This window comes from Gavia stellata, chromosome 37 (assembly GCF_030936135.1).
Source record: "Gavia stellata isolate bGavSte3 chromosome 37, bGavSte3.hap2, whole genome shotgun sequence".
Taxonomy (NCBI): Eukaryota; Metazoa; Chordata; class Aves; order Gaviiformes; family Gaviidae; genus Gavia; species Gavia stellata.
Genome location: NC_082630.1, coordinates 1680857 through 1741719, shown reverse-complemented (window position 1 = coordinate 1741719; position 60863 = coordinate 1680857). Strand labels below are relative to the sequence as shown.

The following is a 60863-nucleotide window of genomic DNA, read 5'->3' as shown; positions in this document are numbered from 1 at the left end:
CCCTAACCCTAACCCTAACCCTAACCTGAACCCTAACCCTAACCCCTAACCCTAACCCCAACCCTAACGCTAACCCTAACCCGAACCCCTAACCCTAACCCTAACCCTAACCCCCTAACCCTAACCCTAACCCTAACCCCTAACCCCTAACCCTAACCCTAACCCCTAACCCTAACCCTAACCCGAACCCGAACCCCTAACCCTAATCCGAACCCCTAACCCTAAACCTAACCCTAACCCGAACCCTAACGCTAACCCTAACCCGAACCCTTACCCTAACCCTAATGACCCGAACCCTAACCCTAACCCTAACCCGAACCCTAACCCTAACCCTAACCCCTAACCCTAACCCCTAACCCTTACCCTAACCCTAACCCTAACCCCCTAACCCTAACCCTAACCCTAACACCTAACCCTAACTCTAACCCCTAACCCCTACCCCCTAACCGTAACCCTAACGACCCTAACCCTAAACCCTAACCCTAATCCTAACCCTAACCCTAAACCTAACCCTAAACCTAAACCCTAACCCTAACCCTAAACCTAACCCTAACTCTAAACCTAACCCTAACCCTAAACCTAAACCTAAACCTAAACCTAAACCTAACCCCTAAACCTAACCCCTAAACTTTAACGTAAACCTAACCCCTAAAGCCCTAAACCTAAACCCCTAACCCTAAACACTAAACCCTAACCGTAAAACAACCTAACACTCTAAAACCCGGTGTTTAAAACAGCATTTCCGGTGTTACAGAGGCACTTCCGGTGAAATGGCGGTCACTTCCTGCCGCGGGGCACCGCTGGGATATCCGGTTTCGCTATAAGCAACTCACTTCCGGTGCTGGGCACCCACTTCTGGTCGCGGGGCACCGCTGGGACATCCGGTTTCGCTAGGAAGTACTCACTTCCGGTGCTGGACACCCACTTCCGGTCGCGGGGCACCGCTGGGACATCCGGTTTCGCGTTAAGGTACTCACTTCCGGTTCTGGGAACTCACTTCTGGAGCTGGGAACTCACTTCCGTCCCGTGGGCACCGCTGCGATATCCGGTTTCGCTATAAGGTACTCACTTCCGGTGCTGGGAACTCAGTTCCCGCCGCGGGGCGCCGCTGGGATATTCGGTTTCGCTATAAGGAACTCACTTCCGGTGTTGGAGGGCTTCGGGATCATAGAGTTTCTTTGTCGGTGGTCCTGGAGGACTGCCGGATCATAGAGATTCCGTCTCGGTGTCCCTGGAGGACTGCCGGATCATAGAGTTTATTTTTCAGTGGCCCTGGAGGACTGCCGGATCATAGAGTTTCTGTCTCGGTGGCCCTGGAGGACTGCCGGATCATAGAGTTTCCGTCTCGGTGGCCCTGGAGGACTTCCAGCTCATAGAGTTTCCGTGTCGGTGGTCCTGGAGGACTGCCGGATCATAGAGTTTCCATCTCGGTGGCCCTGGAGGACTGCCGGATCATAGAGGTTCCGTCTCTGTGTCCCTGGAGGACTGCCGGATCATAGAGGTTCCGTCTCTGTGGCCCTGGAGGAATTCCCGATCATAGAGTTTCTGTCTCAGTGGCCCTGGAGGACTTCTGGATTATAGAGTTTCTGTCTCGGTGGCCCTGGAGCACTCCCGGATCATAGAGTTTTGTTGTCAGTGGCCCTGGAGGACTGCAGGGTTGTAGCGTTTCCGACGTGGTGGCCCTGGAGGAGTGTGGACCATAGACTTTTAGAGATTTTTGTGATTTGTGGTGTGTGTTATGTTTTCTTTTGGGGGGGGAGGGGGGGTTGTGCAGTGCTTGCTTTTAGTGATTGTCAGTGTTCAGTGGGATGTGTTGTTGAGTACTGTTTTGTGAAGTGTTTTGGAAATATGTTTGTTTGTGTGCTTTTTGATTATAATGCATATAGTGTTTTATTTTTATTTGGGTTTAGGAGGGGATCAAGTGAGGTGTTGATTAAGTTTTGTCTGGGTAACTGGTGGTAGAGTGGGTGGAGTTGTGTTGTTGGGAGGTTTAGGGTTCTGGAAGGAATTTAAGAAAAAAAATTAAAAATAATAAATCTGGTGCAGCAGTAGAAAATGGCTTGCTCCCTGGGAGTAAATAGTGTGTGCGGGTTTGTTATTTTTTTAAATTTTATTTACTCCCAGGGAGTATGCCATGTTCTACTGCTGTTATAATTTGGGGTAGAAATTTATTTCTGTGCCTGTCCAAAAAAATGCAAAGGCACACTTCGAGCAAAAAATATTACTACAAAATAGAGTGTAACAACAAGTCCCCCAACACTCAAAAACAGACAAAATCAAAGACACGACAATGATGGGGGACACATGTGTCAGCTACCACCACACAAAGGACCAAGACCCAGAACTGCAATGCTAGGCATCTAAGACTAGGACAAAGAGAGGCAAACACCCACAGCCCCCAGGCAAGAGCCAACGCAAAGACAGACGGAACACGTGGACAAAAAAAAGCACTGCCGACAACAGAGAGCGAATGGACACTGAAAAACAAAGGCACGGGAGACAAAAAGAGCAAATGCATCTTTATTATAACTTCATCGCATCACTTTTCTTTGATTTACCTTAAGGCCTTATTAGGGTTCCAACTACCCTTACTAGCTCTCTAGGCAACAAAGGTAACTACAGCTGCTCTAAGAGCTTTCTATCTGTACTGCTCCATTTGCTTCTTTCCTTTACCCATACTTGGGTTTAATCCACACCCTCTCTTATCGTCATCACCTTCTTGAGAGAGGCGCTTGGCCTGGGTGGCTATTGGGCCCGAGTTTAGTTTACATTGCTTTAAAATGCCTCACGGTTCTTAGAAAAGAAAACTTTTACTCTACTGCTATTACTTGAGATCTACTTTAGAGACCTAAAGATGCACACTTTCTTGGAACCCATCCAGAGCTACATTTACCTCTGTGTAACAGCTACCCTCCCACGTGTGCTTATTCCTATCTTTACACTGTCATTTACTAAATATGCCACTGCCAGTCCCGAGCGAGAGGGACTTTCTGGTCGTGTAGCTGCTTTCCATTTTTTTTCCCCTCTTGCGTAGAGCTGCCTACAGGCGTGCGAGGCGCACGGCTCGCTTTGTACTTTCGTTTGGCATTTCGGTCATTACCGTGCTTTCAAGGGGGATGCGCTACCACCTGTCTTTTTTTTAAAAAAACCTTTTTTGTGTTTAAATCTGTCATTTTCTGACTCCTAGTCAGTGTTCCAGTATCTACGCCTACGGTTCAACTCTATGCTGTTCTTCTACTACCACAATACAAATACTCGCTGCATAGTACATGAAGTAATCCCTACTATTCCTTTTGTTCAGCTTTTAATCAGTTCTCCTATAAATACATTTACACTCCACAACTGCACCACTACCTTCATAGGCACAGCAATTCTTTAGTACCTGTAATTCTCCGCCTAGGACCCTCTTCCACCTTCCTCCCTCCCGTTACATCCACCGCTTTACATCCAGACGTTTTCCTCTTCACAGCAGTGTCGTCTCCACCGTTTGCGTTCCTGGGCCAAAAGTCGGCGAGCTCGGCTTCTCTCGACGCAGCCTCGACTACAGTGCCTACGCACAGAAATAAAATGCAGTCAGTTTCAGTACATCAGAAACTGCAAAGCCCATCAAAAATATTTACCATCACACCCATACAGAATACAGTTAGGCCCACCCACTTTGCCATCGAGCCCTCCTTGACGCTGGCTCCCTAGTCCGACTCCCCACGCCCTTCTACCCCAAGATCTGTGACGGTCTTCCCATGACCGTGCGTTAAACGACATACCTCCCTGCAATGATAGGTAAATGCCCTGTTCCAGGGGAGTGCTCCCTGGGACCACCATTCCTGGGGGCCTCAAAAAACACCAAACAAAGCACCCTGCCTGCAAAAACCCCGGCCCTGGCCCAACCTTAACCCAAACATTGGCGACGAACGTCGCCTCACAGAGCGGACGGGACCGGGGGGAAAAAAAACCCAGCTGGGGGAAAAAAAAAATCCCCCAGCTGGGTTTTTTTTATTCTATTTCTCTTTCTTAGTGTCCAAAAGAGACAATCTCAACTTCACCTCCAACCTGCACAGAAAAATGCATCATCAAATAAAAACCAGTTCATTATACAAGACCAAACACCTTCACAACACACCGCTCATTCAGCTACTGCCTAAACCACCCCTCGCTCTCATCTCATCCCCTCCTGCCACCCACCCGCTCCGCGGGGCCATTGCCCATTGCCACCACGCTCCCGGGAACGCTGTTCCTGGGGGCCTCTAAAAAAAAAAAAAAACCACCCTGCCTGCAAAAACTCCGGCCCTGGCCCGACCTCCACCCAAACATTGGCGACAAACGTCGCCTCACAGAGCAGCCGGGACTGGGGGGAAAAAAACCCAGCTGGGGGAAAAAAAAAAAATCCCCCAGCTGGGGTTTTTTTACTCTATTTCTCTTTTCAATTGTCCAAAACAGACAACACTCTCAACTCCACCTCCAACCTGCGAGGAAAAACACATCAGGTAAAAAACAGTTCATTATACAAGGCTAAGCATCTTCACAACACACTGCTCATTCAGCTACCGCATAAACCACCCCTTGCTCTCACCTCATCCGCTCCCGCCACCCACCCGCCCCGAGGGGCCATCACCCATTGCTGCCACGCTCCTGGGAACGCTGTTCCCGGGAGCCTCTGAAGAAAAACCACCGTGCCTGCAAAAACCCTGGCCCTGGCTCGACCTCCGCCCAAACAGTGGCAATAAACATCACCTTGCAGAGCACCTAGAAACGTGGGGTGGGGTGGGGTGGGGTGGGGGTGGTGGTGCAGGGCAGGCACAGGGAAGGAACCCACTGAGAGAAAGGAAAAAAACTCACAAAAAAACCCAACCCCACACACCCTGGCTGTTTTTTCTTCCCCGCCTAAACGTCTGAAAACATTTTTATAATTGCATTTCTGCATACAACCTGCAAGGGAATATTAAACAAAACACCACACCCCAACACAACTATACAAGCTGAGGCACATGCAAAACATGCCCCTCGTTGAGCTACCATGCAAACAGCTCCTCCCTCTCAGCTCATCGATTCTACCGCCTGCCAGGATGAGCCATTGCTCCGTGTCTGTGCCGCTCCCCCGAGCCTCGATAATTGCCCTGCCCGCAAAAACCCAGGCCTGAGCCCGTCCTCGTTCCTAACACAGGTGACAAACATCACATTGCAGAGTGGCCTGCACCAAGGGTAAACACAACCACCCAGCTGGGGGAAAAAAGAAAAAAAAAACCACAACACACCTAGCTGGTGGATTTTCCCCCCATTTTTATTGTTAAAAAAAAAGTTTTAGCATCTCAACGTTAATTACAACCCGCAACAAAACAATTCACGCATAAAAGGTTAGACACATTCGAAAACCAACACCCATTCAACATCTGCTCGATTCCACCCCTCACTCTAAACATCTCCATTCCACCGCCCGCCCGCCACCACGGCATGTCGTCCCAGTTCTAAAGCCGTTCCCGGAACTGCCTCGCCGTGCGCCTCAAACGTCCAATTCCAATGAGTTGGCGCTCGTCGCCAAAGGTCAAGGAAGACTCCTCACTACCTGTGCCGCTCCCTCGCAGTTGCTTTTATTTCTACGCTCTGGCACAACTCGCTCGAGGATTTGCTCTGGGGATCCAAATGGCCCCACGGTACCGCGAGAACACATGTGACATTCCCACTTCCTTCTAAACATCGTGAAGCTTGAGTGACTCTAGTCACAGTGTGGATTATGTGGAATAATTGCTGGAGGTAACTTAGAAATTAAATTTATATTAAAGATACAGCACTGAAGAAATCTTCAGGGTGGAGTGTGGCGAATAGGCAAGGAATCCATCACACAAAAGTTCCCTCGGCAACCTTAGATGTTGGCAACACCAGGGGAGCTTGGTGGCTGTCTCTAAGAGAAACTGCACGGCGGGTGGAGCAGAGTGGAGACACCGTGGCCACGCTCTGTGATAAGACGGGAAGTGGAAGGTACTATGGAACTGACAAGCTGAATATTTCCTCCCCTGAGCTGCATATTTACCACCCCGAGCCAACAGTCTGTCATTTTTTGACAAAATACTATCCTTTGGGTGAACTTTGCTCATTATAATCTCATTATAATGACAAAAAACCACACCTCCATCCCCAAGCTACCCACCTCCAAGGTGCGACCACCCCTTGCTGAGCTTGCACTCTGGATTTTTTTTAGTCTATACCTTTAAAAGCAGAACAAGAAACTTTTACACTAATTACAATAGAGGTATGTATGACTAGAGTCACTCAAGCTCCACCTGTAAGGACAAATAATATAAAAATGGCTTAAGAGACGAGGGATGCCAGGGAAGATACCATCGCAGACCACCTCTGACACCTGGGATCAGAGCCTCTCTTCCTCCCCTCAGGGACACCTTTGGATAAGATTCGAACACTTGGTTATACTGAGGGCTTCCCCAGGAAACTTAGAAATCTCTCTAGAGTTGCTTTATAACTTAACGAGTTTATAGCCAGGCTATATTAATCATAATCTTGGTATTTGCACATACTTTGCAGGCAGTAATCCAAAAGAACTTGTGTATCTGTTGCTTCAATAAACTGCAGTATTCACTAATCTAGCCGTAAGAGTTCTCACTGAACGCCAGCAAATCCCTTAAGTGTGGCCGTGCTAGTTCATGGAACGTGACTAGACTGAAAGTGTACGGTGTTACAAGTGCATCCGTAATCGTGAGAGTTCAATACATTGAACACGACTGGACTTGTAACACAGAGAATTGGGCATCACTCAGAATCTAAGCCTTTCCGCCTCCAGCCCCTCTGATATATCTGAGGACAAGCTGGAATGCAAGGGGGTTTATTTTCTGCCAAGTTGCCTTGCCCTTTAACGCAACACCTCTTTGTCTACACTTGTAGTCTTTGTCCAAATAATAGGAAACATTAGCCTGTTTAAAGGCTCCTGTGATGTTATCATATTCCTCTAGTAAAGATTAGTTTATTGGTATAATACCCCATGGGATGGGCTGACTAGGCAAATAAACACTGGTAAGATATTACGCATTTTGCCAAACCCTTGTATCAAAGTTAGAATTGGGACCTCTTCATCTATATAGACCTCTGCACTTTCTGACATCGCTGCAAGAGATATAACCCAGAACTTCATGATTCCCGAGTTAATTTTAAACGTAAAGGTCCCTCTTGTTTGACAGTCCATTTTGGTGATGTGGCTGGCTTGATCCTGCTGTAATGTATCCATGGAGTAACTCCTTCAAGCTTGACAGCAGTATAGGTGGTGAGTAAAATCTGGAGAGGCCCTTTCCACTTCTCTTTCAACGGCTCTTTTCTTGTCTGACCATGTCCTCAAATACACCCAGTCTCCGGGTTGGTGTTGACACACAGGCACGTCCAGAGATAGTGGCGCGCTCACAGTGACACACCTGTGGCGAGAGGACAGAACCTTTCCCAGAGAGATAACATATTCTTTCAGGTAATGTTTTGCCATGATTTCAGGATTAACTCCTGTTTCTGTCACCTGATGAGGTTTGCTGTATATGATTTCAAAAGGACTAACCTTCTCTTTGGTTCTAGGCTGGATACATAGCTGTAGCAAAGCTAAGGGTAAAGCATCCGGCCACTTGGCAAATTTTACTTATCTGTCTTTTTAGGCTTTGATTCATTCCTTCTACCTTCCCACTTGACTGAGGTCTCCATGGGGTGTGGAGATCCCATTTTACCCCTAATGCTTTAGCTAAGCTTTAAACAGCTTCTGTTATAAAGTGTGGGCCCCTATCCGAAGACAGTCCTATGAGTACCCCAAATCTTGGTATTATTTCCTTAAGTAACACTTTTGCTACTTCTTTTACCTTGTTGGTGCGACAAGGTAAAGCTTCTGGCCAGCCTGAAAAAGTTTCTAACATTAGTAGAAGATAGCGGTATCCATTTTGCTGCGGTAATTCGGAAAAGTCTATCTGCCAGTAGTCTCCTGGACTGTTTCCTCTTTTGGTCACCCCTGGTAAAGGTCTTCGGAGTAAGTGAGGATTGTTCTTGAGGCATAATTCACATTTCTTCACTATACTTTTAATTATTCCAGTCATTCGTACACTTAGCACTTGTGTTTTTAATACTTCATCCATTGTTTCAATTCCCCAGTGAGTTTCTTGGTGTTTCTTATTAGCCAATTCACGCATCATTTACTGTGCAACTATTACTTGATGTGAAGGAGTTACCCACCACCCCTCTTGGTTCTTCTTTGCTTTCAGTAGAATAGCCAATTGATTGTCTTCTGGTGTATACTGAGGACTCTCAGGTCCCAACCTCTGAACCTTTTCTGGCAAAACTAGCAATATTTGACCTTCAGCTTCTTCTCTAGCAGCTTTATCTGCCATACGGTTTCCTATATGCATTGGGCTATTTCCAAATCGATGCACCTTGCAATGCATAATTGCCACTAATCGAGGTAGATTAATTGCCACTAGTAATTGTTGGATCGTTGGCCCGTATTTGATTGGGGATCCCTGAGATGTTAGAAGTCCCCTTTCTTTCCAAATAGCTCCATGAGCATGTACCACTTCAAAGGCAAATTTTGAACCTGTCCATATATTAATAATTTTACATTTTGACAGTTCTAGTGCTCTCAATAAGGCTATGAGCTTTGCTTTCTGGGCCAAAGTGTTGGACGGCAGAGCTTTGGCCTCAATTACTTCTTTAATGGTTACCACCGCGTAACCTGCTTTCAGTCCACATTTTCTATTGGCACGTCTTTCAAGTCTGCTCTGCTGGAGTATGTCTGTTCCACTATTTGTAAACAGTCGTGAATTAATTCTTCTCCACCAGGATCAGTAGTTAGAAAGGTCGCTGGATTCAGGATTGTGGCTACTGTCAGCTCCACATAGTCTTGTTCCAGAAGAACGGCTTGATATTTCAGCATCTGGCTTGGGGACAACCAGTGGCCTCCATTTTGTTCCAGCACTGCTGTAACTGCATGGGGCTCAAATACAGTTAGTTTTTTTGCCTGAGCATCAATTTTCGGGCCTCTTGGATCAGTAGTACTGTAGCCGCCACTGCTCGAAGACATGCTGGCCATCCTTTGCTGACATTGTCTAATTGTTTTGAAAAATACCCCACGGGTCTTTTCCATGATCCCAGCTTCTGGGCCAATACCCCTAAGGCAATATGCAGTCTTTCATGTACAAAGAATTCAAATGGGTTTTCCAAATTCGGGAGGCCTAGAGCTGGAGCGCTCACTAAGGCCTGTTTCGATTGTGTAAATGCATCTCTGCACTCCTGAGTCCAAACAAGGAGGTTTCCTTCCCCTGATACAGCTTTATACAGGAGTTTGGCAGTGAGTCCAAAATTCATAAGCAACACCATCCAGCCATTCTGGGAAATGCTTTGAGCTCTTGTTTCGATTTAGGTTCTGGGATTTGACAAAGAGCCTCTTTCCTTTCAGTACCAAGACTACACTGGCCCTTGGAACTTGTGAACCCCGAATATGTTACTTCCTGCTGGGTGATCTGTGCCTTTTTCTGGGATACTTTGTACCCTGCCAACCCCAAAAAGTTTAGGAGGTCTATTGTCATTTGTATGGAATCCTCCTTGTTACTTGCTGCTAGCAGTATGTCATCTACATATTGCAGCAAGGGGATATTTTTATGCATCTTTTGCCAGTCTTCTAATTCTTTGGCTACTTGATTTCCAAAGATCGTAGGGCTATTCTTAAATCCTTGTGGTAATACTGTCCAGCACAACTGAGCTTTTCTAGTGGTCTTAGGGCTTTCCCATTCAAAAGCGAACAGTTCCTGACTCTCAGCTGCTAATGGGAGGCAAAAGAACTCATTTTTCAAGTCCGATACAGTAAACCATTTGTCTGTTTCCTTCAAGGTGGTCAAAAGAGTATATGGGTTTGCCACTACTGGGTGAACAACCTGTAGAATTTGATTTATTGGTAAGATCGGAGTGCTGTATTCTGACTGACATTCTTTTAATAATCCAAACTTTACAAATTGTTCTATTAATGGTTCTAATCCTTTTCTTGCTTCTAATTTAGTTGGATACTGTTTCCATCTTACCGGTCTGGCATCCGGTTTCAATGGGATGATTACCAGTTCTGCCGCTCAGGATCGTCCCGGTCTTCCTGAAGCCCATACTGGAGGTGTTACAGCATTTTCAACTTCTTTTGGTATTTCCTGTAAGTCAGCTTCCTTCTGTAACATAAAAACTTGAGGATCCAAAGCTTTATTTTCAGGAATATGGATTTGGATTTTTTTCCTCTTTCAAAAGTAATTTGTGCATTCAATTTACTTAATATATCTCGTCCTAACAGTGGCATAGGACAATCTGGAATATGGAGAAATCGATGGGTTAACACCCTTTTCCCAATTTTAAACTTCAAAGGCTGGAAAAACGGCTGATTTTCTTTCCACTCTGTGGCACCAATAATTGATGTGCTTTGATTACTCAGATTACCCTTGCATGTATTCAATACCAAATAATTAGCCCTTGTATCTACTAAAAATTTTACTTTCTCATTCCCCAACTTTACTATAACCAGAGGTTCTGTTGGGGAGGGTTTCTGATTCTTCCCCCGGTCCTTCTCAATCTGAATCTAACATCATCATGTTAACTGCCTGCCTCGGCATTTTCTCCAGCCCCTGCCAACTTAACTGGGGACACTCCCTTTTCCAGTGTCCTTTCTGCTTGCAGAAAGCACACTGCTCTTTCTCCAAGGATATTCTGGTCCTTTGTGCTTTACAGGGAAATCTCCCCTTAAATCTGTTATCACAGATTTAAGAATTATCATTAAAATCCACGTTCATCACATAACCTTTACAAACTTCACTCACAGCAACAAAAAGAATTCCCCACGCCAAAATCAAAACCACAATGACAACAACACAAATCCACATTCATTCCGCTCTCTAACATTGTCCAGTCCATGATTTGCCCATTACCTTTCCCAATTACTGTCCTTGAATTCCTCAAGCCCCTTCATTGTCCAGCTCCCATTATGCAATGTTTCAAAGTCACTCTTGCCGTACCAAAAATCAAACCAGTGTTTCCACACTAATTTTTAATATTGCCTATGCTCAACAGACCAGAGTGTGGAAAAAAAAATCCAAACGTAACCTTATACAAGGTACATTTCCCAGGATTATACAAAGTTATCACGTAGGCGTACCTAAACCAAAATCCAGACTCCAGGTGTCTCCATAGTAGCGTATGGATTACACAACAGTTCACTACCAGTATCAATAGCTCAACAACACGTACTTAATTCAGATACGACTTACTTGCAAGCAGCCAATATCAATACCAATCCAGTATCAGTACCAATACCAGTACTAATCCCAATACCAATGTCGTTCATCTCCCAGATAGCTGTCTCAGAAACTCACCCAACCAGGGAATCAGAGGGCCTCCTCGAAAATACTCTGGTGCACGCTGGAGTCCTCATGATTCCGCTGGTCCGTGGAGATTCCAGAGAGCAGGTCCCATGTGGGGTGCCAAATTCTGTTACCGAAAAGTGTAATGAAGAAAACTCTCCAAACCAAATAATAGTTTAGAAAGCCAACACTGGTTTATTGCAGCGCTGGGTGCGTGGGGGATTTCACCTGCTAATATGCACACCAGCTTAAAATCATAACAGGTATTTAAAACAATTAACAAAGAAGTTAGTTTTGCCTACTGGTCCTACTCCTTAATTAACTATTGGTTAACACTTTTCTTACTTTGTCTTAAAGATACAGTTCTTTTTGAATTCAATATTCATGCTCAGAGAGTAAGGGGGTTATTTGGTTGGGGGTGTTTTCTAGCTAGGAGGTGTGGTTTTCACATTATCATGAGATTATAATGAGGCAAGTTAACTTCAGGGCACTATTTTGGCACTCTGTTCTATTTTTCTAAAATTCATCCTTGTGTTAATCGTTACTGCTAGTTAGTGGAGACCGTTTTTATCTTTAATATGTCTAAATACCAGGAGCATTCATTAGGAAGTATCTTCTTTACATTCTTTCCATTCTTTTTGACTTGTTTTTGACTTTGTGTTTCAAGATATTCTGTAACACAACCATTGCTTGGTTTGCTTGTTTGACTGAGCCCTGCACCTACTCCCCGCATTCCGTCCCACCTTCTTTCTGAGAGTGATCCCAAATCCTTCTCTTTGTGGCCCCACTCTGTACCCGGTGAGGGGGTGGGTCCTGAGGCCTGGCTGCTAGCAATGGCAGAAGGGAACACAGGTCCTAGGGACCCAGCAGTTGGAGACACTGAGTGTCTAAGGCCAGCTACTGGTGGGAGTGCTGTGTGCATGTGCAATTCACTCATGAACTTGAAGCTGGACGGGTTCATGAGCAAGAGGAGATACAGCTCTGGAAAGACCCAAGGTCTGTGCCAATTACTGGGTAAGTAGTTTGACATCCAGCCACGGATTTTAATTGAACTTAATTCCCATGCTAATATTTAAGGGACCCCTGAGCATGCTGTGCTTGTGAATATAGGGAGTGATGTGTGTGTGTATGTTTCGCTATTGAACATCAGTCCTGATCAGCTGGAGAAGACGACAAGGACTGGGTTGTGCTTGTTGTGTCAAGTGGGGACGGGTAAAGGTACCGCTCTATCTATGTTAATGCGTTTTGCCATTCATGCCAGCGAAGTATGTGTGCATGTTCTTGCACACTAAGCAGCTGGGAGAAGTCTCACGCTCGCTAGCCCTTGTTCTTGTGGGGGACTTCAACTTAGCAGATGTCTGCTGGAAATACCATACGGCCGAGAGGAAACAGTCTCGGAGGTTCCTGGAGTGTGTGGAAGAGAACTTCCTGACACAGCTGGTGAGTGAGCCAGCAAGGCAATGCACCCCGCTGGACCTGTTTTTGGTGGAGAGAGAAGGACTGGTGGGGGATGCGATGGTGCGAGGCCATCTTGGGCATAGCGATGATGAAATGATAGGGTTTTCGATTCTCAGAGAAGTGAGGAGGGAGTGGTGAGTAGAACTGCTACCTTGGACTTCCATTGGGCTGACTTTGGCCTGTTTAGGAGCCTAGTGGACAGAGTCCCTTGGGAGGCAGTCCTGAAAGGCAAAGGAGTCCAGGAAGGCTGGACAGTCTTCAAGAAGGAAGTCTTAAAGGTGCAGGAGCAGGCTGTCCTCATGTGCCGCAAGACGAGCCGGCAGGGAAGAAGACCAGCCTGGCTCAACAGAGAGCTTTGGATGGAACTCAGGGAAAAAAAAGACAGATTATTACCTTTGGAAGGAGGATCAGGCAACTCAGGAGGACTACAAGGATGTCGTGAGGTTTTGCAGGGAGAAAATTAGAAGGGCCAAAGTCCACCTAGAACTTAACCTGGCCACTGCCGTAAAAGACAGCAAAAACTGTTTCTATAAATGCATTAGCAGCAAAAGGAGGGCTAAGGAGACTCTTCATTCTTTACTGGACGCAGGGGGTGGGGGGGAAACATAGTGCCAAAGGATGAGGAAAAGGTTGAGGTACTTAATGCCTCCTTTGCCTCAGTCTTTCATAGTAATGTTACAGGGCATCGTGAGAAACAAGGGTTAAAAGTAAGAAAGAAAAGTGTAGAGAAGATACTTTGTAACAACTGCACCTGGTACTTAGACATATTAAAGATAAAGACTGTCTCCACTGACTCTCTGCAATAATGATTAGCAATAATGATTAGCGCAAGGACGAATCGTAGAAAAATAGAAAAGACTGCCAAAATAGTGCCCTAGAGTTAACCTGTCTCATTATAATCTCATTTTAATACTAAAAAACACACCTCCTAGCTAGAGAAGCCCCAACCCAATTTAGCCCCCTCCTCTCTGAGCATGCGTGGTGAATTAAAAGAGAACTGTAACTTTAAAATGAAGTAAGAAAAGTATTAACCAATAGTTATTAAGGAGTAGCACCAGTAGGCGTAACTAACTTTGTTAACTGTTTTAAATACCTGTCATGATTTTAACCCTGTGTGCAAGCTTTGTGGAGAAATCCCCTTGCACCCGGCGCCGCAATAAACATGCCTGCTTTATAACTCTGTGTGAGTTGTGAAGTTCGTTTCCGCGCGTCAATTTTGGCAACCCAGATGGGACCCTCTCTGCCCGGCTGCAGGACCGGCTGAGAGGGGGACATCCTTGGCGTGCCCCGAGATTTCTCGGAGGACCTCCCTCGCTCACCCGATCGCTGCAGGGACAGAGAAGGACCATCAGCGGACCAGGTATGTTAAGGAAGGGGAACCTGTAAGTCGTGAGGAGACGTCCTACGCGAGGTAAAGAGCATTGGTGCTCGCCCCAGGAGGGATTCGAATCCAGTAGTGAGGTCGCGGGAATCCCTGGATAGGGAAGTACGGGCGGGGGTGCTCTTCGCTGAAATTGCGGGGAGTATGGGATAGCTACCTGAACACGGGAATCCCTGATTAAGGGAAGTACGCGGGGCTGCTATCATTTGGATCAACTATTATAACCCATGGGAACTGAAATTTATATTATTGTGGCTATAATTGGTATTTTATGATAGTCATTACAATCTATATACTTAAGAAGTTTTGTTCCCGGTACCGTGTATTCTGTGAAAAGTGCTTCATTATATACAATTAATGTTGTTGTAAGTTGTTGTAAGTTGGGTGAGTGTTTGAGTGAGTGAGACGCTGTCGGACTGCGGGGCGAGTGCGGAGTCCTGATCCATGGTTCCGAGTTCTCCGCGAGGAAAGCGGCCAGAGACGGACGAAGTGTATGACAGACTGTGTTAATCGACCTGATTGTTAACCCTTATTGTCTTATACACAGATATCAGGATTTTTTCATGCAACCGAATATGTTTTTGAATGTTTTGGTTGTAAACAGAACGTTTGAGTACAGTTTGGGGACGAGATGATTTTTGGCATAGTGAGTGTCAAGGAAGCAGGTGCTTTGTGGAAATATAAAAGGTATAAGGAATCAGTAAAAATGTTGCTGGTATGTGTGGGGGGGAAATGTAGAACAGAATAGTGACGGGTTTATTTGGCGTGGCGTGCCTGTCTGATTTGCCATTGGTGTTGCTTGTTTGTTTGTGCTGTGTTTGGAGTGTCATAAGTACAGTATTTCCTTTTGACAATTGTCTTGAATTTAGGTGCATTCGCTGTGGGGCGAGTACGTCCTTGCATCTTTTGCCTTGGACAAGGTATTATTGTTGTCAATTCAATCCAGTTGTATTCTTAGGCTGAGGAATAAGCCCCTGCGGGCAGGGTGTTCATTATGGGAGGTAAAAGAAGTGGCGGGATATTGAAAAGGAGCCTTCTAGGCTGTATTTTAGCTCACTGGAAGGAGATAGGAGAGCTGCCAGGAGGAAGCGTGAGCAGAAAGACTTTAATAAAAATGATGAGGAGAAATGGCCCTTTAAGGGAACCTTGAATTATAATACCTTGTTGCAACTGATGTTGTTTTTGAGGGGGAGCCGGTACTGCGTTTCCCAGATGGGGTGGAAGCAGGGAAACGGTCCCGCAGCCTCCCCCAGCTGGGGAGGGAGCTGGAGCCCAGTAAAACCGCTGTGACGAGGCCCGAGCGCGGTGCTGCGTGGTGTGTGCCCAAGGGGGCCCCTCCCGCCTCAAAGGTGCTTCTCAGATGCAGCAGCCCAGCTGCTCAGAATCACAGAGAAAGGGCAAACCCTGTCCTTGATTTTATTTTTTTCGCAAGATGAAACCTATTAACCAAGCTTTAACACCTACGGAGGATGATTTTGTAACGGTAAAGGAGCTACTGGCCAAAGTGAAAAGGCGTACTTTTCAAAGCCTCTTAAATTTAGATTGGGAAAACAATTGGGAATACACAAATTCTTATATATGCCTAACTCACCAAAACCTCTATTGGGGCGAGACTTACTGGAACAACTAAAAGCGAAAATAAAATTTGAGAAAGCAAAAATAGAGCTTTGTGTGGGGGATGACCAGCTAATTGAACTTCTGAGTCTGGCCCTCATAGATACTCCTGTTAGCTCAGAAATATCTGACAAAATCCAGAACCAAGTATATCCAGGGGTATGGGCCTCAGAAATACCAGGAAAAGCAAAAAAATGCCTCTCCAATAATGGTCAGGCTCAAATCAGGGGCGCGGCCTGTAAGAATTAAGCAATATCCCCTCAGAACTGAAGATAGGGAAGGAATCCGACCAATAATCAACCGGTTTATCAAATATGGGCTACTAACAGAATGTGAATCGGAATATAACACTCCCATTTTACCTGTCAAAAAGCCAGATGGTAATTATCGAATAGTACAGGACCTCAGAGCTATTAATAAAACTGTTGAGGATCTGCATCCTGTCGTGGCAAACCCATATACATTATTAACTAAATTGACACTTGAATTGGCCTGGTTTACCGTATTGGACCTAAAAGACGCCTTCTTTTGCCTACCTTTGAGTCCAGAGAGCCAGTTGCTGTTTGCATTCGAGTGGGAAAACCCGGACTCTGGGAGAAAGACACAATTAACGTGGACTGTGTTACCACAGGGCTTTAAAAACAGCCCCACTCTTTTTGGGAACCAACTAGCTAAAGACTTGGAACAGTGGGAGCGACCACATGGAGATAGAAAAATGTTACAATATGTAGATGATCTCTTGATAGCCACTAAAACAAAAAAACTATGTATACTATGGACAGTCAGTCTGCTGAATTTCCTTGGACTTAATGGCTATCGAGTCTCTCCACAGAAAGCCCAAATAGCTCAGCAGCAGGTAACTTACCTCGGGTATGAGATAACTGCTGGCCAAAGGACCCTAGGAACAGCAAGAAAGGAGGCCATCTGCTAAACTCCTCGACCACAGACAACTAAGGAACTCCGTACGTTTTTAGGGATGACGGGATGGTGTCGTCTATGGATCTATAACTACGGACTCTCGGTAAGACCACTCTATAAACTGTTGAAATCTAATCCAAAAGACCTCACCTGGAATGGGGAAGCAGAAAGAGCATTCCAGCAACTGAAAAGGAAATTAATGGAAGCCCCTGCCTTGGGGTTACCAGATATTACTAAGATGTTCTGGTTGTTCTCCCATGAGAAACAGGGAATAGCTCTGGGAATCCTAGCCCAAAACTTGGGACCGTATAGAAGAGCAGTGGTGTATTTCTCCAGAGAACTTGATGAAGTAAGTAAAGGTTGGCCTAGCTGCTTAAGGGCGGTAGCAGCATTGGTGTTAAATATTCAAGAAGCACGTAAATTTACATTGGGCCAAAAGATTACAGTGCTGACATCTCATACTGTATCCACAGGATTAGAGATAAAAGGGGGGCATTGGCTCTCACCACAGAGATTCCTTAAATATCAAGCTGTTCTGGTGGAACAGGATGATGTGGAAATAATTGTTACTAATATTGTCAATCCAGCAACTTTCCTCAGTGGAAACACAGGAGAACCGGTATCACATGACTGCCTGGACGATGGAAGCGGTCTATTCCAGCCGACCAGATCTAAAGGAGGAGCCACTGGAAGACGCTGAGGATTCCTGGTACACAGATGGAAGTAGCTTTGTTCGACAAGGCATCCACAGAGCAGGGTATGCAATAACCATCGTGAATCAGGTAATAGAATCCGCAGCCCTTGCCCCAAATACTTCGGCACAAAAAGCAGAAATAATCGCTTTAACCCGAGCGTTGGAACTAGCCAAAGACAAAAAGATTAATATCTGGACAGACTCCAAATATGCTTTTGGGGTAGTCCATGCCCATGGAGCCATATGGAAAGAAAGAGGACTCCTATCCACCCAAGGGAAACATATAAAACGTGCTGAAGAAATTCTTAGGCTCCTGGAAGCAGTACAGCAACCTGAAAAAGTGACTATCATGCATTGCAAGGCTCATCAGGAAGGAGATACCGCTCAAGAATTGGGCAATGCTATGGCAGACTGAGAAGCCAAAAGAGCAGCTGAGAAAGGTGAATTAGAGGTGCAGTCTTTGGTCCCAGACGGTAAAATACAAATTGATTGTGAATCCAGGTATTCCAAAGAAGATCAGAAATTAGTTGAAGACGTAGGGGGAGAAGTAGAGAAAGGTAAGTGGGCAAAGACTCTGCAGGGCAAAATAATAATCCCATTTGCATTACTGTGGGCCATAGTTATAGCAGAACACAGGAAATCCCACTGGGGAGCTGAGGCCTTGTATAAACATTTGAGTCAGTGTATAGTTGCCCGGAACCTCTACACCACTGTTAAACAAGTGACACAGCAGTGTGAAATATGTTTGAAAAATAATCCTAAGGTAAGCCCTAAAGTCTAACTTGGACAGATAGGGAAAGGAAACTATCCAGGACAGCAGTGGCAAATTGATTTCTCAGAACTTCCAAGAAAAGGGGGGTTTCGATATCTGCTGGTTCTAACAGACACCTTTTCAGGCTGGCCAGAAACATTCCCTTGCCAAACTAATAAGGCTAGAGAAGTAACTAAAGCACTATTACAAGAAATAATACCGAGATTTGGAATTCCTGCAACAATCTCCTCGGATAGAGGATCACATTTCATTGCAAAAAAACTGTTCAGCAAGTTAGTAAACTCTTGGGATTGGCAGTTACATACCTCATATAGGCCACAAGCAAAGGGTCAAGTGAAAAAGATGAACCACTTAATTAAGTTACAGATTGTAAAATTGGGGCAGGAGGCCGGATTGTCTTGGCCACAATCATTATATTTGGCACTCCTGAGGATTAGAACAAAACCCAGAACTAAAGAAGGGTTGAGTCCTTTTGAAATACTGTACGGGAGGCCCTATATTGTACAGGCGGGAATATCAACTCAGACTGGAGATGAAACTTTATCTAATTATATGATAAGCCTGCAAAAACAACTTCGGGAGATAGAGAAACTTGTTTTAGGAACCAGAGCCCGAGGTCTTGATGGGCCAGTGCATGATATTAAACCTAGTGATTATGTGTATGTGAAGTCCTTTACAGATTCACCTCTGAAACCGAAATGGGAAGGCCCCTTCCAGGTGCTGCTGACATCCCATACAGCGATCAAGATTAAAGAGCAGACCTCGTGGGTGCATCATACCAGAGTGAAGAAAGCCCCTAAGCCACGATGGGAATCGACATCTATGGGACCATTGAAGCTTCGCATTCGAAAGCGGTGATATGGATTCTTATGAGTCTACTGAACTGTAACCACTGTTGGGAGTGGCCTTGGACAAATGCTTATTTTGGGTATACAGGAAGCTCGGGAAAGGGTTGAATTTGGCAACTGTGGCAATATGTAATAATAACATGACACTGCGACCAACTGTATGGGAAAGAATAGAATTGGTCTATACCTGGATGATTGAGAAAGGAAAGGAGGTCCAGATAGGTTGTAGACTCCTTAAAGTAAGTAACCCGCCTCCTCTCCAGACCACAGGAATAAGTGGCAAACTATTGATGTCAAGTCCTGTATCGTATGAGACCAGCAAGGATTTATTTGTGAAGGAAACACCATCAAAGGGCAAGATATTTGTCTTGACACTGAACAAAATGTTTGTCACTTTGAGGTGCATCCCAATGAGACCCTAAGAACCATCATAATTTACAGGGGTATGGGATGTGTTTGTCTGAGATCTCAATGTGATTTTGTACAAGTAGATGATCAAATGGTGGACATGAGAAACCATTCAAATATTTGCATTTGCAACTTTGTTAGTCTTACAGGATGTGATTTTAACTACACGGCTCCTGTTACTACTTATCAATTGCTACAATTTAATTATACGTAGATTCAGGATATACAGCCCACCCCTATTGGAATGAATCTCACTCTAATAAGGAAACTATTGCATCATGAAAATTTAAAAAGGTTGTTAAAGCAAGTTCTAGAAAGTGGAAGAAAGACTTTACTGTCCATCATGATGCAGAGGAAATACACCAAGTAGTGGAACGAGTGAAGTCAGAGGGAGAGCACAATTGGTGGGATGTGTTTAGGGGTTATTCCCTGTCAGCTACCAAAATCTTGAACATAATGACCCACCCAATATTGGTGTTACTAATAGCCACCTCAACATTAACAATAGTGAATCTTATCCTTTGGTGTAAACTAAAGGAAATTATTGGGCAAGTATGGACACTAAAAGTAATGATGAAACATAACGAACCATTTTTAAGAGCAAAAGAATTTGCTTAAGGGAAAGAAAAGGGGGGGGAATGTTACAGGGCATTGTGAGAAACAAGGGTTAAAAGTAAGAAAGAAAAGTGTAGAGAAGATACTTTGTAACAACTGCACCTGGTACTTAGACATATTAAAGATAAAGACTATCTCCACTGACTCTCTGCAATAATGATTAGCGCAAGGACGAATCGTAGAAAAATAGAAAAGACTGCCAAAATAGTGCCCTAGAGTTAACCTGTCTCATTATAATCTCATTTTAATACTAAAAAACACACCTCCTAGCTAGAGAAGCCCCAACCCAATTTAGCCCCCTCCTCTCTGAGCATGCGTGGTGAATTAAAAGAGAACTGTAACTTTAAAATGAAGTAAGAAAAGTATTAACCAATAGTTATTAAGGAGTAGCACCAGTAGGCGTAACTAACTTTGTTAACTGTTTTAAATACCTGTCATGATTTTAACCCTGTGTGCAAGCTTTGTGGAGAAATCCCCTTGCACCCGGCGCCGCAATAAACATGCCTGCTTTATAACTCTGTGTGAGTTGTGAAGTTCGTTTCCGCGCGTCAGTAACAGCAGTTGTTCTCCGGGTACCCAGACCCCTGAGCTGGAAGACAGAGATGGGGAGCAGAATGAAGCCCCCAGAATCCAAGGGGAAATGGTTAGCAACCTGCTAGACCACTTAGACACCCACAAGTCTATGGGACTGGATGGGATGCACCCACGGGCACTGAGGGAGCTGGCAGAAGTGCTCACCAAGTCCCTTTCCATCCTCTACCAGCAGTCCTGGCTAAGCGGGGAGGTCCCAGGTGACTGCAGGTTAGCCAATGTGACACCCATCTTCAACAAGGGCCAGAAGGACGATGCAGGGAACCACAGGCCTGTCAGCCTGACCTCGGTGCCGGGGAAGGTTACGGAGCAGATCATCCTGAGTGCTATCACGTGGCATGTACAGGACAACCAGGCCATCAGGCCCAGTCAGCATGGGTTTATGAAAGGCAGGTCCTGCTTGACTAACAGCATCTCCTTCTGTGACAAAGTGACCCGCCTAGTGGATGAGGGGAGGGCTGTGGATGTAGTCTACCTAAACTTTAGCAAAGCCTTTGACACTGTTTCCTACAGCATTCTCCTGGAGAAACTGGCTGCACATGGCTTGGATGGACGTACTCTTTGCTGGGTAAAAAACTGGCTGGATGGCCGGGCCCAGAAAGTTGTGGTGAATGAAGTTAAATCCAGTTGGCGGCCGGTCACAAGTGGTGTTCCCCAGGGCTCGGTACTGGGGGCCAGTCTCGTTTAATTTCTTTATCAATGATCTGGACGAAGGGATCAAGTACACCCTCAGTAAGTTTGCAGACGACACCAAGTTGGGCGGGTGTGTTGCTCTGCTGGAGGGTAGGAAGGTTCTGAAGAGGGATCTGGACAGACTGGATGAATGGGCTGAGGCCAGTTGTATGAGGTTCAAGAAGGCCAAGTACCGAGTAGTTTTGGGCCCCTCACTACGAGAAAGAAGGACATTGAGGTGCTGGAGCGTGTCCTGAGAAGGGTGACAAAGCTGGTGAGGGGTCTGGAGCACAAGTCTTATGAGGAGCGGTTGAGAGAGCTGGGGTTGTTTAGGCTGGAGAAGAGGAGGCTCAGGGGAAACCTTATCACTCTCTACAACTACCTGAAAGGGGGTTGTGGGGAGGTGGGTGTTGGTCTCTTCTCCCAAGTGACAAGTGATAGGACAAGAGGAAATGGCCTCAAGTTGCACCAGGGGAGGTTTAGAGTGGATATTAGGAGAAACTTCTTCATGGAAAGGCTTGTCAGACATTGGAATAGGCTGCCCAGGGAGGTGGTTGAGTCACCATCCCTGGAGGTCCTTAAAAGACCTGTAGATGAGGCACTTCGGGACATGGTTTAGTGGTGGACTTTGACAGTATGATTCTATGATTGTAGCCATTAATACTCAATCAAGGGAAACCATGAAGGCATTGAATAAGTGCAGTTCCTCTCCTGTCCAATACAAAGAGAACATGTAGTGTTTGTACATCAAACATTTCCAAGTTTTGTGTACCCAGTTTGTCCATCGTTGGAATCTACCAGAGAGGGTTGCTTCAGGTGATGATAGTTTTTAATTTTTTATGTTTCACACACGTAAGTGGATGGGCAAAGGTAATTTAGAGATGTTGAAAGTTAACTCCTTTCTGTCTTGCCAGTTAGAATTCTTTATTCTCTTTCCATAAGCAATTATTTATTCTTATTGAATCTGTGTTGGACTTCACCCTTTCAAATTAAAGAAGTTTCATTTTTAAGTCCTCTCACAAGCAACTGGGCAAATTTTTCATATCTAATAAACTGAATCCAAAGCAGGAGTGACCTCCTTACGCTATTCTATTACTCTATACGGCTCCAGCTGTTGCCCCTGCACCACTCAGTGATGTGTTCTAGCTGAAGTGGGGGAATAAAATGAGTGGATTTAGGGGTAGGTTTTTTTCCTTCGCTCTAGTCAGCTACGTATTTGTTGAAATTGGAAACCAATTTCTGTAGACAGATTCTTTGAGCTAGCAGATAACGATGCCTGGTGTTTTATAGCAGTGAGAAGAAATAACGCTAGAAGGATACACAGCTGAAGACTTTTTAACTATTTTTTCACTTCCATAAAGGCTACTGTATATATTTGTACTGAACAATAGACTACAACACAGATCCTGAACACGTGAAAGGGAATATTAGGAGTTATCATCTCATCTGACCATGAGGAAAACATTTGTAGGACTTGCGTTACAAAGAGGATAGCTGCTGATGCCTCTGCTGAGAGAAAGTGGGGGAAACACAACTCGATGTTCTAGACAAATCGTTTTGGTCTGAACGTGACAATACAGATAATTGCGTTAATCAAAGCAATTTTTCTAAACTGTATGTATTTACAGCCTCAGTCCCTGTGCATACAGGGAACAGTGAAGTTGTAAAAGAACAGGAAGGGGTAGGGGACTAGCTGCCTAGATCATCACTACCTCGAAAAACAGAAATTTTAACTAAGTCGTAATTAGGTTCTGACACAAGTTTTGCTTAAAAGACAAGCAATTGAGAAAGCAAGACAGTAAGAATTACCTTTAATAGCCTTAGTCATGGGGAAAAGCTTTTAAAAATGTTTAGTATGCTTGTCTTGTTGCTTAAAACCTTGCACAAGTCAACTGATTTGACAGCAACTTTCAGCTACGAAGAAGTCATTGAGAAATGTTATATTTTAAAATACATGTTAGAAGGCAACAGTACGCACTTTTGCGCATACTTTCTGCGCGAGCGTTCTGGCTGGAGTAGAATGGATGACCACAGCAGTACGGCAAGCAAATCTGCTCCTACTACACTCTGAAGTATCTGACAGTGGATGGGAGGTAAGGAGAAAGTCTGTGAACGAGCTTTAATAACAATACGTGGCTGTCCTTTTAACCACCCTGATGAAGCGAGGAGGTACAAGTCATAATTCTTTCACTATTGCTGACACAGGGCAGGGAAACCTAGTATCTATTGCTTATTTAAGGTAAAACCTGGTGGAAGCTACATCTCATCTTTTAAAAGAAATTAGTTTAGTGCTTACTATTGCTATCTCAGAGAAAAATGTAAAATAGATGCAAATAGATACTATTTATTTAAAATAACAAAACATTGGCTAGTTAATAAAAACTTAGAAACAAAGCCCCTGAATATATCATGAAAGTGCATGTGGTGTTTTGAGCCTTCAGTCATTTTAAAAACGATTAGGTGCTGCCACCTTCTTGCATGTCAGCCTTCCTGCATTGCTTTTCCCTCTCCTGCTGCATACTCACATACTCCATCTCTGGCATCTACAATGTTCTGCTCCGTCCCCCAACAACCTGGGGAATTCAGGCTGTTCCTGCAAGGATTGGTCACACTGGGGAAGATGAAGCTGTCTGGGCATCCCCACCACATCACATCTCTCCCCCCAGCGGCCCCAAGGATTGGGCCCAGAGATGTGTCACACTCTGATTGTGGGGCAGACAGCGAGGAGGCTGAACCCCATGCAGGACTAGGAGCAAGGGGGGGGGGGGGAGTGGGGAAAAAAAAAAATCAGTTCTCTCCCTGGTCTGCCCCCAGCAATTGTCCCCTACCCAGCATCCCCTAACAGCCCCACATCCCTCCCAGATGGTACCCAAGGCCTGAGAAAAGCCCTGTATCTCCAAAACAATCCCACAAACTTCCAAATCACCCCTCAAGCCCCAATAGCAGTCCCACATCTGCCTCTTGCTGGGCCCCAGATGTTACCACCTTCATCAACATGCAGGCATTCTGTCTTGCACCTGCTCCCAGAAACACCAGCCCCACTACTCTGCGTGGTCTGGTCCCCTGCCCTCTTTCCAATCCCTCCCCATACCTCTTACTGTTCCCTCAACTGCCCAGGAAGGAAAAGCCACTTTGCAGGATAGACTGCATGGCCTGGGTGAGGATCCCAAACCCACACCAATTTCACAGACAACTCCTGGGATTAGCACATCCAGGTCACATCCTCCTCACTCGAGAATGTCCCGCTCTCCCTTCATGTTCCCCATAGACAACAAGGAGGCTTGTGCTAAAAGAAAACTGTTTCTTTTTTAAACAGAACTTTTTTCAACCCTTGATCCTCAGGGTTTTCTTTTTTGCAAAGATAAAGTATTATCTGAACAACCTCTGCATATATATATACATATATCCTATATGTGTGTGTGCGCACACGCGCATACATTTATACAGTTACAAACAGTCCTGCAAACTTGTGCCACTCATAGCAGCCCATCCTGCTTCACAGCAGAGAAGACAACTCCAACAAACAGCAAAAAAGCTGTCCCCCTCAACTAGAGGAATGCACTGAACCACATCCATCTGTGGCTCTGGAGGGAATCCCACCAGCTCCAGATGGGAGGCTTTGACTTGAGTGCAAACCCATCACTTTACAGTATTTCTAGACACTGGATGGATTAGACAGTGCCATGCTAGGACACATGCCACACTCATCTGTGCCCAGTCCTTGGGGAGTGCATGCCCAAGGAACAGTCCTTTAGCAGGTGGCAAACAGTCCTCACTTTGCAGCTGGACTGTGACTTTCTAACTCAATTAGATACCTATGGGCAGAAATGGAGAGAAAGGAGAAAGGCGAGGAGATGTCTTTCTGAGAGAGGTGGCCACAGTAACACAGCCCATCTGTCCAGAGCAGTGTTTCTGCATATTAAAGGGGAGTCACTGAGCAAGTAGCCCCCAGAGGAAATGTCTCTTTGTTCTGCCTGAAAGTTCCCCACTGTCTTTGAAGAAAGACATTAACACAAACTGGTGGAGACAGAGCAGAGACAGAGGTCCAGGCTGGCAAGCTGAGTGACAGCCCACGTCTAGTCATAGGCATCTTCATCATCAAAGTAGGAGTCACAATCAAGGTTATCTGACTCATCATCGAACAGAAAGTTGTCTTCATCAAGGTCGTCATCATCATCATCATAGTCTTCCTGCCATTGTGGTTCATACTCCTCATCTTCTACCTCTTTGCCACCTTCATCTGTGTTGGGGGAGTCACACAGGATGGTACGTTTTGGCCTATTGAGGAGGAGAACATCAGAGCAGAGTCCCAGCTGTGAGCAGCAACCACAACTCAGCCCCACACCGCCCTCATCCTCCCTACTACCATCACCTCAGCATCCCCATCCAAAGCCATGCCTCGGGGACAGAGCAGCCATGCAGGCGCACCTAGGAGAAGGTGATTAAATGGCCTTATCCATGCATGCAGCACAGGGCTGCACCTGCCTGCAGTCTGCCACCAGCCCTGGTGTCTCAGCCTCATTCCAAGGAGACCAGAAACCCTGCTCTGAAACAGAGTGTCTCTTGACTTAGTTGTCATTCTTTCTTGCAACACTCAGCACCCTGTTCAGCTCCTGGAAACACAGCAGCTGTCATAGGGGATTGGTCACACTGGGCTAGCAGATGCCAGTTGTGTTTCTTGGTTTAAACAGCACGTCATACAGGAATGAGTTTCAAAACACATCATCTTCCAATCATACTTAACATCTGCGAGCTCAGTACTCTAGGACAGGAAAACAACAAACCATCCATTTCACCTCTCAACACACTATTTTACAGCTGTGTCACCTCTTTTCCATTCCCTTCTTAAAATAAATGTCAGGCCCTTCCATCTCCCCCCATGTATATTCTTATTCTTGCTTCTCTCATCTAGATGCCTCCTAGGTCTCTGATACACTTCTGAAGAAAGAGTGTGACTCTCCACAGAAACCCAAGAGAGTCCAAGGGAGAGGAACTTCCATAACTGGGTCTGCCAGTGATGGAGCTGTCTTGACCATAGCTGCATACCGAGTGGAGGTTTTGCTGGTGTCCCTACACCACTATGTCACCTACACTGTTATCTCAAACCACAACACAGGATGCAAGTAATCAGTATCTGTTATTAACTCTTTTGTATGTCAGCGAGCACAGGAGAAAACTCCTGTCACCAGCTTTTTGTCTACACTCACCCACCTTTCCTTGTTACCCCACCAAGAAAACTTACCCTACACAGGCAGGAGCTGAAGTAGGCACACTAGAGAGTTTCACCTTTCTCTGACGAGGAACTGCCAAAGTCTGGAGCCCAACATGGAAATCCTGCTAGCATGGAAGAACAGCCAGAAGAGAGAGATAATATGCGATTTGGGGTGGATTTGGGGTGGATTTGTGCTGCAAAACCCCTCCCTACATACACACAGCACAGAGTCTATCCCCTCAGCTGATCAAGCCCCTTTTTCTAAGTTTGCCCAAGATCAAACTAGACCAGAGCAAGACAAGCCACTAACGGGCACGTGGACTTCACCTGGGTGGAAAGCCAGAGAATCGCAAAGAGGCGCTCCTTGATCTGGTGTACCAACTCCAAACCAGCACTGAAATGCTCTGCTTTCAGGAGCTGAAGAGAAGAGGCCAGGTCCTGGTACTGCAGCAGGGTTTCCTCTGCAATTCAAGGCCAACAAAGTCACGCTGCTTCCCACACTCTTAAGCAGAGACCGAATCCCTTGGCTCTGATTATGAAGCCAGTCACAGCTACTTAGGTCTCCTGTGCACATACATTCATTCATTCCTCTTTCAGAAGGGAACATGTTGCTCCTTACTGCATCAGTCTCCACCTGCAGCCAAACTGCTTCAGTGGATTTCCCAGAATTACATCAAGAAGGCAAAAATGGGCTGGGAGAAGTGAGAGAGACCAGCTGGGTGCTGGTTTGTATGCTATTGCCCCGCTACAGAGCTGCCACTCTTTGAATCAGACAGCTGGGAATGCTTGTCTCTACTTCGGAGGGGCTATGGGACTTACCCAGAAGGATCTGCAGAGCATTAGTGTGCAGCTCTAGGCTCTCAGTCTGCTGTTCCACAACATCCATGCTCTCAGTGTCCTGGTTATAGTAGCTGTACACACAGGAGTAGGCCAGCACCTGAAGCAGTACAGATCATGCTGTAAGCATCCTCCTTCAGCTTCAGAGTGGGCAAGAAGAGAGGAGCATCAAACCCTTCGAGACTTCATTACGTTTCAGTGGCTGAGAGAAGCCTGGCAGTGCTTCTGGTCTGTGAACCATTATGACAAGTGGCAGCAGTGCCAGGCTACCTAGAGCTACTTGTAGGACTGGAAATGAATGTGTAATTATTTTGTCCTGAAGTCTGAAATAACTGATTGTTCCCACCTGCAAACCATCAAAAGAACACAGACTGGAATGCATAGCAAGTGTGACTGACCAGCAGGCAGAGACTCAAAACAACCAGCACACAGAATCTAGACATTGCTGGGCAGCCCAGGTTGAACTCAAGCGGCAATGAACTGAAAGACCTGAGCCCAAAGGGAAGCAGGCATGGTGCTACACAGCACCAAGAGGCCACGACAAAGGCATTTCAACAAGAGAAACTCCTATTATGAATGAATGACCCCTAAAACCGTCCAGGCACCCAGCAGGAAACAAGACCACTGTTTCCATTTAAAGAAAAGGGCCAGAAAAGCCAGCAGCAGCAAGCAACAGTGATATGTATCCCAGCAAACATAGGGGCTACAATACTGAAAAGACAAAACAGGGTCAGACACCTTTGTTCCACATGCCTCTCTCAAAATCAAGTCTGCCTGCACAAACAAGGCATACATTGCAAAGGCAATACTGCAAAGGCAATTCCCACCTCCCTCCTATGTTTCAGGGGATAGAAGACATTGCAGGCCTATGCTCTCACAGGCTTACTGCACACATCCAGTGGCTGCACTGCAAATCCTTCATAATGTGGCTATCAGGGCATGTAGTAGGTAACTCAGTGCTCTCAAAACACCTATGGCTCGTAAAATGAAGTTAAGAAAGGAAAATCCTAAGATGAGCATCAAGAGGGAGTTCCTAACTGTAACAGAGCATCAGGAGAGCTTTCAAAAGGTATGTACCATCACCAGCGCATTTCAAATTGGAATGGACCAAACCCAGTACATGAAAACCCTAAATATAGATCCTTGTGCTGATTCCATGGTATGAACTTGAGCTAAGCTCCAAATCCTACGATCTGACCGTGAGGAACACTGCAGACAGAGCCCAACTCAAAGTGAGAGCAGGGAAAGGCAGACGTGACCTATTCCCCTGTCCTGATGCTATTCCTCCCCTCAAGCTTTTTCTCTCTCCCCCTGTTTGGAATAGAGCAAGGCTGGTGTCTCCTCACTTTAAGAAAGGCATAAAACACACCAACAGAATTAGGCCTAAACCTCAGCAAGCCTGTTATGCAGCCTTACCTTCCGTGCCTGTTCTAGCACTTTGCAGGCATCAAGAACAAAGGTCAAAGTCCTAATTTTTGGCATCTCACTGATGGAAGAAACCCTGTTCCTCAGACTCACTGCAAATTCCTGCAATAACCACAGGAAGAAAGAAGAAGTCAATGTCAAGCTCCACAAGATCACAAAAACAGGACCTTCCACACAGAAAATTGCTAAGCATCCTGAAGTGCCATCCCAGAAGATGCAGGCAGCAGGAGAGCATTTACTGCATCTATGACATGTCTACTGTGCCATCACTTCAACCTTGTACAGTATTTCAGCTCTAGACAGAGCTCAGCCTTCAGCTGCCATTGCTTCCAAGTACTGCATCACTTTGAGCACGTGAACACCACAAGTTTGGTGTTCAGTTTCCACAACGGACTTGGTACAAGAAAGCAGGCCAAGAAGTACCCATTACGTCAGAGCAAGGGTGAAATGACCAGGCATCCCCACCTGGATCCGAAGCCTGCTTCTCAGCTTTAGGTGAAATACATTGAGACACAACAAAAACTGTCCTGCTCATCAGACCTAAGACAACAGAGTCAGCATCTGCAAAGGAAGGCCTTACCCTTGCATGATGATGAAAGGTGCATCTCTCATTGTAGTCCTGAAAACGCTTCTCCTGCCAAGCTGCTTTACTCACCTGAAAGGAAAGGTAGAAGTAACCTGTAGCAACTTCCCTCAAGTACCAGCGTTGCCTGGAAATGGCTACCACACATACAGACTTTGACAATACTATCAGTATTACTGGCAAGTGCACAAAGTCCAGAGTAAAGGGCACAAGTGGCGATCCTCACCCTCTCTCCGAGAGGCCAGGTGCATCTGAACACAAGCATGAACCACTGGGATATAGCAAATCACTCACCATAGCAGAGCAGTTGTAATAATCCTTATGAGTCGGCCTCCAGGGCTTGAGGCAACGCCAACAGAAGCCGTGATTACACTTGGCACATGTCATGCTGCACGGCAGGAGAAGAACAATGGGAATCACTCAGTCCTAACAGCCACTTGCAGACAGTTCCTCCCAGTGCTCCACTACATCACAGGGCTGGAGTATGCGATCCAGTCACTCCTATTCACTCAGTACTATGCATTTCCCTGCATGTATTTTTTTAAAGCCTTTGCTGGAAGCAGATGATGCTTAAAACCAGTCATTGTGTCTCCAAAAATGAGCTGGGTAAACTGCCAGCACGATCTCACAGTACCAATTTACCAAGTACTTGAAGGGTGAACTAAGCATTCCACAGTTTGAAGCAAGATCCACATGAGCACCTCACCTCTTCCCTCAGTAATGCAGCACTCCACAGTGCAGAAAGGCACTGCGCAGCCCTAGGGCCACACACAACATGTGGGGACAAATCACAGCTGGGCACTAAGGGCCAGGCCATTGCAAGAAAGAAACAAATAGTGACTCCTAAGCCCTGGCCTCAAAGCTGGAGGCAACTCTCCTATCATGTAAAAAGCTGCCAGCGATCCAAGCCAATTCAAAAGAGGCAGTTAAAAGAAAATTGCTTAAAGTTTACAGTTGGACTTGATGATCTTGAAGGTCTTTTCCAACCTAAATGATTCTGTCATTCTATAAGTTACAGGAATACGTGAGCATGAAAGAAAAAATGGTGCTGAGATATCCACTCCCCTAACCTGTACCTCTGTATGTCTATAGCAAATTCTGAGAGCAGACAAGTGTGCACCATAAAAAGGTACTGCAAAATGAGGTTTGGTTCTACTACAGAGCTATCAATGGATTTAACTCTGAATGCTGGGGAACATTTTGCTTTTCCTAGGAATTAAAAGCAATCACTCATTCCTTTAAAACTATAAACAAGACCTACTATAACTCTTACTCCACAGCCAAAAAAAAAAAAGTACAATGGACCTAACTGTACAACTTTGCCCTCTCCAGTCTCCAGTAGCAAACAAAAATGTATACTCACTGCAGGCACCCCTCATTTTTCTCTATCTGAGCCTGGCAGCTTGGGCAGTGCTTCGAAATGAGCTTAGCCAGATGTTTGCTTTGGGCTTCACTTGTCATTCCCTCATAGTACCCATCGTCATCCACCCACTGAGACATGTGGCTGCAGCTGGCAGGATAATGGGCCTGGAAGAGAGACCCAGTCAACCACACAAAAGCAGAATGGTGTGCGCCAAACCCAAGACAGTATTGCCCGTGATTCAGCTCAGCCTCACCTCTGGGAAGTTGCAGTTGAAGCAGGATATCCAGGAGCACTTGGAACAGGCTGCCCCATAACCAAGTCCATCCTTAAGGAGGATCTGATCACAGCCCTGGGGGTTGGTGCACCATGTCAGGTTGGAGCAACACTCAACATAGCCTCTGAGGAGGGCTTTTTCATACTGTAATAAGAAGCCAGGAAGGAGATTTAAGGCAGAGAAGCTGCATGGTTAGGCCTTACAGCTGGGGTCTAGTGCCTCTGGGCTCTGCATCTGACTGAACAACTGCTCATGACAAAACAGCACTAACTTAGTTTACTTTTTCATTCCCTTTGTGTAAGTTCCCCACCCCTCCTGTCACATCTGGAGGCCGTTTCATATAATCACAGAATAGCTGAGCTTGGAAGGCACTTTGGAGATAAAAACTAGTCCAACCCCTCCAGCTCAAAGAAAGGTTACTCAGGACCACGTCTAGTTCGGTTTTGAGCATACCCAAGGACAGAGACTACAAGCCTCTCTGCCCAACCTACTCCAATGTCCCATTACCCTTACTGTTAAAAAAAAAAAGTTTCCTTATGTTTAAATGGAATTCCTTGCATTTAAATTAGTGCCCACTGCCTCTAATCCTTTCACTGGCTATCACCAAGAAGAATTTGGCTCCTTAATCCCATTTGTGTGTTTACACATGTTGATAAGATCCACCCCTGAACCTTTTCTTTTCCAGGCTAAACAAACCCAGCTCTCTCAGCTTCTCCTAGAGGTGTTCCAAAACCTAAATCAGCTTTGTGGCCTTTTGCTGGATTCTCCCCAGTATGTCCATGTCTTTCTTGTACTGGTGAGCCCAGAAGTGGACATAGTACTCCAGGTGTGGTCTCACCAGCACTGGGTACAGGGGAAGGATCACCTTCTTCAGCCTGCTGTCAATGCTCTTCCTAATTCAATCTAGGATGCTTGTGGACCTTCTTAGCCACAGGGGCACACTACTGGCTTATGTTCAACTTGTTGTCCACCATGATCCCTTTTTTTTTTCCTGCAGGGATGCTTTCCAGATGGTTGGCCCCTGGCACATACTGTTGCATTGGGTTATTCCACCCCAGGAGCAGGACTTGGCATTGTCCTTTGTTGAGCTTAACGATATTCTCGTTTGCTAAGTTCTCTAATCTGCTGAGGTTCCTCTGAATGGCAGCACAACCATCTGGAGTGTCAACCAGTCCTCCCACCTGTTGATCATCTATAAATTTGCTGAGGTGCACTTGATCCCATCATCCAGGTCATCATTGAAGATGTTAAACAACGTTAACCTTAGTATCAACCTCTGGGTTACAGCGCTAGTGACTGGCCTCCAGCTGAGCTTTCTGCCATTGATCATAACCCTTTGAGCTCAGCAGGCCATCTCACTGTCCACTCATCCAGCTTGTACTTCATCAGGTTTTTTTATATGAAGATTTCACGGATGATGGTGTAGGAAGCCTTACTAAAGCTGAGATAAACATCTCCCCTCATCCACCAAGCCAATCATCTCACCATAGAAAGCTATCAGGTGCTCTTTTTAACTTTTTCTGATTTTAAGCTACTCGGCAGACTTTGGCTTAGTTACATGATGTACAAAGGGGAAGGAGAATCGCTTTGCCCACAGCCTCTAGACATTACTGCAGAGGAAAGGCAAATTGGTTATCAATAATGGTCTGTTCAGGTAGGGACCTAGGGATGCAACTATACTGAGTGTAGATGTGGCACTGCAGGACATGGTTTAGTGGGCACGGTGGTTGTTGGGTTGATGGTTGGATTTGATGATCTTACAGGTCTTTTCCAGCCTTAGTGATTCTGTGATACTGCACATAGTAGCTTAGTTTTCTATGCTCAGTTACTCTAGCGTAAGGACTGTGCAAACATACACAAAGCTAGAGGAAGTTCAGAAGAAATCCTGTAGTCTTCACAGCCCTCCTGCAGAGATTTTTGCGTACCTGGAGAGCCACTCAAAAGCCGCCAGGCACAGAAAGGACAATACAGGTCACAACAAGTACTGGAGAGAAAAGGTACAAACCCTGAGCACTGAAGGGCTCAGACAGGGCTCTTGTTCATTTCTCTCTCTCGTTTATTCTCTCTTGTTCATTCTCTCTCCCAGGCAACCTAAACCAGAGAGTGTGCACTGACTGGCTGTGAGGATGTCAGCCTGTGTCATGGCAAAATGCCTGGTGGAGGCAAAGCTTCAGCAAAGCCACTTCATTCTTCTCAGAGAGTCAACATCTGTGTCTGTTGTCATCCTGTTGACAGACAATGTGATCATTTCTGCCCAGACACCAGTACCCAGAGAGATAAATGGGTACTTGAGTCAGCAGACAGCATCAAATCACAGCCTTCACACAGGCTGAATGTCACAACATCTGATGTTTGGAGTTTTGCTCTATCCTGTTCTTTTGCTGAGGAGAAGACAGAGATGCAATTGCTGAAGCGGATGTAGGATTCCTACCGGAACCTTAAGAGAAAAAGCTGCTCTCAGGAAGTTGCTGGAACAAGTGTCCAATGAAGATCTGGGAAAAAAACTAGCCAGGTACAATCAAGAAGTTGCCAAGTACCTCATGACACTGACCAACAGATCTTAGAGGAATCTTTGCACATGCTGGAGTTAATCCAGGTATGGAGCCTATGGCATGACTCCTAGCAAAGAATCCCTGGGGGCAGAATGGAAGACCACCCCTGAAGAACAGGCTCTCAAGGAACTTGAGGGAAACAAGGTTGAGAGAAAACCTCTTTCAGAAACATGACAGGGTTTATGTTTTGTAGAAATACAAGCATGAAAAGTTTAAATTCAAATATTCTTATATTAGCAAGAGTGCAGCCAGCAGGCAAGGGAAGGGATTTCTCACAGCTATTTGGCACTGGTGACACAATTGGATACTGGGAACAGTTTGGGCTCCCAAGTACAAGACAGACATTAACAGACTAGAGAAAATGTCCACAGGCCACTAAGACAGTCAGGGCTGGAGCACAGAATGTATGAGGGGAAGCTGAGAGAGCTGGGTTTGTTCACCATGGGGAGAAGGCAGCAGAGGGGGATCTTACCACTGCCTACAGCTACCTAAATGTAAGATGCAGAGAAGACTCAAATTGGAGCAGTATGTTTTAACTTCAGCGTTAGATCTTCACACAATAATCTGGCTATTTTGAGCGCAGGCTTGGGCCAGAGATCTCCACATATTATTGCAACCTAAATTATTCTATGACTGTATCTGCAACTCTGCACGAGGCATTAATGCTCCAGCCATACCACTTACCGAGCAAAAAGGGAAACAGGTAACATTTTCAATGAGAGCATCAGAGCAACTTGTTAAAAGTGGCTGCAATTTATGTTGACCTGCAATAATTACTTTTTTTTTTATGAAATAGCCATAGCAATAGGACATTAGATCCTGCTCTCAGACAGATGTGACTACAGGATTTGCAAAGCCAGTAAGAACTAACTGCCCAGATACATGCACTAATTCTCCAAGCATTTCTTATAGAAAACAAGATACAAAAGACGCATCGAAGGAAATGCTTTTCTGTAGCCTTGCCCATTTTGGTTGCCAGTTTGCAAGCTGAAAGAAAAATTGTAAGATAGAACAGTCTTTACAACTACTGTTCATTTCTCCTTAAGACTGTTCACACAAGGATCATAATGACAGTAACGAGTTGGAAGAGGAGGAGAGTATTTTTGGAGAAGCAATTGCTGGCGGAAACCTGTCAAACAACAGAGCAGTGGAAAACAGAGGAGACACCTGTTCTGTCCAGCAATTAACAAAAAGAGTCTGTCATGTGACAGCCACTGCTCTGCTATTAGGTGGGGAGGGCATAACTAAAACCTGAAAGAATAGGGAGAAAAAGTAGCTTCTGCCTCACATCAAGCAGCTCCTGCTGCCCTCTGCTGACTGAGGACTAAGGAGAGCAGAGCTCAGGAAGCCTGGTTTAGAGATGTCTGTAGACCCACACAGACTTAATTAGAGTGAAGTTTAAGTCTGATGTGGTAACTTCTGTCATCTTCACAAAAACCCGAGGTGCTCAAAGCCAGAGACTGATGGAAGAGAAAGGATGCTGGGGTCATTGATGCAGCGATAAAATGAAATTGCTCAAATGTTTTCTCTTAATTTGTCCTAGAATTTACAATTGCTTCTAGCACACCAGCAGAGGACACTTGTCATGAGCTGCTACCACAGCTCTCACTTGGTCCTCAACTAAGGATGCACCTGAAATGTTGTTTGCTGGAGACATGTATAGAGGAAATACCACTGTGCTCTTTTGCTGATGTTATGCTTTCCCGAATAGCTGGTACTCACCATGATCAGAGACAACAGACACCACTGGGCATAAATCCGGTCTGCCTCAATTATCACACTGCCAGTCTTAGTAATGGGAAGGGGAAAAGCAGCAGCAAGATTTACCTGCTAGTGCTGACCAAAATGAAAAAGAGCTTGGACACCCAGTAACCACCTCTGCTACTTCACCTTGGCTATAATCTCCTCGGAGGAAACGATGGAACAAATGAAGGCTGCAGTCGGCTGTGCATGGCACTCAGATATGGGACAGGTGCAGTTGACAACCATGTTTTGTTCAATGCGAGTTGTGAGATACTCACTCCAACAAGGCTGTGAATGCAGAAGAGGAGAGATCAGAGCTAAACAGGAGCTGCACCACCTGGGTTATGTGACCCTGGAAGCCCACACCACCCAGCAGAGAGTGCATGAAACCACCACAAACCCTGGATAAGTACTCAAAAGCGCAAAAGTGGGAACAGACTAATCAGGAACTGAAGGATCACAACAAGCAAGGGAGCTGAGAAAAGAGAATGTATGAGCTCTGTGAAAACCACCTGGTAACAGCTTCAGACAAAGCCAACCAACTGCCACCAACTAGGCAGCAGCAATTCCCTGCTAAGTTACAGGAGCCAAAGACCCCAGGATCTTCACCTTGCAGCAGTAGTGCATGCAGCAGAGGGTTGGTGGCTTCTCAGTGGGACATAGCTGGTTCACACAGACTGGGCAGTGCGTTCCTGGGCTCGGGGGGGGCTGTGCATCCTGCACTTGCAGCCCCGAGGAGATGAGCAGGGTCTCACGGTTCTCCACATAGCACTGGATCAGGAAATCCACATTCCACCTGCAGTGCATGAGGAGGTGCCGAGCAACATCATCCGGGATGCTCAGAGTATCCTGGACCTGCTGTACTGTCTGGTTCATGAGCAGCTTCGCTTCCTCTGGACTAAGCGTGTGCCCCACTGGCACCTGCAGCATTGCCATGAGAAACTCCTCCGACCTGCCTACGCCAGGATTCAACCTGACATGGAGAAATGTGCCACGTCCATACAGGGTGGAGACACACACCCCTCCACACCTAGTGACATGCATCCCTACCAATACAGGCAGTCTATGCTGTCCTCGTCCAGAGATGCCTCTGGTGGCCTGCTGTGGAAAACCATCTGTGCCTGGCCCCCAAGAGGTGTTGTGGGCTCAGCAGAGATGTATTCCAAGACATGAGGCCTCTCCTCCTGGCGCCGGAGATAGCCCTGGTTCAGCAGGTGCAGGACACAGGACAGCACATCCACGCTGTGGCAGCAGAAGCTCAGGAACTGCAGCCCTGGCCCCAACTCACCCTTCTGACAGGCATCAATCACCTATGGCAGCAAGGGAGCCCCACATTGCAGTGCAGCGCAGCACCCAGACGGCCCCCCCTCTCTGCCCCTCAAGCCCTCCATACCCTAAACACCAGGTTGTCAATGTGAAGCTGCTTCTCCACCTTGAGGATGCGGGTGATGAGGCAGCAGAGGACGTTCCTCTTCCTTTCCAGGGCGCTGACCTCAGCCCTCTCTGCCCGCAGGTACCTCTGCCGGGGCAGCAGCCTCAGGTGGCAGCCAGAGGCACGGGCCAGGGCTGCCTGGTTCAGCCGCAGCACACCTGGAGCTAGTACCCGGCCCGGGGTCAGCCAAGCCCCGAGCTGGGCCCTGAAGGAGCCCCAGGACACACGTGTGGCTGTTGGACCCAACCCTGGGCCTCCCGCCGCTGCCTTCACAGGTGTCGGCCCCATCCCTGTCCCTCACACATGGCCCCAAGCAACAGCCACACGCACAACCCTGGACCCGCTCCCCAATCCCACACGCAGACCTGAGACCCAACCACCCACGCTGACCCCACGCCCCACCCCCAGCCCCACGCATGGCCTCAGGCCCCAGCTTGACAGACCTGCGCCCCAAGCACCGACAGATAGACTCACCCCAGCCTACTCCCTTCCCCTACAGGCTCATGCACCCCAAGCCCAGCACCCACCTGGGGCTCAGACCAGCACTTCCCCAGGGCTACCCCAGCCCCACACTCACCTCCTGGCATGCAGCTCCACACCAGGACTCCCTCGCCGTGGGTCAGCGGTGTCAGTGCGTGGTGCATCAGGTCAGCGGGGAGCCCCGTGGCCTGCAGCAGGGCCTCCACAGCCACCTCCTGCAGGAGGGTGTGGGAGGGGAATGGCCAGCCAAGACCCACTGGCCACGGGCCCAGCCAAACAAGGCGGGGCCTGTGCCCCAAACACCACTGGAGACCCCACCGGAAGGGAGGACACGGCCCTGCCATGCTCCAGCATCCGCTGCCTCCCTCACCCCACTGTGGCCCCAGTTCCTACCTCGGCGCTGTTGAAGCGCAGCAGGATGTACATCTGCAGCGTGGACACGTGGAGGACGCAGTCTCCAAACTGCAGTTCGGCATGGCCCAGCCACGTCCACTGCAACCGCCGGGGCTTTGTGCACTCCCAGCCCAGCTGGCTCTGGCCTGCCAGAGACAGCATCAGCGCAAGGGCCGGGGGCCAGCCCTGCCAGGCACTCCCAGCACACCCCAGCACTCCTGCCACTCCTGGCCGAGCTGCTGTGGAGGGCCTGGGCCCCAGCGAGACCCCCATGTGCACCCACTGCCACGACACTCACTCCGCCTGCAGAAGTCAGCAAACTCATCCAGGGGGGAGCTCAGGGCCGCCGAGAAAAACCTCCCAGGTTCATCCATGTAGCAGAATGGGGAAACGGGCCAGCAGCGCGGGGACAGGGCCAGCACCTTCACCTCCGGCACATCCACCACCGAGGCTGTCCCCAGTGCCTGGGCACGTGGACAGGAGGGCGGCTCAGGACAGGCCCCAGGATCCCTGGGGGGAACGCGGGCAGCCCCCAGCCTCCCCACCCCATCAGCACGCTCACCTCGTCCAGGCCTGTGTCCAGCTCCAGCAGCCGCTTGTCCTGCTCCTGCAGCTGGAAGAGGTAAAACTGCTGCTGGAGCTCCTCCGACTCAGCCAAGTTGCTCAGCATCTCTTGGGGAAAGCGGCTGGGGAAGCACAGCCCGATCTGCTCCACGATGGCTCCTTCCAGCCAAGACGGCCCTTGCGCCAGGAGCCGGTCACCCAGGTAGTGCCTGCCACAGCCACCAGCGTCAGGTCAGGGGCTGGCCCGAGCCCCGCAGCCATCATCAGCCACCCGCCAGGAGACAGAGACGGCCCTGGCCTCACCCCAAGGCACACAGGCCCGGCAGCCCGTCTCCCCTCCCTGTTGCCAACAGGGAATGTGCCTCCGCAGACCGGCAGCGCCCACGGGCCCTCACAGCCTTGCCCTCCAGATGCCAGAGCCAGGAAAAGCAAAGCGGGAGCACCACTGCCACACCAGGGCAGGCTCAGCCGCGGCCTCAGCGCCGCCTGCGCCTCCCCCGCCACACCACACCGTGCCGCACCAGGCCCTCTGGTCCCGTGGAGACACGGCACCCCTCACCGGTAGAAGTGCTCGAAGGTGTGGGCGAGCTCCAGACCACTGAAGACGACGAAGGGCTCCAGGATCTGCTGCAGCCGCTGCACCGGCCCTGCGCTGCCCACAGCCCTGTGGAGCTCCTGGATCTGCCCGTCAAGATAGCGGGCAAACTGCTCACTCACCTGCAGAGGGACAGGGATGGCTGCGGAGGGGGCTCACCAGGTGGCTGCACAGCTGGGCTCAGGGAATGTCCCTGCAGGGAGCAGCTGAGAAACACTGGCGCTCGAGGGCAGGGGCCAAGGGTGCCCAGGCACCAGCCCCAGGCAGGAGCACACCAGGGCTGGGGCCACATCGTGACAAGCACCATGCACCCGCAGTTGGGCACTGTCCAGGGGCGCTGCAAGGCAGGGCTCCGTGGCTGGGTGGGGGGCCAGGACACCACCCACCCAGAGCTCGCCCCGAGGCTGTGGGCCAGGGCAGCCTCCCCAGCCTGCGCCCGGGGCCGGTGAGGCTGGGGCCCCGGCACTGATGCCACACTCCCTCGACTCACGTGCAGAGTGGCAAGAAAGGAGAGCTGCAGCAAAGCCCCTGCGAAGCCCTGGCCCAGGGCCAGCACGAAGGCAGCCTGCTGCCCAAAGAGCTCCTCCGTGGCGCCACGCAGGCGCTGGTACAGCCCGCAGTATCGCTCCACAAGGTCCGGCGCCTGCCCTGCCGCCTCCAGGAACTGCTGCACCTGCAGGACGCACCACGAGAGGGGTGAGCCCCGCAGCGGGACGCACCTATGGCCTGTGAGAATACCTACAGCCCCAGCCTCACTCTGCCAACACCAACTGCCCAGGTTCCGGCCAGGGGGCTACCAAGAGTTTCTGGCGAGTTTGTGGCTGGGCAGGGGCTGCGGGGGCAGGACAGAAGCGCAGCAGCAGCCCAGCAGGAAACAAGTAGTGCGACACGGTACCCACCTCCCAGCCTGCAGCACCAGCCTGGCAACACGGCCAGGCCAACGCCTGAGCCCTGCCAGGGTGGCAAGCACAGCAGGGCTGTCCCCACACCCCTCCAGGCCCTGTGGAGGCCAGGTACAGCTCCACACCCTCCCCATGCTCCCAGGGCACTGCCAGGCCCTGCTCCCCCTTACACCCACCCACTGCAGGGTCCCACATGCCCTCTCCAGCACCCACGGCCAGCCCGCCAAGCTCCTACCTGCTGCTGCACCACGCCACGCCAGCACTGCGAGATGCCCCACAAGCCGCTTGACTTCTCCACCGCTGCCTTCACAGCCCTGGCCGGCACCTCCTTGTTCTTCCTCTCTTTCCCGCCTGCCAAGGGACAACCCTGGGCTCAGCACGGCTCCGTGGGCAGGCTCCACACACTCACTGCCAGCAGCGTACCCCTCTGGAGATGCCAGGGAGGCACGACCACTGCGGGGGCACAGCCACGAGCCTTCCCTGTCTCGGGAGCCTCCTGTGCCACCAGGCCCTCCCCAGCGGATCCCCACAGCCACAGCCTGGCACTCTGTACCACTGTCCTCCCAGCCCCATAGGAGGGCAGCTCCTCGCTCACCAGCTGCTCTCGCCTCCTCTGGCTCTGGGCCACCGGGGTCCACGTGCACCAGGAGCTGGGTCAGGCGCCGCACACGGGAACCGAAGACAGCACCGTGGCTCGTGGCATGGCAGGGTGGCTCCATGCTCTCCAGGTACTTGCTCAGCAGCCAGGCCAGGGGGCTGATGCCCTGGGGGTCTGTGAGGCCAACCAGACTCACAGCAGGGTGCCTCAGCCTGGGGCACAGTGTGGGCGGGCCCGGGAGAGGGCAGGGTACCTGGGCTGGTGATGCTCTGCACCAAGGGGTTCACCAGGGCCTCCCAGCACGTTCTGCCCAAGGCCAGGGCCGCCTCATCGTCAGGAAGGAAGCGGTCAGCGAAGCTCTGCTCGTGCCGCAGTGCCCGGTTCAGCCTGCAACAGCGACTGGGCAGCACACAGTGGTGCCAGGCACCTGCCCACAGCCAGGGGGACTCGCCCAGGAAAGCAGAGCGTGGCGATCGCTCCCTGCCCTACCCCTTGCCAGGCAAGATGGCTCAGCAACCCCACTCGCCCCCAGCACCCAGGGCCCCTCACTGCTCCTGGGCCCTGCCCACACTGGGCCTCAGGGACCTCGCAGCCCCCGCCAAACTGGGGGGCTGTGCAGTGCCTGCGGCCACGACACCCTGCCTACGCCTGACCGACCTCCGCCAGGTCAGGATGCGCCGGCCCCTGTGGGGCACCTCTCTGGTGACCTAGCCATGCCCATGTACCCAGCTTAAACCTGGCAGACCCCAAGGGGGACCCCTCCAGGACCACTGGTGGCCAGGGAGGAGACAGGGCCACTCCCTATCCAGGTGGGACGCCTGGCTGCTCCTCTCCTGGCCCTGCAGTCCCTTCGCGGGCTGTCAGCAACGTCCCCCCAGGCCCTGGGACGGCAGGGACGCGATGAAGCAGCCAGGAGACAACTCACCTGCCAAAGAGCTGCAGCAGTCGCCCCCGGTCCTGGCAGATCTCCTGGCACCAGGCATGAGCCCGAGTAGTGCAGGAGAGGAACGTCCGTCGGCACAGCTGCTCCTTGAAGATGGGCCAGAAAGTGGGCTTGGGACCCAGCACCTCGATGCCACGCACACGTGTGTCAATGCCGCCCTATGGGAGAGCACAACCCTCAGCTCCTCAGGCATGGCTCTGACACCCCACGCTGCCAGCTCCCTGGCCTGGCCCCCTGCTCCCCTACCTGCTGGCACCGCTTCACCCGGATCTGGATGACGGGCCAGAAGCGGGTCATGTTCTCCAGCAGGATCACTCTGCTGTCTGTGGGCAGGACGGTCACCTGCAGGCAGACAGCAAGCCCTCAGCACACCAGGCACTGAGCGCCAGCCACCCTGCATGCTTCCCTGGCCACCCCCCGTTAAAGCCATGACCTCCATCCCTGCCAGCAGCCCCTACGCAGCCACAGGGCACCCCCTGCCAGGGCCCCACTTCTGGCTCACAGCCCCAGCACACCAGCCTGCTGCAGACTGGGCTGCAGGGCTGCCCAGGCCCAAGTCTCCAGTACCCGCTGCCCACAGCCAGGAGCAGGCTCCTGCAGCACAGCTCCTGCCATCCCCACCTCCCTGTAGGGCACCTCCCAGGGCCCCAGCACCAGGGCCAGATCTTCGCGGGGCACAGCAAGGACCAGCCCACTGCTCCAGTGGAGCCCCATGGCCTGAGCAGTCCCTGCGAGACTCACCGCATTGAGCTCAGTTCTGATGGTGGCAGGGCTGTCTCCCCCCAGCACCACAACACGGGCCGGCATGTAGCTGGAGTCCTCGCTGGCTACCAGCATGCTCATCTCCCTGCAGCGCAGCAAACACGGTGCTGCTCAGCAGTCCCCACCTCCCTGCCCTGGCCCCTGCCAGCCCCACGCACTGCTGCCCACATCCAGCAACACCCAGGGCAGGGACCACTGGGGCAGGGCTCGCACACATCCCCAAAGCCCTCTCCTCCCCACACAGCCGCTGGCCCTCCTGGCCCCAAGGCCCCCCAGCCCGGCCCCACCTGACCACCACACCACACTGCATGTGGACAGTGATGAAGTGGGAGCCCGTGCTGCCGTTTGACTCCCAGTAGGTCTTGGGGTTCCTGTCTGTGAGTTTGCTGGCCCGGTGGGGGTTGGAGGAGACCTGCACCTTCTCCCAACACTTGTCCTCCTTCACCTCCACGCTGGAGCCTGGCAGAAGAGCACATGGAGCCTCCAGCCACCAGGCCAGCACATGCCAGGCACAGGGCTCCAGCTCCCGCCCCCTGCACTCACCGCGGCACAGGTTGCGCAGAAAGACGTCAAAGAAGGGGATGCTGATGGGCTGGTGGCTCCGGCGGTGCTCCTCAATCTGCCCCAGGACCAGCTACAGGATGAGGAGAGGCTCTTACCAGGGCCCCTAGGTCCTCCTCCCCTCGCCCACCGCAGGCCTGCGGCAGGCAGAGAGCAGAAGGCTGCCCCTCGGTGCCGGGGACAGCTGGACGGCCCCAAGACCCAGAGCCCCAGCACAGCCGGGCCTCCCCAGGCCCACCTGGATGCAGCCAGCCAAGATGCTGGTCGTCAGCTTCTTGTAGAGGCTGGCGTACTTCTCACAGTCAATCACCAGGTCGAGCAGGGCTGGCGCCAGCGACGGAGCCGTGCTCTGCTTGTCCAGGGCTTTGGACAGAGCCTCGCGGGTGCCCACACGGCACATCACCACCGCGCAGTCCTTGCTGGCAGAGGCCAGGCGGTGCAGGAAGCCAACGACCTCCTGCACCACCTGCTGAGCAGGCAGCCGTTAGCAGCTGGGCCAGCACCAAGAACCCGCCAGGCCCCAGCAGCGGGGTGCTGCAGCGCTCCATCCCCTCCACCCCAAAACCACAGCAGCATCCGCGACAGCCTGGCCAGGTTCGGCGCTGGGCACGCCAGCCAACAGGACGTGGCCACAGCCACGGCATCCACTCCCCACCTCTTCCAGCGCGTTGGCCACAACAAGGCCGGGCTGCTGCAGGCGGGGACCCCACTTCACCAACACCAGGCCCAGCCGATGAACGGCACAACCAGAAAAGCCGCCCCTGCCTGCCGGGAGTCCCGGGGCTCCCTCACCTCCCGGTCGCTGCTGTGGGCACTCAAGGAGGACAAACAGGGCTCCACACACTCATGCCAGGGCAGCACATCCTCCTGGTAACCGTCCAGGAACTTGTTCAGGATCCTGAGTGACGGAGGGGGCCCACTCAGGCTGGGACACACAGACAGCGGTGCCAGAGGCAGCCCTGCTTCCCTGCCCCACCAGGAAGGCCAGCACCCCACAGGGACTGGGAGCCAAGGCTCCCCAGGCACCTCGGACACCCCACCAGCACCCAGACACGTGCTGCTCTGTCCCCACATGGCCCTGCGCCCCAGACACCCCAATCAGCACCCACATATGTGCTGGGCTGCACCTGCCCCTGCCACTGGAGAAGAACAACAGCCCCACCAGGACCCACAAACATGCACCATGTCCCCCCAACATCACCACCAGCACTCACACACCTGCTCTGGGAGGCCCCAGACCCCCACCAAATCCCCCTGGACCCACCTGAGGATGCTCAGGCTCACGGCCTTCTCCGCCCCCAGCAGCTCAAAGCTGCGCAGCAGCAGCTTGAAGCACCTGTGGTCCTGCAGCACCTGGGATGCCTCGCCAGAGGGGAAGGGGCCTTCACCACAGAGGTGCCGCTCCAGGGCCACCACCATGTCCTTGGACAAGATGCCGTCCCCCAGGCTGCCCAGAAGCGTCCGCACGTCCCTCAGGTCCATTGGGGCCTCTCTGCCTGCCACAACAAGGACACGTGGGCTCAGCCCAGGTACTCGCTTCAGAGGCGTCAGCGGGGTGCTCTGCCCTGGCAGGCAAGGCAGCCCTGCCCGCTGCATCTGTGGGGCCGTGGCATGGCAGAGGGTGCAGGGGGCACGCTACCTGCTGCCTCCGGGCCCAGGGGTAGCCGGTGCTCTGCGAGGCGGTTGATCGCGCTGAGGGCCAGCATCGTGTGAGGGCAGCCGGTGCTCTGCCCATCCCACCAGCAGCTCTGCAGCACCGTGGGGAGATTGCAGCTTGCCAGCTGCTCCGCCAGGCTCCGGTGGCTGTCGATCAGCATGTTCACCACCAGCAAGCCGTTCTGCACGCCTGAGCAGCCCCTGCAGGGACAGATCGATGTGGGCCCCTTCCTCCCCCGAGCACAAAGCCTCCCCTGCACCCACAAGCCACCCGCCTGCCTTGCCCACCCCCCCACACGCAGAGGATCTCCCCACCCCCTGCCCTCACTCTGCCCCTACCCTGGCACCCTCTGCATGGTGCTTATGGCAGCAGGGATGGCACTCAGCAGGCTTGCCGAGCCCTCGCTGGAGGCAGAGCCGATGCTGGCAAAGATCTCCCGCATCATCTGCGCATCGGCATGGTTCAGGGGCAAGGACTTCCCACCGGCACCTCCTGGCTCACCGGCCACAGCTCCCACCAGCACCTTCAGAGCCTGCAAGGTCAACAGCAGTCAGGAGGGCAGCGGGCACCTCCGCCACACCTGGGCGAGCCTGCACCCTGCCCGCCCACCTACAGCATCCCTCTGCACACTCACCATCAAGCCAGCCTGCTGCACCAGGGCAGAGGAGGCGTGCTGCTGCATGCAGGCCAGCACAGCTCGCACACCACCCTCCGTGGCAAACGGCACGCGCCAGTCGTACTTCGCCATGAGCACGGCCAGCAGCCGCAGCGTCACCACCACCAGGGCCTTCTCTGCCACCTCAGTGCTCAGCAGCTCCACTGCCACCTTCACCAACTTCTCCCTGCACGGGAAAGGATGCCTCAGGAGGAGCCTCCTGGCACTGCCGCTGGCACCCTGGGCCTGCCCACATGGCTCTACTGCAGCTGGGTCAGCCCCAGGAACAAGACTGCCTGGGACAAAGGGACACAAGAGCCACCTCTCTTCTTGCCGAGCAGGCAGGGACGTACCAGCCTTCACACTTCCACTGCCACCTCCCACACTCCCACCTCCAGTACTGTCCCCCACCCTGCCGATGCGGCCCTCCCCAGCCAACAGGAGGGGTGTGCAGCACCCCATGGCTCACCCAACACTCCCGGACCCCAGCCCGCCCTGGGCTTTGCCAACTCGCTGCTCGGGCTCAGGCTCCTCCTCCAGGGTCTTCAAGATGTGCTTGAGCCAGGCTAAGCGCAGCCCCACCTCTGAGCTGCTGCTCTGGATCACGTCCACCATGGCTGCAATCTTGGCCAGCGAGCCCCTCTTGCTCATCCCCTCGGAGCTGCCCAGCACTGGTGGGAGGGAGGCAAGGACACAGGCATCAGGGCAGCAGTCACACCCCCAGCAACTCCCGGGGTGCCATGTGCCCACAGACCCAGCACCCACAGGCCCTCCCCTCCCCAGGCAGCCTCCAGGTGCCTCGCCTCCCGTGCCCTGCCCAGAGCCTTCCTCCCTCAAAGCAACGGAGCCGCCACCAGCACCGTGCGTGTGCCCCAGCGCGTAGCAGGCAACTACCTTCGATCTGCTCCTCCGTCACCTCTGGGAAGAACAGCCCTTCCATCTCAAGGAGCTCGCTGAACAGCTGGGAATCTGACTTCACCGCTGCAGCACGGGCTCCACATGGCACTGTGACTGCAGAAAGGTCTTCTTTTGCTGCCTTGGCCGTCGTGGCTTCAGGGCCAGTGCTCCTGCAGTCGGCACCCTCCGAGGACACCGTGGTGCTCCCACCGCCATCCTGCTCGGCCCCCCTACCGAGGAAGTATTTGGCGTAGATGTGGGAGCCACGCAGGTCACGCTGAGCGCTGCCCTGGCACCGCTTCTCCAAGATCCGCAGCACCTTCTGTGCCAGCTCCGCAGGTACCGACAGCTGGATCAGGGCTTCTTCATCCACTTCCGACAGCTGGACAGATGGCATCAAGTTAACCCTCACGGACTCGCCACAGACCCCACCCCCCTTGTGACAGCCAGTGCCAGAACGGACAGAAAGGCTGCATTGCCGGAGGCCCCCAGGGCCATTCCCCAGCGCCACCCTCCCCTGGCTGTCCCCAACCCAACTACCACCAGCCCAGACCTCCCACCTGCACTCACCACCCAACCGCAACCGGCAGAATCACCCCATGGGCTTGCCTTGCCTACCCAAATCTCGCTGGACACAGTCACTCTTCCAGGGTCATGGGAGACTGCATTTCCCCTCATCTCTCCTCACTCCTTTGCTGTGCCCAGCTCCCCACGCTTTTGCCATCCCCCACTCACCGTCCCATTTCAGTCCCATTTCTGCCCCGTTCAGGCTGTCCCTGCATAGCTCACGCTTGCTGTCTCCTCCTCTGGGCCCGGTCCCTTCCCTAATGTTCTCCCTCACTCCCTCCCTCCCTCCCGTTTCCCCACTGCAGGTTCTGGCCCATACCTGCTCTCCCTGGTCCTGCTGGATGAGACAGGTGATCTCTTTCTGCTCCTGCACTTCCAGCTTCTTCACGAAGAACAGCAGCTCCCACCACTCGGCACGGCTCAGGGCCTCTGCAGCCTTGGTCGGCTGCTCCTCCAGATAAGGCAGGGAGTACAGCCCCCCAGAGGGCTTGCAGAAAAACGGCTGCGCAACTGCAGGAGAGCAGAGCAAGGAAGGGCACTGTCAGCTCTGCCAATTCTCCTATCCTCTACTGCGCACCCCACATTTCCCAGGCAAAGAGCTCATGCGGACCACCTGGGCGGAAGGGATCCCCACTATCCCACAGCCTGCTGTGGGAAAGGGAGGTGACAGGAGGGCAGTGAGAGAAGGGGAACATGCTGGCAGGAGACCCCAGAAGCTGCAGAGATGGGAATTACCATCTTCACTTGAACCTCTTTGGGCTATAGAACAGAAAAAGCACACACTCAAAATGGGCACCTCTGGCTCACCGCACCCCCGACCTGTTCCCACAGTGCCTGGACCAGCCAGGGCAACGCACTCAGACACCCAGAACCAGCAGAATCCACAGCGCCAGCGTGCAGCTGCAGAAGGGGAAACAGAGCTGGCTCAAGATGCTAGAGGAGTCAACGGATAGAAGGTTAATTCTGCCATGAGGTTCTCTCTTTTGGAAAAGCCTCCTGCTGGCTAACAGGGCAAATACTTATAGGCAAAAGCAAAACAAGACTGCACAGTTATCATGCTCCTTTTAGTTAATGCAGCCAAAATGAAGAGAGGGAGATAAAACCGTTATGTAGGTTAGATATTCCCTAGGTTATTTAGAAATAAGAGCTGAATCAACACTTGCTGGTATCTGCTAAGCAACAACTTGCAGCGCTCTCTGCAAATGCAAGGTGGGAGATATTCACCACCTCAAGACTCAACAGAAAAGGGCCAAACTCACTCCAAGAGGCTCAGGCATGCTAAGAGCAACTACATACATGGCTGATTACCAACAGTCAGTCAACAGGAGCTAATTTATCCAACTGTCAAGATCCAAAGCAGAAAGCATCTACTTTTTCAATTCAATTTCTATGTGGGATATGATGACTGGAAAGAGTTTTACGCAAAGTGAAACAGAGCCCATGCATCTACCAAAATCAGAGAGACTGAGAAAAAAGGCAAAGTCTAACCAAGTTTGTTTTAACTTAGCCACTTAAAACTGATGTGCAGTTAAGCCTTTAGTTACAAGAGGTAGAAGCCATTAAAGCAGCCATCTTTTCAACTGGCAATAAGAATATTTTTGAAGTGGATAATTAGCTGCTGATCTCATGTATATTCTGTCTCTTGCAGCAGTTAAGCCTAAATCACTCTACCGAAAAGATGTCCTACAAGACCACGGGCATAAGAGAGTAATTTTAACAGGTTTCCCTGGCCAGAGTCATGTCAGACACTGAACAAGAAAGGGATATCTGAAGTCTGGATTTTCCCTTTTATCTTCTCCCAGTACAAGGGCAATGTCAAAGGATTCTAGGAGACTCTGCAGACATCTTATGAAAACAGTGCATTTATTGCTCACCCTGCCCAAAACTGAGCAGTATGAAGTTAAACAAATTGTTGGCATGTTAATGCTTTTAAAAATCCACATAATTTATTTAAGGGGATCTAAGGGGGCCTAAAGCAGCTTCATCTCAGAGACATTCTGTGTTCTTAGTTTGGCAGTTTGTTCATTAATTCAAACACACATTTTTGACAGTCACAGTTTAAATCAAATTTTATACCTTTTATATCATGACAGGGGAGGTTTAGGCTGGATATTAGGAAAAATTTCTTCACTGAGAGAGTGGTGAGGCATTGGAACAGGCTGCCCAGGGAGGTGGTGGAGTCACCATCACTGGAGGTGTTCAAGGAATGTGTGGACATGGCATTGCAGGACATGGTTTAGTGGGCATGGTGGTGTTGGGTTGATGGTTGGACTTGATCTTACAGGTCTCTTCCAACCTTAATGATTCTGTGATTATATCATGACAGAGGTCTAGGATTCAAAAATACTCCATGCAACCACAAGCCATATAATTACTCAACCAGCTCTACACGGACATACAAACTAAAAGCTCACAGTGCTTTCTAAATCCAACCTGCTAGTTGCTATATGCTTAGCCATATAAAGTTCATCACTCAAAAATATGCCACAGCAGAATCAGAAAGGTATGATACAGCCACCCACATTCAGCACATAATCTCACCTGTGTCTAGATTAAAGCTCTCTGTCAGACTATATTCTTTCTGCTGAGTAGCAGGATCTTCCCACTGGTCTCCAAAGCCAATAATCTCCAACATGTGCCAACGCATCCAGTCAGTCCGACCTGTTGACTGCCATAAAACCTGTGGGTGAAACAGATCTAGGTGATCAGATTTGCTCACTCATTCAATCCGCATGCTACATTTGTCCTCCCACTTCCCAAATGCATGGAGGCAGCAAGCACTGTTCAAGTAGAAGACCACCTAATTCAGACAGATTTCAACACACACATTGTCTAATTTTTAAGTATACCATCTTCACTAACTTATTCCCCCTGGTTACACCTGGATCTTTATTGAAAAAACTACCAACTTTGCCTGCAACCACTACAGATCTCATCTAGCACAGCAGTAGTGACAGGAGTACATCTAGTTAAGCGTGCCCGTTCCAAAAGTGCCCGGCAGCAGGTGCCTTGGGAAAAGCATACAAAGGAAGAACCAACTTAACCAACATACCTTGAGGCAGATGAGCTGTATATAAAGGGTCTTGAGGCACAAACCACTTGGTGAATGCAAATGTAAAGAAAACTATTTTTCCTACTCTGACTTTACCTTCTGTTGGTTACACTTTTACACCACAGTCATTCACCAACCCTCTCAGACAGGTTTTGGGCTCTTGACAAGCATGTCTCAAAGACAATTGTTTCCTATGCTTTGTCTAAGCTGCCTCTCAAAATCAAAAGGATTTTTTTTTATGGCTTCCCATACCGTAATTTTACGTTTAACCTTCCGAGCAGAAGGAGGACTGAGCAACAGCAAGTACAACATGTCAATAACTTAAAAAAAAAAACAGCAGAAAAACATATGGGTTGCCTGATTCACTGAGCTCTTTTGGAGTTACACCAATGCTACTAGGACTCCATTGTGCTGGAGAGCTAAAGAGATAAGATGCTGAGAGACTTTAAGAAAAGCGCTATATGAACAGAAATTGAGTTAAACTCTACACACAACACCAATTAGTCTTCAGTGAATCCCTGACCTAAACTAGTTACATACCAAATACCATCTCAAAGGAGTCATGGAAAGATATGATTGAAGGACCAGACACAACAGTGAAACTTTTTCTTTGTAGAGGCAAAGAAAGCAAGAGAAAACAGAGCAAGAAAGGAAAGATGAGAGGAGGTAAGGGACAGACTCATGATGGACCGGCCGCGATCAAAAATGCACATGAATTTACATTTTGCACACAGAGGACTGACAGCAAACCTCAGGTAGGATGAGCTGCAAAAGCAGAACTGATCGAAAAGGAAAGGATTAAAATTTTAACACAGACCAGGGAGAAGCAGTTCTTGTAACGTGAACTCACTAGTCACCAGCAGATAAACTGTCAATATGAAGCAAGTGTGATACACAAGGTAAGAAAGAGGAACAGACATAAAAATCAAGTTTCCCTTCAAAGAGAGACTGATGGCAAAGGCCCAGAAAAGCAATGACGATCTGCAGATGTCATTACAAAGATGATTTTGAGACGTCAGATTGCTGGTATCTCCCTGTGGAAAAAAAAAACTCATTGAATGGTTTGACTCACAAGTTTCTCACATAACTCTGTGAGACTACTACAGACACATACACGGATATGAACATAAAGAGCAGGGTAAAAATTAACACCTCCAAAGACTGCATGTACGTTCCCAACTTCCTAGACAGACAGGAAGACAAGGAACACTAATAGCAGCAAAAAGTAGGTACTTCCCAATAGTTATTACCATTTAGATCTGGTTTTGCCAATAGTGTGAGCCTTACAGAAGACTGTTATTGAAAATAAGCCTGAACGGAGCAATTGCAAGTTCATTCAACCTAATTAAATAGAAAAATAGACAGGAGAAGGAACCCAGCGGACCAACTTGAGAAAAGGAATGGAAGCTAACAGTACACTTCAGCTCAACAGTGACTAAAAAAACCCCTCTGAAATTTGTATCACAGGTAACAGAAGAAAAATGTGAAAGGATCTTGGTGCTCTTTCCAAGTGCCCAGCTACATTAAAAGAAAGTACAAGCTTGTAAGAAATAGAAAACAAAATTTTAGAAAAACATAGATCTTCGAAATCAAGGAGCATAAGGACAAAGGGAGAATGAGCAGGAAACATATTTCCCTTGCAATTTATCTTTACAGACTGGGTTATATGAGACAAAAGGTTTATCAACCACTTAAAAATAAGATGCAAAGCAGTTATTCAGTTGAGAGGGCCTGCAATGAAAAATCACTTATGCATGGTCCAAAACTAGAAGTATTTTACTGGAATATTGAGTAAACACAAAAGAAAGCAAAGCAAACTGGTAATGAGTAGAGGGATACAATTCCAGAAGTTGCCCCAACTGAGAGAGAAGCAAAATTCAGTCTGGAGGAAAGAGATGAAAGACATGCCAAGTAATCTGCCAGAAGCACAGTTGGAAAGCAGGAAGGATTTCAGTTATTTAGTGGTGTTTCCATGTGACTGACGAACACTAAAGCCAATGCTTCTAATTTGAGAAAAAAAAAAAATTAAATGAATCATCACTACAGCTTCACTGCTTTGAATTCAGTAGTATGCAAACCTTTAAAGCATATTTTAGTGGAAAGAACAACTAAAGGTGTTCAAGATAAACATAATAACTTTGAATCAACAGGTAAACCTGCTTCAGGTTTCAATTCTGACAGATTGATGCATTAACTTTCTCTGCTGAAGTAACTGATTTTCTTGATAAAAAAAAAAAAGATTGATTTCAATTGTCAACTTCAGTAAAGCACAGGGCATCAAATGGTAAATTATTAAAGCAGAGAAGAAAGTGATTAAGTAGAGGAACTGTGGGCAAGAAATCTGCTCAAGAGAACCCAAGAACTTAGGAGTACGAAGGGGAAAGAATAGGACTAGAAGAAAGTGCAAATAAGATGGGCAAGCCATATTTGTACAGCACATGCTGCCCTAACAGTTATGCTCTCCCAATACAAGCACACACTGGTAATATCCACCACCAAAAAAGCAGATAAGGCTGGAAGCATCCTTCTTGCGCAGGCATATTTCGGAGCATTTTAAGCTACTGGTTTAAATTACATCTGCAAGAAGTGCTCCAAAACTAGAAGGCAGTTAAGAGGCATGGACCAGAGTAAAGTTAAAGTTACTGAAAGGCGACTGGAAAAATTCATCCTAAAACCAGTTCTCACTGAATAAACAGAAGAGTATCAGAAGGAAGAAGCAGTCTGCAACTGGCTGAGAAAAAAAACCAAAAGAATATTCACACAATTTTCCCATGCACAAAACAGCAAAGAGAGACAACAGGAGAAAAGAAGTAAGTCAGTGTTCAGTGTTCTTAACTGGCTAATTTTTATTTGGCTGTAAACAAAAACAATGGCATTACACAAAATAAAATGAGCTGTAGCCCAAGAAGGCTAGAGAATCTTGTGCTTAACAAAAGCTCAAAGTAGATTTAAAGGAGATGACCTTCAAACATGCAGAAAGTAATGTCAAATTCTCTACCTCCTTTCTGGAAAAGTTGGTAATGAACTTTAAGTAACAGCAAGAGAGACTTGGAAAGAGCCTTAGGAAGTCATGCATTTCTACAGATACCAGAGTAAGGCTTTTCAGCTATTGATTTTCAAATATCAGCAACACAGAGCTTTGCACCAGCATGGCACTTAGGTGTATTTGCAGGCCATCTATATCCACAGAAATCAGCTTGAAGTAGGGAAGCCTTTGAGCATAGGCTGAAGTAGCACCTGAAGTACAGCTATGACCAACTGAAGTGGCCTCAGACTCCTTGTTTATCATCTGCAAAACCAAAGTATGCACTTTTGCAAATTACTTGGGGGAGAGAACCATACCAAACCCAACCCACAATTGCACACATTAACATGTGTGCAGGGGTTACAGTTTCTCATTTTACTGGTTACTATCTCAATTTAATAAAGATTTCATGAACTGAATTATAGACCTGTTTGCAGCCAACACAGTGCTGGACTGAGCAGAGGACACGAGCAGAGACAGCCCTCTATCTATGGATGAAAGCCAGCTAAAGCTTGATTTTTAAGAGAACAGAAATTGTGCCTCTAGCTGCAGTGTTTGGGAAGCTTAAAAGCATGGCCAAAGTGCAAGATTAGCAGACAGCCTGCAGAAATAACCATACATAGATTAGAGTGATGCACAAAGCCCAGCAGCTCCCCACTGCGTAGTCAAAACAAAATCTCAGCTCTCACTGAACATGCCCAGCCTGCAGGACTGAGAAGAAAGTCTCAAGAAAAAGGTCTAAGCAGGAGCAAACACCTCCCTGTGCCCACAAAAAGGCTCGAACAGCACTCAAATGCTCTCCCACCCCCACGTCTGAGTCCAAGTCCTGCTGCTCCAGCACTGACCCCTACACTAGCAGAATGTTCTGGGAGTAGCAAGAGATGAATGCCTTAAGCCAAGAATTAGAGACGAAGCCAACAAAGGAAACCTTGTGGTTGATGTTTACTACAGGCTGCCCAATCAAGGGGAGCCTATTGACAAAGCCTTCTTACTCCAGCTACAGGAGGCATTGAGCCCACAGGTTTTCACCCTGCTGGGGGGACTTCAACCACCCTGACATCTGCTGCAAAAGCAGCACGGCGAGCTGCAGGCAATCCAGAAGAGTCCTGGAGTGCATTGAGGATAACTTCTTAGGCCAGGTAACAGACAGCCCTACCAGGGGAGATGCGTTACTGGACCTGTTGGTCACCAACACAAGTGAGCTAATCACAGACATTAAGACTGGAGGCAGTCTGGGCTGCAGTGATCATGCACTGGTGTAGTTCACAGTCCTGAGGGATCCTGGACAGGCAGAGTAAAGCCAGAAATTTTAGGAAAGCAAGCTTCCAGCTGTTCAAGGAGTTAGTCAATGGGACTTCTTGGGAAACTGCGCTCAGGGACAAGGGAGCAGAACAGAGCTGGCAGACATTTAAGGATGCTTTCCATAGAGCACAAGAGCTCTCCATCCCCATGCATAAGAAATCAGGAAAGGAAGGCAAGAGACTGGCATGGCTGAGTCATGACCTGCTGGTCAAACTAAAGGGCAAGAAGGAAATGGAACGCACATGTAGTGGAAGCAGGGACAGGTATCCTGGGAAGAGTATAGGGGTGTTGCCTGGTGATGTAGGGACGGTCACGAAGGCTAAGGCGCAGCTGGAACTGAACTTGGCAAGGGACACAAAAATTAGTAAGAAGGGCTTCCGTAGGTATGTCAGCCAGAAAAGGAAGGTCAAAGAAAGTGTACCCCCCGCAATGAACAAGACTGGCAAACTGGTAACAACAGACAAGGAGAAGGCTGAGGCAAAAAGGTTGTTGAGTATCTCAATCTTCACTGACAGTATCTCTTCCCACACCTCTCAAGTGGATGAATCTCAAGGCGTGGACTGGGAGAATAAAGTCCCTCCCACTGTAAGAGAAGATCAGGTTCGAGACCACTGAGGAACCTGAACATATATAAGTCTATGGGACCTCATGAGATGCATCACAAGAGTCCCGAGGGAACTGGCTGATGCAGTTGCCAAGCCACTCTCCACAATATTCGAAAAGTCATCGTGGTCAGGTGAAGTCCCCGGTGACTGGAAAAAGGGAAACATAGAACCCATTTTTAAAAGAGGTAGTAAAGAGGACCCCGGGACCTACTGACCTGTCAGCTTCACCTCTGGACCTGGGAAGATCATGGAACAGATTGTCCTAGAAGCTATGTTAAAGCACATGGAGGACAGGGAGGTGATTCGAGACAGCCAGCATGGCTTCACCGAGGGCAAGTCCTGCCTGACCAACCTACTGGGCTTCTATGGTGGAGTGACTACATCAATGGACAAGGGAAGAGCTACTGATGTCATCTATCTGGACTTCTGCAAGGCCTTTGACATGGTCCCCCACAGCATCCTTCTCTCTAAATTGGAGTGATATGGATTTGATGGATGGACTATTCAGTGGATAAGGAACTGGCTGGATGGTTGCATCCAGAGAGTAGTGGTCAACGGCTCAACATCTGGATGGAGATCAGTGACAGGGGTGGTGTCCCTCAGGGGTCCGTACTGGGACCAGTACTGTTTAATATCTTCATCAATGACATAGACAGCAGGATCAAGCACACCCTCAGCAAGTTTGCAGACAATACCAAGGTGAGTGGTGCGGTTGACATGCCTGAGGGACGGGATGCCATCCAGAGGGATCTGGACAAGCTCAAGAAATGGACCCATGTGAACCTCATGAGGTTCAACAAGGCCAAGTACAAGGTCCTGCACCTGGGTCAGGGCAACTCCCAGTATCAATACAGGCTGAGGGATGAATGGATTGAGCACAGCCCTGCAGAGAAGGAGTTGGGGGTACCGGTGGATGAAAAGCTGGACATGATCCAGCAATGTGCACTTGCAGCCCAGAGAGCCCACTGTACCCTGGGCTGCATCAAAAGAAGCACGGCCAGCAGGTCGAGGGATGTGATTCTGCCCCTCTGCTCTGCTCTGGTGAGACCCCACCTGCAGTACTGCATCCAGCTCTGGAGTCCTCAGTACAGGAAAGACATGGACCTGTTGGAGCGGGTCCAGAGGAGGAACATGAAAACAATCAGAGCACTGGAACACCTCTCCTATGAGGAAAGGCTGAAAGACTTACTTGGGGTTGTTCAGCCTGGAGAAGAGGAGGCTCCGGGGAGACCTTATAGCGGCCTTTCAATACTTAAAGGGGGCTTATGAGAACGATGGGGACAGACTTTTTTTAGTAGGGCCTGTTGCGATAGGACAAGCGGTAATGGTTTAAAACTGAAAAAGGGTAGATTTAGATTGGACATAAGGAAGAAATTCTTTACAATGAGGGTGGTGAAACACTGGAAGAGGTTGCCCCATCCCTGCAACCATTCAAGGTCAGGTTGGACGGGGCTCTCAGCAACCTAATCTAGTTGAAGATGTCCCTGCTTATTGCAGGGGGGGTTGGACTAGATGACCTTTAATGGTCCCTTCCAAGCCAAACTATTCCATGATTCCTCCCCCTCCTAAAATACTGAGGCCTTTTCCCTGATCTTTGGCACAAACTTAGTAACTCAACCACAAATATGCAGCTCTAACAGCTCTTTTCAACACAAACGCTCATTTAAGGTCTACTCACCCAAAGGGCATTTTTAAAGGGAAACAGATGCCGGCATATACTCACAGATCAAAAGAAACAGCTATGTAGGCTGTGTCCAGCCCAGTGAGAACAACAGTATGCCATAAGTACTGTCAACTGACATACCAAGGCTTAAGACCTTCAAGCACCTTTTGCTGTGTTACTCATTTGTGCCAGCTAGCCTGCTCCCAAACCACCCCCAAGATCAAACCAGAGCTAGGGACTGTTCCTGGGAGGCAGGATATAGCTACCTGTTTTAGAGGCTAAGAAATCTTAGCAGGACAGCCCATACTAAACCAGACTACCTCTCCTCAGGACCACCACTTCCAGCTCTGAAAGGTGACTTCCTTGCTAGGACAGATGTACACAGTGTCCTAATTATGATACACCTGTTGTCCAACTTCCTGCACATGAAGACATCATTAGGAAAACATCAGTCACCCCTGCCATCCCAGCCAGACTACTTCCACTAGTGACCTACCTGCACTGTGTGCATGCTATTAGTGCTCTGAAGAAACTCGCCCTCCTCCCCAGCTCTAACATCACCACAGTCCTCCAGCAAGCGGACCCTCATGCCGCGCATCAGGTTTGCCTGTAAGTACTCCACATAGCCACTGCGGTCTGCAAAGTCTGATGGGGTCAGGAAGGCACGACCCTGCTTTTTGTGGGGACCACGATTTGAAGTGAGCACAGGCATTCGGGCAGCAGTGCAGGCTGGGATCTTGGGCTGGAAGATGGAGTGGGTGGCACGAGGCCACAGGTCCTGTTGGGGCAGCAGCTCTGGCTTGGGGCTGTGGTCCCAGCCCATCACGTGCACCAGCTCCAAGATGAGGTTTGCCATAGCCAGGCTGAACTCAAACTCCTGCTTCACACAGCTCCTCTCCTCAGCGAGCAGGCTGGGCACAGCGCAGTCCTGCGGCTCCCCTCCCTGCTCCATGCCACTGCTGAGCTTGTCCATGAGAGAAGTGACACACAGGTAGCGCTTCACCAGGACGAAGAGCAGCTTCCCAGGGATCTGCAACAAGCACAGCAGCCAGGCTCTAGCCTGCAGAGCACCTCCAGCCCCCTAGCTCTCTCCGAGCCTCCAGCCCATCCACAGCCAGGCTCCCACGACAGCTCTGGACCAGCAGGCAGCAGCAGAGACCTCTCAGCCCACCCTCGTCTCCCTGCTCCGAGACAAGGCTCTCCATCTGCCTCTCCACCACCCCCCAGCCTCAAGCGAGGCCCAGATCCTGTGCCAGCTCTCCCAATACCCAGTCCTGCTCAGCTGCCCACTGCTGACTACCCTCCTCTCCCAAACAAGGACGGCAGCTCTGGCCCCCCACTCTCACCCCTCCTGACCCCTAAAGCCCACAGCTGGCAGGGCCTGCCGCTACCTGGGGAAGGTGAATCCCCTCAAAGGACATGCAATGCTCTTCAGAGGATGTTGTCTCAGCAAACAGCTCCAGCAAGGTGTAGCGACTGTCGAAGTCCATGTGCTGCTCAATGCCATCCTGCTGGCTCAGGGACAGCAGGACATAGGCCCGGCTCCCTGCAACAACAACAGAAACCCTTCAGGCCCCCTAAAGATAACCTTCACCCCACCCTCCCTGCGCGAGACAGACTTGCAGGCAAGGAACAGCATTGCTGCTCAGTGTAACCTAGAACCATGTTCTGTCCTTTAATCTGGATTGGCAACATTTTGCTCCACTGAGTAACTGCATTTTTTCCACCCCTAAAAATGCAAGGTTCCCCCAAAGCAGCAACCCCAAATAACTGACTCCAGAACAGGGTTCCAGGGAAGAAAAAAAGTTAAGTTTTAACCTGAATCAGCCCCCCATCTGACCCACTGGAGAGCCACATGAACTCGGGCACTGGGACAGGGAAACCAGGACACACTACCACTAGCAACCTTCCAGGTGCACCCAGGCCCCATCAGGCACTTCCGAGCCGTGGCAGCTCCTCTCAGATGAGAGGACTGCGTGAGGACCAGGCCTCTACCCACCAGGGCCTGAGGAAAGGCTCCCTGTCAAGAACAGGCCAGAGCCTTTCCAACTGACAGCATGCAGCAGAGACACCCCAACACCGTGCTAAGCCCCTTGGCATAAGTTCTCCCAACAGTTAATCAGCATTCCAGCTCAGGAACCCGTCAGGGGAAAGAGGTCCCAGACAACTACAACCAAGGAGCCGCTTGGAAGCTCCAGTCTGATTCTTCCCCTTTTGCCCACAAGCCCTGAGACACACTGCTTCCCAGGCATCCCACACCTACAGAAGGACTGGCACCCCTCAGCTGCCCAGCAGCACCTCTTCAGTGGCACTGAGCGGTAGCAGCCCCCACCTGCACCATGTGAAGCCAGGGCCCTCAGCATCTTGCCAGCACTGCGGCGGATTTGCTTCTCCTTGTGGCACAGCATCTTCATCAGCAAGTCGAGGGCTCCCGTCTCCTTGAAGGCACCTGCCAGCGAGCCAATGCTGGCGTACGCGCTCAGCACGTGCATGGTGTTGAGGATGGAGGACTCGGGGGCCCCGGGCTCGGCCATCTGCCGCCCAGCTCGCTGCACCAGGCTCCTGACATCAGCCTTCATCTCCAGCAGCGAGGCGTCATCCAGCGGGACATCTGCAGCGAATGGGCTGGCTGCCTTCTCCTCTTTCACCCACTGCCCTTCCAGCTTCCTCCTGCCCAGCAGCGCCGGGCAGCTGGCACAGACCTCTTCTGCAGACATCCACATCAAGATGTTCTCTGGCTTGGTCTCTGCAGAGGAGGCACTGCTGCCTCCCACTGCTCTCTCTTCCAAGCTGACAATACTCCACTGGATCAGGTACTCAGGCTGGCCGTCGGGGCCTCGCCGCTGCCGGAGCAGCTCCTCTGGGTAGGCCTGCAGTTTGGCTCCCAGGTGCACAAGCAGGTTGCCATTATGCCTCTCGTTCACCATGACAGGAGATGTGTCTGCAGAGACAGAGGGAAAGCAGAGGCAAGCTTTTATTTCCGAGCTGCATGCCAGGGAAAGCGTGAGCAAGCACCTCAGTTGCTTGACAGTAGAACTGGCTGAGGCACAGCTTTTGATCCCGAGATCCTGCACCCAGGATAAAGCTCTGAAGAAAACCCTATTTTGCAGAAGCTCACATCCCCCCTCCAAAAAAATGAGCCAGTGTTTCATATACAAACCCTGTTCCCAGCATTACCGGCACACTCAGACAGAGGTTCTCCTCAAAAAACCTAAGGCAAAATGGGCCCATTCAGATCCTCTTACAAGACAGCAAATAACGACAGGAGACCTGGGTCCTGTTCTTATCTCTGCCGCTGTCCACAACATGACCCTGCGCAAGTTGCTGCTTGTGCACTTCTGTCTTCCCTCTTGTTCTTTACCATTTATATCTGCCTAGACTGCAAGTTGACCCAGAACTCGAGGCTTCAGGCTGACACTCTCTCTCACTGTGGAGCTGGACCTAACTTGAGTCACCAGGCCCTAAAGAAAATAACCAGCAATTTCTCAAATCAAGCTCATATACATCAGATCAGGTCACTATCTAAAAGCCACTCAGTATTTCCTCCTTGGCCTCCTCTCAGATATTCTTTGCCTTTACAATGTTTAGTCAACAGGCAAATTCAACAAAATGGAAAGATTGCTACTCTCTGCTGCCTGATTGTTCTGCATATCTTTGGACTACAAAGAAGAAGACAGGACACCTCTCTGCTTTCATCTATGCAAAGAGCAGTATGAAATAATTTGCTGTCTGAGTGCCAGCATTCAGCTCGCCAACTGGAGACACTACCACAGACATCGGACTGACTTCACTACTACAAAGGATGCCACATCAGAGTCTGATAAAAAAGTTCTCAGAGGAGCTCAGGCAGGTGGCAGTGGAAACATATAAACAGGCCCTCTTGTTGTCACTTACACATACTAGCAAGAGAAGCAGTGAAGCAACACACTGTTCAGCTGATGGTAACACAAGTTATTCTTAAAAAAGGAGTTAACATATAGAGGAAATAGTCAATCCGTGTACAATCAAAGAAAATACTGACCGTCAAAATGATGACAGGCACATTAAAGATGTTTCCCAGGGGCAGAGACAAGAAGCCTGAATTCCCGAGAAATTCATACCTACCTTCAGTTGTACCTCCCTTGGAGTTTGCAGCAAGCCAGCTGAGAATCTTTTTGCCGACTCTCTGTAATAAAAGGACCGTGTTATTCTCCTGTGCTTTGTAACAGTATTTAGATGCCGCACCATAAGCCAAACAATTGTTTTCCCTAACTGTGCTTGTACAGTGTGCAAAAAAACCCTACCCCAAGATGTTCACATAAAATAAAAATCATAGTAAAACAAAAGTCTCTGTAAAACATTGTTTTGTTTGTTAACTTCACCCTGTCCCCACATAGTGGCACTTAGCGTGAAAAACTCTTTAGTGCAAAGCTATCAGAAGGGACCAAAAAGGATTTGTAGCTAGGTAGGGGAGAATTTGGCTTTAGGGCACCTGAAGAAGTAGCTGCAACGCATATGAAGAATGAGGGACACTAGAGCCTAGGACAACCCCCAGCTAAATTGTGAGACTGCTTAAATAACATGTGCTACATTACGTTTCAGAGCTGTGGCAAATCACAGAATCATTAAGGTTGGAAAAGACCTGTAAGATCATCAAGTCCAACCATCAACCCAACCCCACCACGCCCACTAAACCATGCCCTGCAGTGCCACGTCCACATGTTCCTTGAACACCTCCAGGGATGGTGACTCCACCACTTCCTTGGGCAGCCTCTTCCAACGCTTCACCACTCTCTCAGGAAAGCCATTTTTCCTAATATCCAGCCTAAACCTCCCCTGGCGCAACTTGAGGCTACCTCCTCTTGTCCTATCACTTGTCACTTGGGAGAAGAGACCAGCACCAACCTCTCCACA

General features: G+C 49.5%; 1 protein-coding gene across 1 annotated transcript; it reads right to left on the bottom strand.

Moving 5' to 3' along the window:
* Nucleotides 1–24721: 24721 nt before the first annotated feature.
* On the bottom strand, nt 24722–60102 carry CUL9 (cullin 9). The gene is made up of 41 exons (XM_059832983.1): nt 60075–60102; nt 58303–58911; nt 57362–57516; nt 56467–57000; nt 48865–49003; nt 46643–46833; nt 45754–46138; nt 45329–45530; nt 44839–45046; nt 44543–44736; nt 44187–44404; nt 43812–44043; nt 43340–43445; nt 42786–43016; nt 42530–42620; nt 42274–42445; nt 41966–42071; nt 41471–41566; nt 41207–41382; nt 40535–40668; nt 40279–40455; nt 39919–40034; nt 39272–39454; nt 38746–38903; nt 38185–38395; nt 37921–38086; nt 37623–37768; nt 37327–37444; nt 36711–36907; nt 36368–36627; nt 35927–36290; nt 35465–35605; nt 31002–31166; nt 30749–30912; nt 29680–29773; nt 29383–29457; nt 28794–28904; nt 27360–27477; nt 26868–27001; nt 26571–26662; nt 24722–25606 (listed from the first exon to the last, which is right to left on the bottom strand). Exons 2-41 carry the CDS (start codon nt 58895–58897, stop codon nt 25405–25407), a joined length of 7557 nt encoding a protein of 2518 aa, XP_059688966.1. The 5' UTR covers nt 58898–58911; nt 60075–60102; the 3' UTR covers nt 24722–25404.
* Nucleotides 60103–60863: the final 761 nt, after the last annotated feature.

Coding starts and splice junctions, on each gene's coding strand:
- CUL9 (XM_059832983.1), bottom strand. CDS start 58,897: ATGGTGAACGAGAGGCATAATGGCAACCTGCTTGTGCACCTGGGAGCC. Junction 49,004..56,466: donor ATAGCATGCACACAGTGCAG/GTAGGTCACTAG, acceptor TTTCACCCACAG/GTTTTATGGCAGTCAACAGG. Junction 39,455..39,918: donor GTGGCGTGGTGCAGCAGCAG/GTAGGAGCTTGG, acceptor TGCGTCCTGCAG/GTGCAGCAGTTCCTGGAGGC.